We start from the raw sequence: 72,089 nt of genomic DNA, 5'->3' as shown, positions 1-72,089 counted from the left end.
ATGCATCCACCCGCCAAGTAGTTTGTAATATCAAATGCATCTTTTGAAATATAAACGTATTGGTTCAACAAGTCAGATATCTCCTTTGAAAATAAGCATGTTTACTAGATGCACGCATTGCATTGGCACTTTAAGACATAGCTCTATGAATAGGTGGAGGGTGATAGGTTGGTCTAAAGCATATCCTTAATAGATAAAACATGAGGCGTATTACCTAGAGACCCAGATAAAGATATTAGGCTACGATATAGTGCAGCACCAAGTTTGGCAAGCTCATCGCCACCACCTCCAGGATTAGCTCGTGCCTATGGCCTTGTCCTTCTTTGTGAGGATGGATTGACTTGCTAAAAGTTGGGAAGAGAGTCAATATTTTTTATTGGGCCATTTCTATGTCCTAGATTATTGCAAACAAGGCATCACTTAACCCAAAGAGCTCATATTTTTGAGCCTCCAGATGCCTGATGTATTCTTGTAGAGTCGACACTTGTTGCTGGGCATTCTCTATAGCCTGCTGACCTTGTATCACATGCATTTTTTAGAGTTGTGCAGTAGCATAGTGCTGGATCAACCTGACACACCAAACTTGGATGCCTAGCTATCCTTGGGAAACTAAGTAGCCTTGGTGGTATATGCACCTCTAGTCCATTTGGTTGTTTGCTTAGGGACAATGGTCCCACCATTTGAGTGATAAGAGACTTTGGTCCCAACTCTATTGGCATGGGCCCCTGGAAATTCTTGCTCTATGGTAGTGGCCTCTTTTTCATGTTGGATACTATGCTGCCATGCCTCACTATTTGTACCACATCTCTTTTTTCCTTAACCTTCCTGTGGATGTAAGGCTGCAGAGAGAGGGTGTACTTTTTGAGTCAGTGTCAGATTATGAGGTCATTACTAAGTGGATGCCCCCGACTTTTAGCCTTTTCTTTTTGAATTTGGCTTTAGTGGTTCTTTTTGTAGTGGTGGTCTACATGGTCACTTCCACTCTTAGCTTCTTTGCAAGTGGGAGAGTTGGCCTTACTGAGTTAGCTTCCTTCTTGTTGTGCTTTTGTGGAGTCTGAGTGGAGGTATGGCCTTCAACTAGCCTCTCCATAGACTCTAGCAACTGATGGAGGGTTTTAAGGTCTGAGTATATAATTCTCATGTGTAAGATCCCTCTTCCCTTATCCTAATGTAACTGAGAAATTAAATTATGATGTGTATTTCTAGTGACAGAATATGAGGTTTTCATCAAATGGGAATTTTTAATGAGAAAATTGGAAGATTGCAAAATTAGGAAATCAAAAACTAAAAATAATGTGTAAAAATTAAGTTGGGATTTCTATGTGCACATGTTCACATGTGTACTCCCCCTGCACATTTAGGTTAAAAATAAAAGAAATAATTAATAAAAATAATATTAGGTGAAATTTCTAGAAGAAATAAAAGAATTATTTTTAGAGAAATTAATTAATGAGAATTATCTGTAAAGATATGCAAGGGAATATATGTGCTAGCCTTGGAAAAGGATGTGAATAGTGTGCACATTTAATTAAAATGTGCAAGGGTGAATTGATAAATGGTTAAAGTCCAAAGTTAAAAATGAGTTCAATTTCTAAATATCTTAGACCTTACTAAGATAGATGTTGGATAGTCTATTACCAACCATAGGATAGTTTATATATTTATCAAATTATGGGAGAAACCTTAGGTCAAATCTATTTCTAGAGATAGAAAATCAGTCTAAACGCTTTAATTTGACATAAGTTCAAGCCTAGAATTTCCCTTAGGGGAATTTCATAAATGGAGGGATGTAATTAGAAGGTTTAAAAATGATTTGTGAATTTATGGTTGGCCCTAGGTCTAGAGAGAGAAAGTAGAGTTAAGGTTATAGAGAGAGAAAAAATAATGTTAAGGTGGATAAAAATACCTTAGATTAATTAGAAATTATTAGGATTGATATTTAGAATTCTTTTTGAGAAATTGTACAAAGAATTAGAGAGGGAGAAAACTTTAGAAGGAGAAATCTAGGGAGAGAAGAAGAGATTCTAGAGAGAGAAAGGGAAGTGACCTTCTAAGCAAGTAGAATTAAGGTCAAGATTAGGTCAAAACCCTAAGAATAACTCTAGAAAGTCAAGTTGATTCAATTATGGTTAGATTAAGTCTATCTCTCCCAATGAAATTATATTTTTAGAGAGAAAAGTCTTAATCGATCCTAAATCAAGAGATTGAGAGTACCTTAACCAAGAGAAGGGTTATTTCTTAAAAGCAAAGTTTAGAGAGCCTTAAAGTGGCCAAATGAAATGTCTTTTGATGATGAAATAAGAACTATGACTAAAGTCAAGATTTCCTTAGGGATTGTCGACATAGGATAAGGCAATAAGAGAAGTAGACTAATGACCTTATAAGGACTCTTGTTTTTGTATAAAAAGGACCTTATAAATGAACATCTTTATACATAAAGGACCTTAAGAAAAGTTGGCTGGATCAACTTATGGAATCGAGACTTGGAAGTGATCCCAAGAAAAGAGAAGGCCTCGCTAAGAAGGGAAGAATCTTGAGAAGACCTCATCAAGATATATTGTGCTTAGAGGAATTTAGTTACTCGTGGAGTTTTGACTGAAGAGTTGTGCTATCTCATTGAACTTAGTTTGCACTCCTTTGGATGTGAATATAGTGTATTTTGATTGAAATACTGCTTATTTATTTAGAATATTATATTCATATAATGTATATGTGTTTGTGTGTAGTATGTGAAGGTACCACATAGGTTTATGGATTATTGTGTGATTGAAATACTACTTATTTATTTAGAATGTTGTATTCATATAGTGCATATGTGTTTGTGTGTAGCATGTGAAGGTACCACATAGATTTATGGATTATTGTGTGATTGAAATACTACTTATTTATTTAGAATATTGTATTCATATAGTGCACATGTGTTTATGTGTAGCATGTGGACGTACCACATGGGTTTATGGATTATCGTGTGGGTGATCCATGGGGTGCATCACATGAAGGAAGTTGTTCGAGACCTTGACCCCTCTCGGTTGAACATGGGTATGCTTCTAGAACGATTGGTGTGAGGATAGGAAACGACTCAGGAGTGAAAAAGGTAGGGTAGTGCCAAGTGGCTAAGTATGCATGTTGGTACTAGATATACGTCGCTCGTAATGTTGGTACTTGGAGTGTTTGTGCTTCTTGGATAGGTGACGACCAATAGAAGCGAATCCTAAGATAATTTGGCACTTGTGTTGAGGTGGATGTGAGACATTGTAGGCTCCTCTAGTCATCATGGTGGTTTAGGAGTGTTTGGGCTCATTGGTATGTACCATCCTAGTCCAAGAGTGTTCGGCTTCATTGGTGTGTATCATCCTGGTCTAAGGATCACGGTCGTGGTGCAAGGATTGGTGACACTAGAAAGTGGGAGGGCAGGTGGACCACCAAGAAAAATGGGTACTTCTAAAACAAACCTAATTGGAATATTACCATGCTAATCACTTCCTTCCTTTCTTAGGAAGAGACTCAAATCTATTTATATTACCATGCTATTATGCTTGTGGTTGGTTTAGGAGATAACTTTATTATAGACTGTAGTGTCCTTATTCCTAGGTGTTTCAATAATAAATGATGTAGTGTTCCTATTACGTTGGATCAGGTATTGGCTATTATGCTTGTAATTGATTTAGGAGGTAACATTATTGTACACTGTAGTGTCCTTATTCCTAGGTGTTTCAACCTTTTTGATGCTACTAGTTTTGGAACTATAGATTGTATCATTTTTTACTCTATTGTAATTTGAACTATAGATTACATCTTTTGTTAGATGCTACTATTGTTTCTATGGATTGTATCTTTTGTTAGACTTCTCAAATGTACGGCTATAAAGAACAGCATGGTATGGTCATGAAGGATGATGCACATTAGTGCTTGTCCTGTTTATTAAGTGTCATGAGGTAATTCACAAATGATAGTATTAATACTTGTAGTACATGTTAATTGAAAGAGAAACGTAGATGTTTGAAATCACGTTGTTTCATAGTTATTTTTTACTTTTATGGTAGAAGTATGGATCTTTTATACATTTGTGTTCTAATTATGCTTTTTATGATTCTTTTCTCTTCTCCCGCCCCTCCGACCGGCCTTAGGTCCAAGATCCTCCCATAGTTACTGTTTTTTCACCACCCATAGGTGCGTTTTTCTACCTTTAGGCAATCCCGCGGCGGACGGCCCAAACACTTCATCACAAAACTTTTCATGAAGAAGTTTGTTTATCCTAACAACAACGTTTAAGTTGTCCGCCCGAATGTGAACTGGCAACAGTGGAAAAAGGGGCTGCAATAAAGGGCGGGGGCAACACATGAAAAGGTCCTGATTATTCAAGACACGGGACTGGCGCAGCTAAATAGCTGGTAAGTTCTCATGACAGATCGGTCTGCAAGCAGCATACAGTCACAGAAAGCAAGAAGGAGAAGAAGGGAGCGTGTTGGATTTTTGCCCACCTCCAGCTATGAAGAACCTTGGGTTGCTTCCTCTTCCTCAAGCATCTGTGCCGACCTGTTACATGAATGAGTGTGTAACTTCTCCCGAAAACCTCCGTTTCTATGCTCTTAGTTTGTGCTGCTTGAGTTAACTTTATCCTCACATTTTTGTCGTTTTCCCTCCTTTACAGGCCCTCAGTGGCCTTCAACTCTAAGGCTTCCACAAGCGCAAATCTTCAATGCAGAAACCTTTCAGTCTCTTGCAATGGTAAGTTTCTTGTAAAACCACTTATCAATCTCACATTGGGATCCTGTTGACACTTGGAGTTCTATTTGGATCTATTAAGTCTGGTAATTCTTGTGTGGTTATTCATCTAGAAACACTTTTCAAAGCTAGGGCTATCAGGCTGGAATGGGGTAATCAAACTCTTGTATCTACTCGGGTTATGCAATTAATCCTGTGTATTATAACTAATATAGAATCACCTTGCAAAAAAGGATTAGGTAATTACTTTCTAGTAGGAAGGATTAGGTAATTACTAGATATTGAAGCATCTGAAAGTACTCTTTAAATGGGTCTCATTCTGGGCATGAAGGGCTTGGCATAGTAATTATTGATGTCTTTGAGCTTCCAAGTTTCTTACCATGTGTTTGCATTTTGTGGATTAAATGGGCCTTTTAACTTAATGCACGTGCCACCAAGCATAGGGGTTTCTATGGTCCACCTAGTGTGACTAAGGCTTACAGACATGCTCTGTGCCCGTTGCCCACGTGAGTTTCAGCCAATGAAGAGGCCTCCTTTCCTGTGATGGGTCACGGGTACACTCCCCCTTACACACACCAATTTTCTTCAACAACCTCTAATGTTCACAGGGCAGCCATGTTGCACCAATCAAGGGGGAGCCAATTCTCTCTAGAAATGTATGGGCACCTTTGGATTTGGCCAATCACGTCTTTTCATTTGTGGGAGGCCCACTTGGAAATGTAAATAGGTCTGCCGTGTTCTGTCGTGTAGCACAAAGTGTTTTTGGTGCCTTCAAGCATGGAGCCTACTGTGGGCAGGGATGTGTGTAAAGGGGGGCACTCAATCTGAGAGATCCTCCTGTTCTTGCAGAGCTGGGAGCCACCAAATCTGCCATGCTGCTAGATTACTGATTATCTCCCAGTGAGAATAGTGTTGTATGGTGGTATAGGTGATAGGCCACTGGTGATAATGTGGTTTATGCTGGTGATAATGGGGGGTGGGGCTTGTCTCTATTTCCAGGCAACATCACCTTGGATGATGAAGCCTCGCTCTGGTAGCCTTAGATGAAGGATACAAGATCTTTTAAACCTGCCACGGATATTAACTCTCGGACTCAAATGGTGTGCTGCATCCATGACAGCTCATGTGTCGGCCCATGTGGGCAGCCATGCTCCACTGCAAGATCTTGATGAGCTGTGACCCAGAGGAAATAGGAGATCTTGACGGTGGCAGAAGCTGCTCCAGAGCTGGTCAAAGTGCTCCAAGAGGATGGAACCTGGCATGCCCGGAGCCAGCTATTGCTGTAGGGTGTGGGGAATAATGCCTCACTGGTGGAGTTGGATCCAGCAAAAAGTTATCTTTATCCCTTTTTTAAAATGAATCCAAGGGTGCGCAACATTCCCAGGAAGCTCTAGAACATTTGTGAGAACTACGAAGGCTTTCTTAGAATGTCAGGTTGAAATCTTGTGTACATCGGTTCTCATAAATCTGCATTATGTGTTTGCAGTGGTGCTGCCGAGAAATGGAGGTGGAAAGGAATCCACACTGAAGTGTCAGGCTGTCAGTGTGGAAAGAAACCCAGGTTAGTTTTGTTTAAGTGGCTGATCAATGATGTAGGCTACCTGCATCATCTCACATTATTAGAAATGAGTCCCACAGGTTTTGTTGGATATGTTTCTCAGGAGACACCCGACCAGCTATTCCAGCGGTTAAAACTCTCGAAGCGGTAATATTTGATGTTGATGGGACACTGTGTGACTCCGATCCCTTGCACTACATTGCTTTTGTTGAACTTTTTAAAGAGGTATACAGCCACCTTCACCTACTTCAGCAGAAGAAGTTCATGCAATCACTTTCTTATTATTTTGGAAGCCTCACAAGTTGAGAGGGACTATACATTGCAGGTTGGTTTCCAAGGAGGTGAGCCAATCAGTGAAGAGTTTTTTATTGAGCATATAACTGGAAGGGATATTGTAGAAGTGATTGATAAACTCTTTCCGGAGTGGGATCAAGATAAACGCAATAAGTTCATGGAAGACAAAGAAGCTCGGTTTCGAAGGTTGGAGTTTGGTGCCTGCCTCCATTCTTATGTGAAATAAAACCTGTAGCTCTATCTATTTGTCCAAGTTCTTGTTTGTCAAGTAGTTGAATGTGTGTGTGTGTGTGTGTGTGTGTGTGTGTGTGGTGTGTGCACATGTGCATGCATGTGTTATTGGCTTTGCATCATAACCATGTTCATTTTTTTGTGTGTTGTAAACAGTCTGGCCATCGAGCGACTGAAGCCTGTAGAGGGGCTTGAGACTGTTTGCCAGTGGATCAAAGAGCAAGGCCTTCATCGTGCTGCCGTAACAAATGCACCTCGTGAGAATGCAGAATTGATGATATCGATACTCGGGCTGTCTGATTTTTTTGAGATTCTTGTGGTGGGAACAGAATGTGAAAGGGCTAAGCCCTTTCCTGATCCATATTTAAAGGCTCTGAACCATTTCGGGCTTTCACCAGATCAAGCTTTTGTGTTCGAGGTAAAGGTCCAGGCAATGGGTTTCCAAGGAAGGACTAACTGGTCTTAGATGGTGCATTCTATGGTTTGAAGTTGGTGTTTTTTGAGCGGGATTGTGACACATGCATGCATGCAAGCGCATGAACATGATGTGTCTCACTACACATCTTTTTGACATGTGCACATGTGTCACGTACACTGAAGTTTTTCCAGTATTTGCCTACCATTTTTACATGTCTGATAGACAGGAAAACTATAATGTGATGAGTGACCGCAAATCTACTGTTTTGCAGGACTCCTCAACTGGTATGCAAGCTGCTGTTTCAGCTGGGATGGCAGCACTAGGTGTGACCACCAGGAATTCTGAAGCTTCCTTGCTCAAAGCAGGTGCATCCTTTACCATTGGTAGTTTCAGTGATCCTAAGTTGTGGAGTACATTGAAAGGCCAGTTGTAGCTCTCTATTTGAGTTATAAGCTACCCATTGAAGAAGAGCCTATTGTTTGAATTCACACGTAAATCTATCTTTTCTTAAATTTGTGATTGCAAGTTCATGTGGCGTGGCATCACATTGACATACATACCTTTCCTTTAGCTTTTATCATGGGGGATGATTCAAGATTGCACTTTGGTTTTTGTGAAGTGATGGAAATAGCCTGAACTTTCCTTTGCTATTTCTTTTTTCCATATTAGCAGAGCACATGTGGATGTTTTTTGAGGTCTTTGCGGCAGTTGGTTCATATTAATTCTTTCTATGCAAAGTAGTGCAATTGCCCAACCAGCTATTGTGTCAGTTTGTTGTCTGTGAGGATGCCCGTGTGCTCTTCAATGTTAGCCTTCATCATGGCCGCCTTCACCTCCTGAGAAGTGATAGAAACTCTATAGAGATCTGTGTACTATATCTTTATGCATGAATATGCAGCTACACTAGAGCGCTGATGATGTGATCAGGGCTGCCATAGCATGTAGCCTATGCTACGCACAATGGAGATGATGATTTGAAGCGTTGTGAGTAGACTCATGGATGCAAGAAAACACTTCAGGTTTTAGGTTAAGTTTGGGCAATAATGTGAACGTTCTATTGGTATAGAGTGAAGGAGGTAACTTAATTTTTATAAGATGGTGCTATAACATATAGAGCAACCTTACCATGCACAATTAATGCCAAATAGGGAAAGAAATGTAGTTGCTTGAGACTTGTAAATAGAGGCCGAACTATTTTCAAGTTTGGTGGCTGTCGTGTGAAAACTTCATCATTTGTCTGTAAGTTATATTTGATAATAAGCAAAATGGACAATCATTTCCTTGGAATGGTTTTCTTGTTTAGCTCTCCTTTCCCCTTCTTGCTTCCTTTTTTGTTCATGCATTGTTGGAATTGATAAATTAGAAAAATGCTTTGCTAAATCAGAAAAAAAATAATAAAATGCTTAATTAGTTGCATCATAATCGTTAACTAGGATCAAGATCATTAATTACATCCGTGAAGTCCAAAATCTTTGAAAACCTACGAAAAACAAGCCAAATTAGCTCGTGGGTTGGGAACGTGAGGCCACAATCTAATCTTACGCAAAAAGATACAAGTTTGCACACGTAAATCCACAAACATGAGCCTAAACATGTGAGCCTCCACACGTGAGCTATGTGTTAAGATATGTGAACTTGTAGACGTAAGCTAGGAGACGTGTGTGGATCTAATTATACTTACTATAGTACGTACCAATTAGTACTATCATATAGATTCGTACGAATATATCTATTCGCATTCTTTGAAGGTTTTCTTGTTATACAATTTATATTATTAGTTACAAATTTCAAGAAAAATTCTTATCTTTTCTAATTATTAGAAAATTAAGAATAGATATTGCTAATAAGTGCACACTAATCTTGTTAATTGTCTAATTCTTAGATTTTCGTGTCCTAGGTGATCTCATTACATCAAGGAAAGTAGGTGAGCCAAGTATATATTAAAAAGGTGAGTTTGTAGATGCGAGTCTAGAGGCTTGATCATGGATACGTGAACTTGCATATGTAGACTTGGACATGTAAGGTTGAAGATGTGAGTAGAGAGACGCGAACTTGGAGATGTGAGTCTACTAGAGATGTGAGCGTAGACAAGTGAGCCAAGATCTTTGAAATTCTCCTCTTGATTGATGCTCAATTTGCTAAAGGCCTTAATCTTTGTTTTTATCCCTTTGGAAGCTTGTGAGAAAGAAGTGTTGAAGAAACTAGAAATATGAAAATTTCTCAATGTCCAAAGTGTCCTTGAATTCTTGATTTAATGTGATTTTCACAAAGTGAAAAATAAATTGTCATTTTGCTTGATGCCAATAAAAAAAATGGAAGAGAGATAGAGTAGAAGTCACCATCGACACAAGAGGGTTAAATCTCCCTTAAGGAGAGTGTGGTCCTTGTACCACTCTTCTATATTTATATGTAGTAGAAAAAGCACTTGCTTTTCAAAAAGATTATTCCAAAAACAAAACACAAGTGCTTTTGACTTTATGAGCATATAAGCTCTACAAAAATATAGCAAGTATTAATATAAAGTCTTGGGTCTACCAAAAGTATAAAATACTATTTGGTATGTACAAAGGTATAAAACCTTAGTCTTGCGAAAATATAGATGTGCCTAAATATGAAATCATGAAAGGTGTTCACGTGTCTTACAAAATATTTCAAAGTGGTTCAACACATGTTCTATAGATGATTAACATATAATCTGTCATTCAATCATTGTCTTTATTGAAAATAATATTACTCAGTGCACACAATTGATTAAACACATTAATCTTGATCATATTATACTAGTGCACACAATTGATTAAACATATTAATCTTGGTAGATATCATGTCAGAACACACAGCTTGATTAAACACATTAATTTTGATAGATAATATAAATAAAAGGTGCATCCAAAATAAAATAAAATGAAATCTCAAAATAAAATAATAGCATCCTCATAGAGGTTAGATTTTCTCTTGCTCGTTTTGCAATTGATCTCAATTGCATGGATGATATAAGTGGATGAGATTTCGGTAAGAATGAAAAAACTTTTATAACAGCCATTTGGAATGTTCAATAGGATGATTCTTGAAAGATACTTAACATAAGTGTTATATGTGCATGTAGTGATGGTCTCATGGTCAATGATAGATTCTTCTTTTATAATTTTGAAAGGTTCATAAAATTTAAGAGCTAATTTTAGTATATGTTATTTCCTTGTCTTTAATTTATTCTTTGATATTTATTAATTAATTTATTTATAGAAATATATGAGATGAAAGTATATTTTAAATAAGTTTAGGCTTATCTAGATCATTAAAAATAGCTTTATGTGCAGAATTATCCTCTTGCGCTTGAGAGAGGTCATGGTTGACTCATGAAATATAACAATCGTTGGTGAAATCTACAAAAAGCAAATGTTTACAAGACCTTTGAAATTCTTCTCTTGGTTGATGCTCAATTTGCTAAAGGCCTTGACCTTTATTTGTATCCCTTTGGAAGCTTGGGAGAAAGAAGTGTCGAAGAAACTGAAAATAGGACAATTTCTTAATGCCCAAAGTGTCCTTGAACCCTTGATTTAATGTGATTCCTGCTAAAAGAAAAAATAAAACTTTGTCATCTCGCTTGAATGCCGATAAAAAAATAGAAGAGAGATATAGAGTAGAAGTCACCATCGACACAATAGTGGGTTGAATCTCCCTTGGGTAGAGTGTGGTCCTTGTACCACTCTTCCATATTTATATGTATTAGAAAAAGCATTTGCTTTCCAAAAGATTGTTCCAAAAACAAAGCACAAGTACTTTTGAGTTTCCGAGCGCACATGCAAGCTCTACAAAAATATAGCAAGCATTAATATGAAGTCTTGGGTCTACCAAAAGTATAAAATACTATGTGGTATATACAAAGGTATGAGGCTTTAGCCTTACAAAAATATAGATGCCTAAATATGAAACTATAAAAGGTATTTACATATCTTCTAAAATATTCCATAGTGGTCCGACACATGTTTTACCCGTGAGTGAATGATTAATATATAATCTGCCGCTCAATCAGTTCTATCATCCAAAATAATATTACTCAGTGCACATTGTTGATTAAACACATTAATCTTGATAGACATCATACCAATGCAAACAGTTTGATTAAACACATTAATCCTGGTAGATAAAAGACACATCCAAAATAAAATAAAATAAAATCTTGAAATAAAATAATAGGCATCCCCATAGAGGTCACACCATGACTTTAATTGCATGCTTATAGGTTAGATAATATCAAGGAAAAATAAATATAATAAAAAAATAGTGGTGACTTGTTTACATTATGTTTAAGTACTAGAAACTCCATTTAGAGTATTTTTTAAATGACTACTTGAAAGAAACAATAAAAGTAACAATTGGAACGGTGAGTCTTTTTTATTATGGAGGAGTTAAAAAATCTCAAATAGATATAAAATCCAACAAATTGTGTATTTGTATTTTACCCCCTTTTTAGTGTTTTCACCATCCACAAATGTTTTAAAACTTTACGTCTAGGTATCCTCCTCCACCCATGAGATTGAGTGTTTATGAGCATGAAAGTTAAAGGAAATCTTTAATAAAGTAGCATTGTATGAGTTATCGATCCATTCCTCATTATTACTCACACAGGTATGTAAAAATAAGGAAAGTCTTATGAATTGGATGATAACCCTTATCTTACCATACACATGTGAAACCTTTGATAGCTTTATCCTGCCATTCGTCTTCTATGGTCTTGAATATTTATAGGAGTAAAAGTTAAAGGAAGGCTTTAATAAGGTACACCAAAATGTTGAAATCTATTTTTTAATCAATTGGAGTATAATATTAGATAGTTAAACTAGAGCTTGGAGGTTTCACAATAAGGTTTTAATTTAGCATCAAATCTTTTAGAATCATCATCTAATTTTGGTAATTTCAATACGTGCCAATATACTATACCTTTTTCCAAGTTGTAGTCTATGTTCTTTTGTATCTCACCATCTCTCTCTCTCTCTCTCTCTCTCTCTCTCTCTCTCTCTCTCTCTCTCTCTCTCTCCTCGCACCACCAATAATAATAACAACAAGCTTTGCTTTATCATCATCTTAGAGGTGATATAAAGAAGTAGGGACTTATGTACGCACGTCTTTAGCAAAGTGTACTCGTCTCACTTTGGAGTATATTTTTTAATATTTAATGAATTAATAAATGGTCTGAATACATTTAAGTAGCTAGCTTTTTTGGTAGGAAATCTTGCCTTAAATGCTTAGTTCTCTCTCTCTCTCTCTCTCTCTCTCTCTCTCTCTCTCTCTCTCTCTCTCTGTCTGTCTCTCTCTCTCTCTCTCTCCCCCCCCCCACACACACACACACACACACACAAACACATTTAATGAAATAAGAAATGGTATGAATACATTTAAGTAGCTAGCTTTTTTTGGTAGGAAATCTTGCCTCAGACACTTAGTTCTCCTCTCTCTCTCTCTCTCTCTCTCTCTCTCACACACACACACACACACACACACACACACACACACATTCGAATCAACCAATGTTTTGTAGATGAGAAACAACATTGTGGCCAACTAACTTTTAGTGTGGCCTATGGTGTCTTTCTCATGTATGTATCCACCTTCTCCCTTCATTAGAAATTACCAACCAACCTTCAATGTTACTTGAGCTACATCACCATCCATCTTGAAGCCCTCACATTATGCTTACTCAATATCCATCTTTCACTACCCTCACAACCTTAAATGTTCCTTGAGCTACATCACCATCCATCTTGAAGTCCTCACATTATGCTTACTCGATATCCATCTTTCACTACCCTTAGAACCTCTTGGCTCTTGTCATCTTTAATTAAGGTTGGATTATGCCTATAAAAATAAGATTCACTATGCTAAAGTGTCAAGGTGAGAAAGAAAGACATTCCCAAAAATTCCATTTTTTCAGCCACCTATGTTCGACACATTATAGAAATAGAGGAAATATATGCTATAGCTGGGCGAAGGATACACAATCCAGTAGTGTGGTTTCATCATGTAGATTTTTAAAGCTGATCATGGTTCTTATCAACCAAGCTTAAACGTTGCCTGAGCTACATCACCATCCACCTTGAAGCCTTGAGATTATCCTTACTCCTAAAATATCCATCTTTCACTACCCTCATAACCTCTTGGCATTTTTCATTCTTAATTAAGGTTGGATTATGCCCGTAAAAGGATGTCAAGGTGAGAAAAAAAGAGCTTCCCACCTGCACTATAAATTTTCATTTTTCAGCCACCAGAAGTGTTTAACAACACAGTACAAAAACAGAGCCAACAAATGCTACTAAAATACTCGATCCCAATAGTGGTTGCATCATGTAGATTTATTGACCAAATAAAATAAAGGTGTGAAGGCCATGACCCAAAAATTCTTTTGATGTGAACAAAGGTCTGACAAAAGAAGTCAGATTATACTATTATCATCACCTTTAATGCTTGCCTTTGTATATGCATTAGACTTTTGATATGGTCAACATTATCTTTTGGACACCATACCCATACTTCAAGTGCACACTCAAGAGGATTGGCTCTTTTCATTCTTAATTAAGGTTGGATTATGTAAGAGGATATAATATAACTCACAACAAATAAGATCTTTCACATAGCAAAACATAATCTCAAATTCACAACAATGATAGAGATAGATAACAACAATATATTACTAATGGGAGAGACTAGATGGATGTAAGCTCCACACATTTATGCTTTGGTGAAAGAAGATCCAATGGGATGATCTATATCTATTAAGATGGGAGGCTACATGCTAATTGAAGCTAGGGTGCAATCGATAACAAGGAAGACAATAGTTGTGTGGATGATAGGTTAGAGTGGGTGAGTAGCCTTTATAGATTGAGTAAAGGCCGTCCAAGAACCAATTTAGCTACTCACAAAGCAACATTTGTATTATGCACAACTTTTTCACCTTGCTAACCATTTTTTAGTGTAGGTTCGGGTCCCATAATCTCATAATAGGATGTCCTAAAAAAACATCTACCAGCCTCATGCATGGACCACAATGGGACAATAAGCATGCAGGCTATCTAGGAGTGTGTTAAATATAACCTAATTTTCCTCTAAACATTTGGCTTTCTAGGCAAAAAACCATCTTGTGTTTTTAGAACAAGCTATAGATGTGAGGTATTCATGCTCTACTCCTCATATTGGGGACTTTATGTACATGAGCTACATCGGAGATGGAATTAAGTTAAAAGGGTCTCTGTTCTTATTTCTTGATCTATTTTCCAATGAAAAGGGATTTGAGGTGGATGAGGGAGGGTGGAGTGTACATTGTACCCCCAAGTACTAAAAAGGGCTCAAAGCTCATTCGACCAACTCCTAGGCTTGTCCCTTGCACCTCACTACTCCCACCCCCAAGTACTAAAAAGGGCTCAAAGCTCATTCGACCAACTCCTAGGCTTGTCCCTTGCACCTCACTACTCCCACCCACCCCCAAGATGCGATTTCCTTAGATTTAACACTTTCTCTAGTAGCATTTTACATCCATTTTTATTGTGGATCCCCACATAATCATCTTGACTAACAAATAATATTAAAGAATTAAATTTGTTCCTCTTCCCACCCACCCCCAAACAAAAAACAAATGCCTCCCTATACCTAACTATGACCAAAACAAGCTTTTTAATCTCCATAAGCATAAATTAAACCCCGAAATCTCATTCCAAGTTCTTATTTTTTTGTTTTCAACGTCTCAAGATTCCATAACCTTTTTTAAGACTTCTCCTCCTTTCCAATCCCTTATATTGTCTATTCCTCCTCCCTAGTCCCTTTCTGTTTTCCTCAAACAACTTCTCTCATTTACTTCCTCTTCCCATGTTTGTATTTTTGGTTCTCAAGCATTCGTAGCCTTCTTTTTCTAAGATTTAACTCCCTAGTTCTTCCTCCCATCTCTATGTGTTCATGTTTTTTAGCATACATAGCCTTCTCCCTAAAAGTTCTGTTACATGTGTCTTCCTCCCTAAGCTCCCATTCCCCTCCTCATAGGTATCCTTTGTTGTTACCTTATCTGTTGCTTCCCAAAGGATCCACATCTTTTCACCTAATTTTCGTGATCATTCTACCTACGCTTCTCTTTTTGTAAAGCTTTCCAATCCTCTTTAAGCTCACTTTAATCTAGTCTTGTATCTTGGTAGATGTTTCATTTAACCATGTCTTCATTAGGCTCACTCATCTACACCAAAGACTCCATCTCTTTATTCTTAGCATGAATATGGGAGTGAAATTGGATAAGAAAAACCTTTAAGACAAACTCTAAGATGAACTCTTGGGTGCTCTTATAGAAAAGTGAAATAGGTCCCCGTAGATTTTGATAAAGAAGGATTTTAATAAACTCATTGAAAGCCATATTTCTTGGTTTTAAGGAGTTAAAAGATTACGGTTTTCTTTCAATTCATGTATACATGCACATGGTATAAATCTCGATCCAACTCAGTAACATCCAATGTAATATCTATTTTCTTCTAGTTTTGATTCTTCCTTACTTATTTGGTGGAGATCTAGATGGTTATGATAATTTGTGTTTTTTTATTGTTTAATTTTCATGGCTTTATAGCTATCTTTTCTTCACATTTAGTGGAAGGCCAAACCATGTAGAGCTTAACAAGGACATTTGAGGCCTTTCATATCTATGTGGGAGAGATGACATTTGTTTGTTGTTAATGAATCACCTTCCTCGCTTCTCATTAGTAAAATATTTTTTTGTGTAAAGCTCCTTTCAAAGAACATGAGGATGGTAGGCTTGCTGAATGGATGACTCTACCCTAGAGATTATCCAACACTAAGGATTTTGCTAACGTCTTAAAATACACCAAGGATTTTGGAGACATTTCAAATTCTTGAAATTTTCAGGAGCCTCACAACCTGTAGGTTTACACCACTGGATGAACAAAGGTACTACTTGGATACCCTTGAAGTCCATGAAGAGATACCCATCAAGCAAGAAGTGATGATGCCACATGGATCTATTAAAAATGTGATCACCAACAGCTCTTGGTGCTTGTTTAATGTCTAATGAGAAAGATATAAATACACCCATCAAGCAAGAAATTATAATTCCACATGGATACATTAAAAATGTTAGCAACAACAACTCTTGGCGCTTGTCTAATGTGTATGAGTATTTGTTCATATAAAGGATGCAACAAATAAAAGCAATGTAAGTTTTAACATTGGTAATAGAAAGGTTGGTTATATATGTTTATATATTTGTTTTTGTGCTGCTTAGGATTTTTTTTCTTACAAACAAAGTATTATTTTATAGATCAAGGAGCAAACTGAGAAATCATTTGATGATTAACAATGGTTGGACTAATATGCAAAGCCCTAATGTGTAATACATGGTTGATAAAATTATGTTAGTTGAACATGATAATCATTTACATCCATAAGTTTTTGTAATGGATACCATTGTAACTTACGTAAATATATTAACTTTTTGACTCATTTTAGCTATCAATTGTTTATATCTTAATGATTTATTTTTAAATGACCTTATGTCCTTATTTACTTGAGAGTTGGTTTTAATTAGTTTAAATGACTTTGTGTTCTTATCACTTAAGTTGCTTTAAATTATAGACCAATTATTGTTTACTTTAATAAGTATTTATTTTTAAGTGCATGTTTGTAAAAAACATGTATTTAACTTTCACACAAGAAGGGCCTTAAGTTTATCTTATTTATTTATTTATGCACAAGTCACCTCCTTAACCTATTTTTAACACCACTACCACTCCACCTTCATCTCCTCTTTTAGCCAACCACATAACATGGATAGTATCACTTTTGATAGCTTTTTGGAGTTTTTTTTTTCATGGATAGAATTCAAGAGCAAAGATAATCTACTAGGAGATTAATCTATGTGATATATTATTTCATGGCATGTGTAGAATCCAGAAAATAAACTTAATTACTGGTCCTGATGAACATTGGGTTTCTCATCTACATCAATCAAGGAGATATTATTTTTCTAAGAGGCATGCATGTTGTTGGAAAAGCCGATCTATGGAGGTTCAAAGATAATCACAACCATTATGAAGAAATTGATAGTTTAATTAAGCGTTAATAGATGAATTAAGAGGTAATTACTATAAAGAGAGCATGAAATAGACACAAAACCACATAATTTGCATTGGACTTGAGGATCTTGAATAGCCAAGGTACTATGAGTGACCTTTCAACTTCCACTTCCAAGAAACACTTCACCTTTTATAACTCCGAACAAGTAACCTTTCACATTCTAGAACTATGATGTAAATCCTCCATCTTGATATGACATCTTTTGACCTCTCTTTTACTTATAACCTCATGCTAACTCAAGATGAACATAACCTCTAACACAACCATAAACATGCCCCCTTTAATCTTTGATGTACCATGACCATTTTCATTACCTAATGTCCATACCATAACCATAATTGGAGACGGCCATTAGGAGCCAACTTCCAACACCCCCCTTGGTTCCTACATGACCATCTTTTCGACTCTATGTGGACTCTCAAAGGAAAACCATTAGGGATTAACCAAAAATATATCATTACATGATTATGAAATCCATGTTGTTTTTTGAGGTGCTAAAATTTGGTGCTCATTTGGCCCCTTTTTACAATGGAAAATGTTGATGTTGATGACCATCCAATTTGATGAAGATCCATTTCTCTCGAGTCTTTCTTGATGATCATCTGGTCGATGTTGCTATGTGTTATTTTGCCAATGTGAAAGCCCATGGTGTCGAGAAAGCATTAAATTAAGAGTTTATTGATGAAACTAGAGTCATTAAAGTGTTACAAAAGTTGAAGTCAATCTCATCTTCATAAAAACACACTCTAAAACTAATGTTTTAATAAAACCTTTTCTCTTACTAACCCTAAAGGTATAACCCTTAGGGTTATCTTTAAAAAAAAACAAGTGTTTGTGCTTGTAGCTAATTGGACTGCCACATTGCCTATATGCTACTGAGGTGATGACCAATTGTATGCTAAGAAGATCATCACTTCTACTCATCCTCTACATAGATGATGCCCACACTCGCATGGGAAAAATTTAAACCCTTCGTCTTCTCACAGTCGATCTTGTAAAAAAACAAGTGTTTGTGCTTGTAGCTAATTGGACTGCCACGTTGCCTATATGCTACTGAGGTGATCACCACCAATTGTATGCTAAGGAGATCATCACTTCTACTCATCCTCTACATAGATGATGCCCACACTCGCATGGGAAAAATTTAAACCCTTCGTCTTCTCATAGTCGGTCTTGTAAAGCCCAACCCATTCGCCGAGCTTCTTAGCACTAGGCACAGAGATCAAGTTAATGTTGTGCTCAGAGCAAATTTCTTGCACAAGCTACAAGCTTGATGTAGCTGTCAGAATGCACAACAAAAATGAAAACAGCTGCTATAGAGAGCAATACACAGATGAGAAGCTAGTGTAACTCTTCTATATATACCAAAGAAATCCTAGAGAATACAATGAACAGCGTGGGGGAAAGGGACCATTTTATATGGCCCCAGGCTGTTGTTCGACCAGTAGATCTTCAGTTGGCCAGGGCAGCACATCAGGTCGAGTCAATAGTGTCCAATCAGCCAGCATCTGATACAGCCAATAGGCACAGAACAACCTCCCACACCAAGCAAAAAATGAAAAAAAAAACATGGAAGTGAGAAAAAATGGGGACAAACCAAAACTGGGTGGGCACACCCACAACAGAGGCCCTGACATAGTGTGCAGACTCCTGAGATGACTGCTAACACCCCCCCTCAGCTCCTGAGATGACTGCTAACACCCCCCCTCAGCTCCTGGATGTGGAACCAATCCCAGTGAGCTAGAGTGCTGCCGGAGCATAGCCTGAGATAGAGACTTTGTGAAAGGTCCGCCGCATTGTCCTCTGTCGAACAATAAAGAAGCAAGATGTCACCAGCCAAGATCTTCTCACACGAACAAAGTGATATTGTATCTCTATGTGCTTGGTCCGGGCATGGAAGATCAGGTTCCGAGCAATAGCGATACAGCTCTAGTTACGGCATTGGATGACCGTCAGCTCCTTCTGTGGAAACCCAATCTCGCCAAGCAACCTCCGTAGCCCACACAACCTCGCAAGTAGCACCACAAGCAGCCCCATACTCTGCCTTTGTTGATGACAAGGCAATAGTCGACTGCCTCTTTGTGCTCCATGAAACCGCTCCTGAGCCGAGGGAGAAACTGTAGCCTGATGTGAATCTCCTCGTGTCTAGATCTCCTCCCCAATCTGAGTCACTCCAACCTTGGAGTCAAACTCGTTCCTTTGTGTCACCTCCAGCGGTGTAGAAGAGTCCAAGATCCTTCGTACCCTGTAGATACCGCAAGGATCCGCAATCCTACATCCCAATGAGACTTCAACGGCATCTGCATAAATGAGCTCAACAGCCCCACAGGAAATCTCAAGTCCAATTTGGTGTTCAGCAACTAGATCTATAAGCCAACTAGCTTTCGGTACAGAGAGGCATCAACTGGCTCACAAAAAGTATCATTCACTGTAAGCTTAGTGTTTGGGTCCATCGGCGACGTGATAGGCTTGTAGTTCTCCATCCCAAAGGCCTCAAGCAACTCATGAACATACCAATGCTGAGAGATAAAGAACCCCCTTTGGGTGTGCCAGATCTCTAATCCCAAGAAGAAGTGGAGTAAGCCTAAATCAGTCATCTCAAACTCCTTTGACAAGGTAGCCTTCATCACTGCAATGTGCTCCATATGACCGCCAGTGAGAATGAGGCATCCACATAAAGGATGATCAACGTGACCATGCCGCGTTCTCGAAAGAGATACAGGTTGGATCTGCAAAACCGATCTCTAAAATCCAATTTGTGAAAAAAAGGAATCACTCTTTTGATTCCAAGCCTTGGGAGCTTGCTTAAGACCGTCCAAGGCCTTCCGCAACCTGTAAGCCATCCCCTTTGATCCTGGAACCTCAAAGCCTGGAGGCTGCTCAACATACACCTCCTCTTGTAGGTCACCATTAAGGAACACATATTTCACATCCATATGATATACGAGCCACCCCGCTGAGAAGAAGCAAGGGCAAGAACGGTCCGAATTGTGGTCATCCTCGCTGTCGGTGCAAAGGTATCCTCATAGTCGATGCCAGGTTGTTGAGCATAACCCTTAGCCACAAGTTTGGCTTTGTGTTTGTCCACCGACCCATCTGACGTATACTTGGTCTTAAAGACCCACTTGACACCAATGAAAGACTGTTTTGACAGCCTCAGTCTCTTAAGTGTTATTCTTCTCAATGGCATCTAGTTTCACCTGCATGGCTTTCCTCCAAGTATCTTGTGCAAGGGCTTCCTTGACGGAAGTGGGCTCTTTGTCTCGTATGAGACGAGACAACAAAGCATAGTTTACCTGTAAAAGCTCTGCTCAATTACTTTTATCACGGACTTTATGCAATCTTCGAGGTTCGTCCTTTGTGGTCCATTCGGAGGGAAGCTCCGTGACACCTGCTGACTCCCGAAGGGTGTCCACCAACCACCTTGGTACTCAAACAGAACGCGGAGCCTCTTGTTGCTGCGGGGGCTCATCTCCAGCTACGAGCTCAACCTCCTCAACTGACTGAGGCTGTCTACTAGTTGGAACAATGGACTAGGAATCATCATCAGAATCTTCTGGGTCTCCAAGAAGCAGTGGCTCATCAACAATGGAAACCGAAACATGCTCATCAAAGATCACATCCCTGCTGATAACAGCCTCCTTCCTATCTGGATCATACAACCTGTATCCCTTGGAAAGAGAGTTATAACCCACAAAGATAAGCTTTTGGGACTTTGAGTCAAGCTTCCCCCTCTGCTTCTTCGGAATGTGAACATATGCATCGGTCCCAAACACACGAAAATGGGAGACATCAGGTTTTCTGCCAAAATATGTCTCAAAGGGAGTCATGTTTGGTATGGGAGTAGCGGAGAACGGTTGAGGATATGGATAACCGTAGCCACAGTCTCTCCCCAAAGCGGACGAGGAAGATCATGATGCTCCAGCATCGGCATCCTCGCCATCTCCACCACAGTCCTATTTTTACATTCAACTACTCCATTCTTTGACGGCGAACTTGTATTGGCCAGCTCCCGCTTAATGCCATGTTCCGTACAAAATCTCATGAAAGCATTGGAAGAAAATTCTCCTCCTTTGTCAGCCCGAAGAGTCTTCACTTGTAAGCTAGACTCTTTCTCCACCATCACAGGCCACTCCTTGAACTGAGAAAAAGCTTGGTACTTTTGTGAAAGGAAATAAACCCATGTGAATCCGGAACAATCATCAACAAGCAGCATAAAGTACAAAGAACCACCCAAGGATGTAGTTTGCATAGGTCCACACAAGTCAGGTGTACCAACTGCAAAGGTTTCGAAGCCCACCTGCTGTGCTGGAAGCCTGCTTCGAAAAAGATTCCTTGTGTTGCTTACCACGCATGCAAGAACTACAACGTCCTTGCGTGCTGCCAACATCTAGCAAGCCAACCACCATCTGGTCTTGGAAAGCTCACCACAACGCATCCACATTCAAGTGGCCAAACCAAAAGTGCCACAAATCACCAATTTGAGATCCTGTCAAAGAGGAGAGTGCGGAGAGTTTGTATATACCATTCTCCACACCACCTTCCCAAACAACCTGGCCAGTCTCGGTCCCATAGAGCAACGGAATGCTCCTCAAACTCCACCCAGAAGCCAATCTTGCACACCTCATGCACTGACAACAGATCAAAACCAAGTGCTGGGACGTAAAGAACACGAGAGGAATGCTTCCCCCCTCTGCCAATCGGGAATGATCTCCATTTGACCCTCACTGTGTATCGGTATTGTGGAATTGTCGCCATAAAAATGTGACCTAACTGCCATTTCAGATCCAGAAAGAAGTCACGAGAAGAAGTCACGTGCCTAGAAGCACCACTATCAAGAATCCATTCTTGAGTATCCTTTGCGGGTGAAGCCAACTGCCTCCTCGCTTGAAGAAGATGAAGCATCCATGTCCAACATCTCCAAGTGCACAAAGGCTGGAGTATTTGCTAGCTGAAGCTGGAGTATTTGCTGTCCAACATCTCCTCGCTTGAAGAAGATGAAGCATCCATGTCCAACATCTCCAAGTGCACAAAGGCTGGAGTATTTGCTAGCTGAAGCTAAAGAATCAACACTCTTCCCAATCCACTTGGGACACTTCCTCCAAATAGTGGCCTTTCTCGCCACAATCATTATAGGTCCTCTCGGCCTTCAGTTTCTCTCGGTCCAAATCAAGCTTCTTCGCAACTTCTCCGTCGATGAAGCCTTCCCTTTGCCCTTGTTGTTGTTATTACAGTCTTTCGATCATTGGCAGTTAAGGCCTCAGAACCTCTGCCCTATGGAGGGTTCATGAAGCGCTCTTCCTGGTCCAAGACCATGGGCACAAGCTCCTCCCATGTGATGGTGCTGAGCCTGCCACCACTTGTGATCAACGAAGAGTAAAAGAGTGAGGACTGAGAGGGCAAATGTGATAGCAACGTTATGGCCATATCCTCTAATGATATCTCTTTCCCTGCCTGGAGAACTTCCTGCTGAAGAGCCTGCAACTTGTTGATGTGCTCCCGCATCATCGATGACTTTGCAGGATTCATCACCCGCATCTGAACTTCCAAGGAGATTCTCTTCATCATGGGTGATACCCTGTTAGAGAGAAGCCAAATGCTGCCAAATACCTCTGGCCAGCATCATATGCTTTATATGATTGATCACCTGTGGTGTGCAATTGAGGAAGATGAAAGAACGGACTCTGGCATTGAAACGATCCCATAACTGTGCCTTTGCCTCCCGTTCCTTCTGAATAGAGGGTAACTCCCTGTCCTCGAACTCTGGCCGTGGAACCCTAACAATAATGAAATCAGTCGTCCTAAGACTCCAAAACAGATTCCATCATTACCTTCCATATGCCATAGTTGTTCCAATCTAACTGACGGTCCACCGGGAACGTGGGGAGTTGCAAGAGAGAGAGAAGCTAGTGTAACTCTACTATATACACCAAAGAAATCCTGGAGAATACAATGAACAATGTGACGGGCAAGGGGCCATTTTATATGGCCCTAGGCTGCTGGTCGGTTAGCACAAAACAAGCCGATAGCCCACGACTTGATCCAGCCAGTCGACCAACAAATGTGCAGTTGGCTAGTAGATCTTTAGTCGGTTACCCAGGGGAGCACATTAGGTCGAGTTAGCACAGTGTCCAGTCGGCCAGCATCTGATATAGCCGACATGCACAAAACAACCTTCCATACCAAGCAAAAAATAGGAAAAAATACATGGAAGTGAGAAAAAATGGGGACACACCAAAACTGGGCGGGCACACCCACAACAAAGGCTCTGACATAGTGTAGAGACAGGAGATGACTACTAACAGTAGCTTGTGTAAGAGCTGAAGTCCCACTCATAGAGCACCCACATATCCAAACTTATCACTAACTTTGACGAGTTTGGAACCGCATACCTCACCTGGAGATGTTCAACCAGATTTGTGAGGCATTTGGCCATGTGGACGATCAAGTTAAGGTGAGTGCCTTACCCTAGATGGAAAAGCAAGACAGTGGTTTCGATCATTGAACTTGAAGACCCTTAGGCTACCTTGACGCCTTGAAAGAGGCTTTCAAAGTTGGATATTCAAGACAAGGAACTCGATGAAATCCAATCGAATAGTTACACAATGTAAAACAAAAAGAGGGAGAATCCATCTAGGACTATATCAGTCGAGTGAGATACCTCCACTCTCGCTGTAACAATAGGGACAAGTTCTTAGACGAAGGATTGATCTAGCGATTCCTAGAGGGCCTAGAAGATGTAGCCTTACATAACGCCATGTATGCTTTAGTCCATACCTCCTTTGAGCAGTGCTGCCAAAGTGCCATGGATTTCGAGGACAATTTCAAGGAAAAGAGTCCTCTTTAGGACAACAAGTTAATGTAGCAAATGAACTAACAATGGAGATTGGGGGGCCAAGGCCTTGACCAAGTGCGGCAATCCCATTTGTACCCCAAGAGAGAGCTAGTATGGTGCCCAATTTGTTGAGCAAATCACACTAGTACGGAGTTTCCACATTTGAGACCCTAACCCACTTTGTATTGTGCTCTGCCCAAAGGTGGGGCACTCACAAAACCTCCAACTACTACCACCAAACAAAGAGTTGCTTAAGCAAGGGATCTACCCACAGGCCTTGCCACCCAACCCGAGACAACCGCTAGCCTTGCCAACCCTAACACCAAAATGCATGCCAACTTGGCCATTAAGTGGCCCCAAGAGGAATCCTTAGGTGCCTGAAGTACCCTTACCAACCCCAGTTCTCCCACCGTAACCACCATTGCCTCGAGTGATCCTTGTTTACCAATTAACCCTGACAGAGATCTTTGAAGAAGGTGAGGAGGGAGAAACCAATAACAACACCACCTTTGAACCCATTGAGTTAGGTAGCCTATCCTCGCAAATCCGAAGCCATTACGTGATGGAGAGTGAGCACATGTACCCCGTACCTAGCAGCCCACAACCTTGCGGGGAAGAGACTTGAATAGCATGGCTAAACGACAACCTATGTAGTGCTATCATTGTGCTAGATCTCATTGGATGGCTAAGTGTCCAGCTAAAAAAGGAGTACTCTCGTGTACTCCCACCTTAACTCCTTTATGCACAAGCTGTGGGATAGACCATATGTACAAGGATTGTCCATTAAGAGCATGTTTTGTGTGTGCGAGACCCACTTTGCCAGCCAATTAGCTAAGTTTAGGGACATTGTTGTGGGCCACCCTAGTGGAAGTGCCTTGGCAGGCTGCTTGAAGGACAACTAGTGTTGCGGGGTCAAATCAAATTGTAGGGTGATGTCCTTCTAGTCATGCCAGTGAGTAGCTTTGGCATTCCACAGATCTTGCCATATGCAAACTCCTCTTTTGTGGAGCTTGCAAGCCTACAGTTGAAGCATCGCTTGAGGCTTGTCATCTTCTACAATACAGAATGACCACCAAACACTTTCCCCAAGGGCCCTGTCTTCGGCGGCAGTAAGCGCCAGGCAGCAGCAGGCAGTAAAGAGATGAGAGGATTTCCTTCCACCCAGTGACCAGCGTGAATTAGAGGTGATGCTTTGATTTGACATTTACCACTTATGGCTAAACGATGTCTCCATGTCCGGCCCGACCATTTTCTTGATAGGCCCTTGGCTTGTTGGAGGAAATTTCTAGTTATTACCCCCCAAGGTTGATCCACCTCGATCTTCTATAGCCACTTGAGCATGAGGATTTTAGCGTGGGAGGCCAAATAAATAACCCCGAACCCCCCTTTCTATCTGGGTACACATACTTGATCCCATGCGACTGTGTGCCAACTCTCCCCCTCAGAGTGCCTCCATAGGAAATCTCTGAATAGCTTTTCCACTTTATTAGCAAATGAGAGGTTGGTCTCATCCCAATAGGCCTTCTTTCCTTGGAGTTTGGGGTAGAACCAAACAAACCTCTACTTATTGCTTACATCTATGGTGCTAATGGGGCATCTTGACATCTTGGGAGGTGTTCCATGAGGGATCCATTTAAAGCCGTACTTGTGATCCCAGTGTTGACGGTCTCCTTGATCCAATAATAAGAGGGCTTCTTCTTTCTCAGTGCTATATTAATTGGCCTGGATAGTTGACAAAACTCATCAACAACCTGCAAGAAATGATCCACATTAGTCTCTTCATAAGCAAGGATTAAACTATTATCATCAACAAAAAATTGTGTGGTCATCTCTTGATCGGTTTGCTAGGAGGGGGTTCAAAGTACTGCACATAAGCAAGTAGGGGTTCTATTACCATTGAGAAAAGCACAGGCACCAAAGGGCATCCCTAGCTAACCAACCTTTGCAAAGAAAAATTTCCAATTTCGTTGTTGCAAGACATGAGGATTGCTTGACATACGCAAAAGTACTAAACCCTCCACCACAAAGAAAGCAAGCTAGCCCCTTGAATTGTTGAGCCATTGATGTTAATGATGAACCCACATGCATGCCCAAAATCTAATGAGTGGTGGTCATATGCAATAATATTTTCATAATCATGTGAAAGTCCAACTATTGTTGTTTCCTAGAGCTCCATCTCCGAGAGTTTACCAATATCTTCTTCATAATTAACAAACTTTACTTGTTCATATATGAAATTCTGCCATTGAAATCTCCTTCTAGGATTTGCCTATGCTTTGAAAAAATCATAACCTCCTTTTATAGAGTGATGCAACTTCTTCAACTTCTTGGCTTAGAAATGATGATCCACATGGTGATATTCAACATATGGCTACAAATGTTGGATGAGATTCACCTACGTTTTTTTAACCCACGTGTATTGCTCTTATACCCCCTCCTTCACCATAGACATAATTTTTGAAAGATGCAATCTAAAGAGAATGGAAACACCCCCTAAACCTCAAACTCCACTAGATTTTTGTCTCTTTCTTGAATGTTGGGGCACAACAATATCCTTCTCTAGACTTTGGTGTGTTTAAGGGGATATCATGCAAACACAAAAACCTGAGAGAGATGGATGCAACAAGGCAAGATGCTTCCATATTCTTCCTAATCTCTCCTTGATATGGAGCTGGCTATCACATGAAGCTCTCTCAAAAAAAAAACTTGCCTCTTTCTTCTTGAACATTAGACCCTCCATCACAAAGAAAGAAAATAGGCTTGGTGAGATCTATTGAGATAACTCTTTGTTAATAGTCAATCCACATGCCTCCAAAATCTATATGCAATAATATTTTCCAACTATCCTTGTTTCCTCACATTCCATCTCCCAAAGTTAACCAGTTAATAAACTTTACTTGTTCATTTGCGATTTTGGCATAAAAATCTCCTACTACCAAAGATATGTCCATGCTTTGAAAAATTTATAACTTGCTTTTATAGGGTAACAACCTCTTTAACTTCTTGGTTGAGAAACGATGATCCACCGAGAGGGAATCAGCATATGGCTACAAATTTTGGATGAGATTCTCCTATATATATTTTAACCTGCGTATTTTTCTTGTACCTCCTCCCTCCACCATAGACAAAATCTGAGCATGGATACACCACTTGAACTTAGAAATCCTCCAGATGTGTGTATCTCTTCCTTGAATAATGAGGCCCAACAATATCACGTCACTACTAATAGTTAATTGTCTAGCCTTTGATGTGTCTGAGGGACTCTCATGCAAACACAAAAACCTCAAAAATGGATGCATCAAGGCAAGGTGCATCCATATTCTGATCTCCCTCACACAGAATATCTTTTTCAAAAAACATTTCCCTATTGCTTCTTGAACATTTCCTCTACCACAAATTGGATCCCTCGTTTACATAGATTAGAATTCTTTTTATACTTTTGTCTATTCTTCAAGACTTCAAAGTCGGCCTCTTCTTTGTTTTTCCATCTTGCACAACCTTCATAGTAATCTTAATCTTTTTAGATCGCAATAAAATGCATGTTGCCGTTTTGTTTAGGGCCTCTCCTTTGGGGGCACAAACTACTCTCTTTGTTACTAACTTGAGTCCACTCCTCTTCAAGTTTTCCTCACTTTTTTAATCAAACTTTCCTTCATATGGTCCCCTGCTTTCATTAAAACTCAAGTTTCCATTCAATGTCAATACAACTCCTCCATCTACTTTACATGCACCATTTTTGTGTTGTTTGATTTCGTTTTTCAATTCCATCTTCTTGAGAGCAGCACTAAAGGTATTGTTTTTGCAACACATCTACGTATTTGTATTTTCTCCATATTGGTATTAGGGTTGAAATTATTGGGGTACAAGTTGCAACAGATGACGATTAGGATCACAAGTTGCCAAATTAGGGTTAGGTTTACATGCTAGTTGCAAGCGAATGGGGTTGGGATTATGTGGCTGCAACAGATGTGGGCATAGGCTGCAGCATCAGGGATGCTACGTGCTACAAGAGATTACATTTGTGATTACAAGCTGCATGGTGAAGGTTCGGACTATAGGTTGCAAGATTTGAAGTTGCAATGATGGGGTATGCGCGTGCGCATGTGTGTGTGTGTGTGTGTGTGTGTGAGAGAGAGAGAGAGAGAGAGAGAGAGAGAGAGAAAGAAAGATATATTAAGTGTCTACTAAAGACCCAATGGGCCTATGAGACCAAAGTGGTACAATAATGTCCATGGCATATCTCATCATGGAATGGAAAATAAAACAGAACGAAAACATAAATATAGCTATCTCATTGGGCAACTGAAGCGAGTGGAGTGAGTGGATGCAGATAGAAACCAAAATCTGGTAGTTCTTGATCGATGACCTTCAACGTAGATGTGCGCTTTAGGACTGCCAGTGCGTCGTCTCGAGATGTGCTGGCACTTGCACAACAGGGAGGTGCAATATCAAGACCCCCCATGAAGTGTAAATACATCGTGTTACCAAAGTTGAAAAGCATTTGGTTAGCCCATTGATTTAAACCTTGGACACACTTAATTTGGTACGACCTGTGAGCATATGACAGAAGTTATATTTACATTCAAAATGTTCTGGTCTGCACTTGGACAACAAAAATATTTCATGAAAGGTACTCATATGTTGCCAAGAGGGTCACCCTCAGCCTTCTCAGGAACTATGTCTAGTGCATAATGGCCAAGCCTTCCAATTCTATAAAGATTGAGCATTTTTTTTGACACTAGTGTCCAGCTTACATCACCTAGATCCATGGGAACTTTCAGCACCTTTCGCAGCTCATGCATTTGTGTGTCCACAAGACCTTCCATATCATCTTCATCTTCAAGGTTCCCCTGGAAGTTGGATAGTGTGTTATACAGCGCCTCATGTACCGATAGCACAACACTGTCCTGTGAAGGGTAAGACATACAAAAAGAGTCGTGTCATTTAAAGCAAGAATGTCATGTTTAACATTGACATTGATATCCAATAAGGTAAAGATGCACCTTATTGTGGTCCGTCGCCCGCTCTTTCTTCTTGCTGTTCTCTTTTTTCTGCGCTAGGTAGGCCTGCCTTTTTAGCTCCAACAAAGTTTTGGGTTTTGATTTTTCCACAATTACTTTCTTTTCTGCCTCTTCTTTGGCCCTAGCTTCCTCTATACTTTTCTTCCACTTGAGGGGAGCCTGGCGGCTATTCAGCAATGCCAACAGAAAACGGCTCAGTCTCTCTTCCCCGACAACCGAATCTTTTATTGCTCCTTCAAAATACACAAGATTCCATAAGATTTCCACTTTCAGACAGATCACTAAAACCTGTCGATGGAGTAGCAACAGAGTACCTGTCAAGGCAAGCTTCAATCCTGCGTCCAGATCACTGATGTTGGGAACCAGCACCCCAGGTGTGTCGAGCACAAAGATGCTGGGTTTACTGTTGATCTATTACATAGCATAGACGAGTGTTTAACAGCTCCAATTGGTCTGGCAATGATGATTACATCCAAAATATAGCAATTTTGAATCGAGATACCTTAAATCCTTGCAAGCTCAGAGTAACACCGGGCAATGGCCCTACAGTTGCTTTCTTCAGCTTTTCCTGGGCTGTGCAGGAAAGTACATCAGAAATGTGCTCAGTCTGATTGTTCTATTAAATATACTCATAGCCAAAACAGCCTACAATCTAGCGCAAGCAAACCAGTATAGCTAGCACTAGTCCGGCCCTGCTCATTAGATTTTCAGGGAATGAGTCTAAAGAGAGGGGGGACTCACTGCATGGCTGGCTGCTCTCAAAGAGATTACATATGAGAGGGAGAAGGGAAGAGCATCAGTACTTTCAGACAGGAAAGATGCCTGACTCTAGATGTGCAAGTAATTTAACCTCCATTCTTGTATAACCCTCACACTGTGCTCCCATCAGCCAATGAGATTATGAACGAGGTCTGTGCACCCACGAGGCTCAAATAGTCTCGGATCTGTCTCACCTGTGACCATGATGTGTGAAACTCTAGGTGAAGTGTCTGGCATGTACCGTTCATTGCTCTCCGAGAGAGAGAGAGAGAGTGAGAGAGAGAGAGAGAGAGTAGTACCCGATGCAGCCTTGCCTACCTACAGCGCCTTCAGGAGCAGACCCCTGCTAGCCCGTAGGTAGATCCCCAGCTCAGGACAGCCCACATTGCCCTCCCCTCCCTGGAGGATCAGAGAGTGGAGTACAAGATATCACTCCTGGCTTCATTCTGCTCCCATGCAGGGACAGACTCCAGGGAATTCTTCGCCACCAGTGGTCCCCACTTCTTCCGAGAGGGCATTTGCTCCTTGAGGTGACAGATGGATATATCCTCCACCCTACCCTGCCCCACGCAGGAGATTCGGGACATTGCCTTGAAGTTCTACCAGCCTGCTCACTGCTGGGCCGGACTCTCGACTCTCCCCAGCAGGAATTGGCCTGCCAGAGGGTCTGGCGCCATATCCAACCTCGCGTGTTACTCCCTTTGGACTTCACTGGATTCCCCTTTCTCCACAGACGAGCTCCTGCAGGCTCTGGATGCACTCCCTCACAGGAAGCGCCCAGGGGAGGACAGACTCTCAGTCTCTCTTTATGCAACATTGGGACCTCATGGAGGCTGGCCTCCAGGCAGCCTTCAATGAGGTTATGCAGTCGGGATCCCTTCCGGAGCGCATGACAAAGGGTCTCATTTGCCTTGTCCCAAAGGAGGAAGGCAACCGCCTTGGGATTCGCCAGTGGAGGCCCAGCACCCTCTTAGGGACCGCTTATAAGATCTTTGCCGAGGTGCTCAACCTCCACCTTCAGCCACAAGGATGGTAATACTGGCATGACATGCCCCCAGTGTGACTCTTCCCCCCTCCCCCTCATACGTGGTCTCCCTCAGAGGGCCGCCAGCCATGGTATTTCTCCCCAAAAAAAACCAAACTCAATGCCTAAGACAATTTTTTTAAAAATGAACATATACAAGTATGAACAGAAACCTTTCCAAGTATTTAAACCACAATCTAATTCCATCCAGCAAGCTCATTCAAATCATACCAACCAGAATGACTCAAGGCATGTAGTCCATTGATGATTGCAGACTTTCCAACGTTTGGGATACCCACTACCATAATCAACAACGTTGGTTTCTCCATAAGGTCCTTGAGTTGCTGACGGATCTCATGAAACAACTTTGCACAAGAAATGAAACATTTATTGAGAGGCTAGCATCTGTTGCATGTCCCTAGAAAGAACTGGTAGTCGCACACTTAACAGATACATGTGGGCAGCTAACCTCACCAACTTTATTGAGTCTTTGTTGTGCGCATTCACGAACACAATGGCTTCCTTCTTTGCCTCAAAGTAATCCTTCCATTTCTGTGACATGTAAAACAGTTGAGCAAAACCAAGCCATAATTAAAATAATCAACTACATCATTAATAAATATATACGCATACACTCATATATTACCAACACACAGATGCTGCATCATATGCACAAACATGACTACAAGCATGCTGCTAAAATCCAAGAAGCAAGCACAGACCTTCCAAGCTTGGATAACATGATATGCCTATTCACATGCCCAAAAAGAAATAGGATGTCACATGCACCATCCCCACTATGCATGCATGTGACATACCTACAAGGGAATTGTGGCAAAGTTTTGGTCATTTGTGAGCCATTTTTGTTTAATGGACAGAAATCTGCATAACGGTGATGATTAGGAATGCATACACACAGCTTCTCCTTTCACAACCCAACCCCAACCGACTTCAGCCACTTAATTGATTGAAGATAACCGAGGGAGAAATACATCAATACGCCAAATCTGGGAACACGAGCAAAAAACGCAGGCAGAAAAACAGCACGAGAGAGAGAGAGATGTAGGCGTGTAACTCTGCTCTGATATACACAAGAAGATCCCGAGAAATGATACAAATAGTGGTATGGGGCTGGGGGCCTATATATATGCCCCTAGGAGAGCAGTCGGCCAGCTGTAGGGCAGCCGACTGGACACAGGAACCTCACGACTGGATAAAACACAGTCGGCCAGCATCAAGATAAGTCGGCCAGCAGCAGCAGGAGAGTCCCACGACTCATGAGGTGCAGTCGGCTATCTCACAGATGCAGTCAGCCAGGCTCAGTGTCCACCTACCACTACAGGGCTGCCTCCCAAGCCACAGAAAAATGGAAAAAAATAGGGGAAAAATGCGAGGAGTGAGGAAAAATGATAAAACACCTGATAAGGGCGGGCACACCCACAACAAAGGCCCTGGTGTATAAATCTAGACAGGAGATGACTTCTAACACCCCCTCTCAGCTCCTGGCTGTGTAACCAACCACTGGGAGCTGGGGTGCCGCCTGAGCAAATCCTGAGAGAGCGACTTCGTGAAGAGGTCCACCATACTGTCCTCCGTCGAACAGAACTCTAGCAAGATGTCATCAGCAACGATCTGTTCACGAACAAAGTGCCTCTGGATGACCATGGGTTCCTCCAATGGAAGCCCAAACCTGCAATGTAACCTCCTCCTGCTCCGTAAAACTGCTCCTGGGCCATAAGTAGATCTCCTCGTGTCCGGATCTCCTCCCCAAACCGAGTCACTCCAACTGCGGAGTCGGACTCCATCCAACAATCCCCCTTCTGTGTACAAGAGTCCATGATCCTTCGCATGCCGCAGAAACCACAGGAAACGCAATCCTGCCTCCCAAAGAGACATCTGCAACCATGAGCTCAACTGCCTCATCAGGAAGCTCTCGTCCAAACTGGTGTCCATCAACCAGATCAATGAACCATTCAGCTTCTGAGTCACAGAGACATCACACTGCTCACAAGGATCAAACCTGTTACGGTGCACAAACAAGTCCTGGAAACCTGATGAAACCTGTCAACCACCCCCTCTGAATCCGGAACCACAAAGCCTGGAGAAACCACCTCCTTTTGCAAGTAAGCACCTGCCACCTGCCTGGCTTTCCGAAAGGTCCCCGTGGAAAGAACATTCTCAACTACTGGAAGTTCTATGTCCCGAACACTACGAGACATCAGAGCATAAGTGACCAGTTCAGCTTCCTATGACTCACAAACACAAGAACTACCAACATCAATACTAGAAAGTTCTTGCCAACTGCTGCCATCTACTGGTAAGCTATCCACCACCTGGTCTCGGAAAGCTCGCACCTGCAACGTATCCACACAGAAGTGGCCATCAACAGACTGCCACTCATCACAAAGCTGAGGACCTGGGAGAGAGAGTGCTGAAAGCCTGTAAACTCCATTCTCCACTCCGCCTTCCCAAACCACCTGGCCTGTTGCTTTGTCCCGGAGAGCAACAAAATGCTCGTCAAACTCCACCCGTACGCCAGTCTTGCACACCTGATGCACTAACAACAGATGAAAACCAAGTGCCGGAACATACAACACCTTGGAGGAATGCTTTCCCCCTCTGCCATCGGGAACTATCTCCATCCTGCCCTCATTGTGAACTGGGATAGTAGACGTATCCCCAGTAAGTATCTGACCAGAAAGCCTGCAGAGATCCTGTAAACCGGAACAGGAAGGAGTCATGTGCCTGGAAGCATCACTATCGAGAATCCACTCCCGAGTATCCGTTTACGGAGAGTCCTCCAATCTCCTCCCTGCCTGAAGAAAATGAAACATCGGTGTCCATCACCTCTAGGTGCACAAAAGCCAGAGTCTTCATGATTGCTGCTGAGGAATCTTCACCCTTCTCGGTCTTCCGCTTGGGACACTGCCTCCAATAGTGGCCTTTCTCACCACAATCATTACAGGTCATCTCTGCCTTCAGTTTCTCGCGGTCAGCGTCGAACTTCTTCTCAGAAGACTTCTCCGATGAAGCCTTCCCTTTGCCCGAGTTACGGTCTTTCGACCGTTGGCCAGTAAAGGCCTCCGAACCTCCACCCTGAGGAGGGTTCGTGAATCGTTCCTCCTGGTCCAGGACCATGGGCACAAGCTCCTCCCACGTGATGGTGCTGAGCCTACCACTGGTAATCAAAGACGAGTAAAATGCTGAGTACGAAGAGGGCAAGTGTGACAGCAACGTGATGGCCATGTCCTCTGACGATATCTCCTTCCCAGCCTGAAGAACTTCCTGCTGAAGAGCCTACAGCTTGTTAATATGCTCCCGCATCGTCGACGACCTTGTAGGACTCATAATCCGTATCTGTACTTCCAAAGAAATCCTCTTCATGGGCGATACCCTGTTGTAAAGTGAGGCCAAATGCTGCCATATACCTCTGGCCAGCGTCATGTGCTTTACATGATTGATTACCTGTGGTGTGCAGTTGAGGAAAATAACTGAATGGACCCTGGCGTTGACACGATCCCACATCTGTGTCTAAGCCTCCCGGTCCTTTCGGGTTGACGGTAACTCCCCTTCCTCTACTTCCGGCCGTGGAACACCAACAACGACGAAATCGGCGAGGTCGTAAGACTCCAAAACAGATTCCATCATCACCTTCCATATGCCGTAGTTGCTCCCGTCCAACTGACGGTCCACCGGGAACGTGGGGAGTGTCGGGATCTTCACATGTCTCTCGGCCATCTCAAACAGATCTGCCATAGCGGGGATGTACTCTGAAAAGGGTGGGTGGGTGGGAACAAAGAAGAACTAAAACCTGCAAGTGGCTGTCCAGCAAATCAGCCCGCCTTCCTCTTGCTTCTCCTCTTCCCGAACAGTCCAAAACAGTCCACCAATCAGCCACAAAACAGTCCCCCTCTTGCTCACACAAATCCCAAGACCTATCTAGAGCCTAGGGCTCTAATACCATGTCAGAATACGTAGCGGAGATGATGACCAAATCTGGGAACACGAGCAAAAAACGCAGGCAGAAAAACAGCACAAGAGAGAGAGAGATGTAGGCGTGTAACTCTGCTCCGATATACACAAGAAGATCCCGAGAAATGATACAAATAGTGGTATGGGGCTGGGGGCCTATATATATGCCCCGGGAGAGCAGTCGGCCAGCTGTAGGGCAGCCGACTGGACACAGGAACCTCACGACTGGATAAAACACAGTCGGCCAGCGGCAGGAGAGTCCCACGACTCATGAGGTGCAGTCGGCTATCTCACAGATGCAGTCGGCTAGGCTCAGTGTCCACCTACCACTACAGGGCTGCCTCCCAAGCCATAGAAAAATGGAAAAAAATAGGGAAAAAATACGGGGAGTGAGGAAAAATGATAAAACACCTGATAAGGGCGAGCACACCCACAACAAAGGCCCTGGTGAAAGGCAGCTAACCAGTTATTTTTGACAGGTATGTCAGTTACTGTACTTTCTCGCCCTAGTACATGTTCTGATTGTCTGTTCAACTCTAAAGTATTTGGCTTGCATGATCTTCTCCGAGTTTATGGAGAAGTGAATGGCCATAAAATTCACATTCTTCTAGACCCTGGTAGCTCACACAACTTTGTTAACTACAAACTTGTGCAGAAATTGAGTCTTGATTCGACACCCAGCGATCATACCTATGAGCATAGTAACCTGGACCGGCAGAAACGGTCGGTTCGGACCGGATTGGAAACGGAGTTTCCGAGTTTCCGCGAGGTCGGAAACGGCAAGAAACGGAGTTTCTTTTGAATTTATTTTAGACATGTAAAAAACATGCATAGAGACATCCTATTAAATAAACTTATGTCAAGAGATGCAAAAAACATGCATAGAGACCTGAGACCTCAAACAAGACACATCAAAGACTCAAGTGGACATTAGAATCATAACACTTAACAGAATGTAGATAATGGACATGTATGATGTCGCGGCAAATTCATGTGAACCATAAAAAACTAAAGGCTGAAGGCCGAAGCATACATAGCAAGCTGCAAATTGTGATCATAATACATCATACATATCAGCAATGATCATCAAACTTGGGAGTCAGAGGTTCAAAAACTACAAAATAACCGACATGCCGGCTGTCCATAATCCCTAAGGATAAGAAAAACTAAACAAAAAACATGGAACATCAGTGAATCAGTGATCACTGCTGAGCCTCATCTGAAGCACCCGAGGAGTCTGAATCCTCCTGAGAGTCCTCATGGCTCTCGCGTGTGTCCTCACTGCAAGAAGATGAGTCCTCTCCAGTAGCCTCCTCTCTAGCAGCACTAGTACTAGCTGCAGCCGGCCTCCCTCTCCTACGACGACCACCACGTGTGTCGTGAACTGGTGTTGTGGCCTCCTCGTAAAGCAAAGTGTAAAGATCTCGGTCCTCTTGTAGAATTGTGGGAATATCCCGCACCTTCTCAATGTCAATCTTGTCGACATTCACTTGCATTGGCTCAGGACCCATAACTGCCCGCTCAAGAAGCTTCAAGTTACAATTGCACAAAACAAGACGCTCAAGTTGGGCTGTAGTCAACTTGTTCCTCCTCTTCGTATGGTAGAGCGCCCATGTGCTCCAATTCCTCTCACAAGTTCCAGAGCTGCAATCTTGTGAGAGGACTCGAATGGCAAGACGTCTCTGTTCAAAGAGCAGATTTAGGATTAGTACATGATACAAATAAGGTGTCGTCGTTAAAGCTTAAGCGGAGGGGCTTCTTACTCACCAACGTAGGCACACCATGTCCATATTTCTCCCACCATGTCGTTAAAGCTGCGTTTCTCGAAGTTTTGCAGTAGGTCTTGTGAAGTAGCCAGTGTTGTTGCGGAAAGCAAGGAGATCATCCTCTAAGCATCGCAACATCTGCAAATTGCCACCACACCATTTCTCCACATAGGTTTGGAAGTCATCGTTTAGCTCCTCACACTCAAGCTGATCCTCGCTACGCCATAGAGGATGCAACACATGAGCCACAACATGGATTGGTCTATGAAACCAAACCCAACGGTTTTGCCAAATCTGCTTGATCTCCGCGATTCTACAAGTTACAAGTAACAAACAAAACCAAAGAAAGACTTTAAAGTTATAACTTAGAAAAGAGCCAAGACAAAAAGGCAATTTGGCAAAGGCTCATGAGCCATGAGTCATGAGCGAAGAAGTACGTACCTCTCTACAGATAGGTAGGCATTGTTGTCTAGTGCCTTCTCGATCCTATCCATGTACTCATAAATGAGGCCTAGTGTACTCCCCTCCATGTCCGTGATGCGCAAGACCGTGTAGATGAGATTTAAGGTCTTCACTAATGCCTCTGCCTCTTCCCACCATGCTTCATTGAGGATCTTGCGTCTAAAATCCACAAACTTTGGGGTCATACTCTTACCCGACTGGATCCATGCATCACAACTAATAGTGCGAATCAGATTTGGCCGCACACGAAGAAGCCGCTCAAGCACTATGAACATGTATGCAAACCTCGTAGTGGATGGCTTGAGAAGCTCCAAGGTACTATTAGCCCTGTACATGCTCAAAACCTTTGGTCTTTGTGTCACAAATTTGACAATGCTCCTCGCGGTGGCAAAGATTTCGCTGACCCAAAAAATTCTCCCCAAATCCTCAATCAATAAATCAAGACTATGGGAGGCACAAGGGGTCCACACAATTGTTGGGAATGCATCCTCCAACATACTCCCCATGGAGACACAATTGCTTCCATTATCCGTAATAACCTGCACAACATTTTGTGGGCCAATCTCCTCAATCACCTTCTTAATGTGTGTCCAAATAAAGAGACCTGTAACGGTGAGACCCGCAGCCGATGCATTAATGGCCTTGTAAAACATGGTGCCTTTGCAAGAGGAGATAAGCACATTATACACATTCCTCTTGCGTACATCTGACCATCCATCACATAAGATAGTGCAGCCATATTTCTTCCATGTTTCTTTCAAAAACTCAAGCTGGCCTTCTACGTTGAGTTTCTCCTTCTTTAATTCTCGTGTGCGGATTGTCTCAGCCGAGGGACCCTCCCACTCACAGCCAATGCGGCTAACGGCCCGCATGGTCTTCTTCCATTGTATGGTGCGAGCCACATTGAAAGAGATAGCACACCGTATAAACAAGCGCGTGACCTCCCTTGTTGCCTCCTTCATGGCTTGCTTTTGCAAGCCTGCTGTAATGCTTGCTCTTTGCAATGAACCCTTTGCAGGCACTTCCACACTAGGTAAAGGTGTCCTCTTTGCACTAGGGCCCTCACCCACACTCGAAGATACATCTGTCTGGCTCTCAACTCTAGTCCTCTTTGAAGAGGCCACTTGGCTCGAGGATGCTTCACCTGTTGCATGTGCTGCCATATGTTGCTCACCAACATCCAAACCAAGGCGTTGCTTTCTCCAACCCTCAAGTGATGCCAATACATCGGGCGGCACATTTTGACATAAAGCGACATCTCTGCCTGGGACATGCCCCAAATGGTCTTTTACCCGGGTCACTGAACCTGTTTTTTCATATCCACAAAAATTACATTTCCACTTGCGGGAACCCCCACCTCCGACATATCCATCCCCTTTTGTTGCATACTGCCAATAGGGATCTGTAGGCATAGTGAGACTTGAAGTTGAAAGCACTTACCCTCGAGAACACTTGCCCTTGGAGGCTTGGAAGTTGGGCTTGAGCCTTGGCCCTTGAAGCCTTGAAGAATGGGCAGCCACCTGTGAGATTGGAGAGCAGGCTGCCTGCAGAGTACAGGCCTTGGGGCCTTGTGGGGGGCACTGGGGGCAAAGGCTTGAGCCTTAGGGCCTTGGCCTTGAGCCTTGGCCCTTTGTGGTGAATAGGCGCAAGGTTCGAAGAAGCGCAGCGCCGCAGGAAAGGAGAGCGAAAATGAAAAAACGCACGCGGTCCCCCCCCCCGTCAAAACCTGAAAAAAAAAATACACGGAAACGGCGTTTCCGCCGGCCTGCCGTTTCCGGAAACGGCCGAACCGTTTCCAGGGGGCGGAAACGCCGTTTCGTGCTACTATGCCTATGAGGTACGCCTACTTGCGGGAAGGCAAGTATGGGATCGAAAGGTGAAGATGCTTCCAATCCAGATTCAGGACTACAAAGATACTCTGGAATGCTATATTATGCACCTAGAAAATGTAGACTTGTTATTAGGGATTGAGTGGTTTAAGACTCTTCAAGTCCAGATAGATTGGTCTAGTCATATTTTTTCTTTTCAGCATAAGGACATCCAGTATAGTATTTTAGGTGATTGTATTCATCCCTCTCAGGGACCTCTTGTAAATACAGTTGATTTTGGAAATATAATGGATTCTTCTTTGTATACCGCTATCCATTGTGTATTGATTCCACTTTCTTCCTTTCTCATCCCTTCCATGGATGTAAATGAATTAAGTGTGTTTCAAAGCAAAGAATTACAGAAGATACTTGATTCGTTTCAAGATGTATTTCCTAAGGAACTGCCATCGGGTTTACCACCTGAAAGGGCAGTAGATCATCATATTGACTTGATCCCTGGTGCCCATCCTGTCAGTATTCCACCTTCCAGGATGAGCCAAGCTGAGCAAGATGAGTTGGCTAAACAACTCGAAGATTATTTGAGGATGGGCCAGATCCGTCCAAGTAAATCACCTTGGGGTGCACCTGTGTTGCTTAGGAGAAAGAAGGACAACACCTGGAGAATGTGTATAGATTACAAGAGATTGAACAAGCTGACAATTAAGAACCGTTATCCTCTCCCTAGATCAGATGACCTGATTGACCGGTTAGCAGGAGCGAAATATTTCACGAAGATAGATTTACGTACTGGCTATCACCAGATACGTATTCATGAAAGGCATGTCGAAAGAACCGCCTTTCGGACTAGGTATGGCCATTACGAGTTTCTCGTATTACCTTTTGGGTTAACCAATGCTCCAGCCACTTTCCAGCAAATGATAAACGATCTTTTTTGTGAACATTTGGGGAAATTTGTGGTGGTGTTCCTGGATGATATTTTGATATATAGTCGTACTCTTAAGGATCATGTTAGACACCTCACGATTGTCTTATCTATTTTAAGACAGAATCGACTATATGCTAAGTTAAGTAAATGTGAGTTTTTTATGACAGACATCATTTACTTGGGACACAAGATCACTAGAGATGGATTAAGCATTGACTATGACCGACCTCAGAAGGTTCTGGACTGGCCTATACCGCGAACAGTGAAACAACTTCGTTCTTTTCTCGGTTTTGTTGTTTTTCTTCGGAAATCTGTGTGGGAGTACTCTCAGCTCACACTACCGTTGACCGCTTATTGAAAGGTCGTGGACATAAGTCAAATCAGCCTATCACTTGGAATAACGATTTGGATATGGCCTTCAGACTTTTGAAAGATAAAGTCAAGGAAGCACCTATCTTAGCATTACCCGATCCTAGTCGACCTTATGTTCTTGAAACTGATGCCAGTGACTATGCCATCGGGACTGCTCTATTTCAAGATGGTAGACCGGTTGCTTTTGAAAGTAAAAAGCTAGACGACACTCAATCTCGTTGGCCAACCCTTGAGAAGGAGCTTTATGCTGTGATTCATGCTCTCAAGGTTTGGAGACATTATTTATATGGCTCCAAGTTTGTGGTATTGACTGATCATCAGTCAATCAAGTATGTGTGTGATGCGGATGATTTGAGAGGAAGGAAAGCTCGTTGGACTGAGTTAATGCAAGATTTTGATTTTGAGATCCATTATCGGAAAGGGTCCATGAATAGTGTTGCAGATGCGCTTAGTCGAATTAGAGAGGTGAATACTTTGTCGTTCACCGAGATTTCTACTGACTTATTTCAGTCATTGAGAGGGCTTTGCAGGACTAATAGTTATTTTGGTCCATTTTGGCAGAAGATCCAAGATGGGAGCTCATTGATTGACCAAGACTCAATGACTGAGCAGTCTACCATTCAGGCTGCAGGAGGCCACTAGATGATTCGGAATGGTTTACTATTCCGTAATGACAAAATTTGTGTACCACAGATCCCGGACATTAGGTCCAAGATTCTTAAGGAGTGTCACGACGTCCCTTCTGCTAGACACCCTGGGGTACATAGGACTATCGTTAGTGAAACACACTTTTTATTGGCCAAAGATGAAAGGGTATGTAGAAGATTATGTTCTCAAGTGTCAAATTTGTCAGGCAAATAAAGCTGAACGCTTTAGACAGGTTGGGTTGTTGCATCCTTTGCAAATCCCAGGTAATAAATGGGAAAGTATTTCCATGGATTTTATTACCAGATTGCCAAGAACACATCAAGGCCACGATTCTATTTGGGTTGTGGTAGATCGCTTGACAAAAATGACTAGATTTTTACCGACCCAGACGACTATTACAGCTACGCAATTAGCACGGCAGTTTATCGAGCAATTGTTTAGACTGTACGGGTTACCGTAGGACATAGTCAGTGATAGGGACTCTAAGTTTACGAGTTTTTTTTGGAAACTTGTTTTTGAGAAGTTGGAAACAACTTTGAATTTGAGTTCCTCAAATCATCCTCAATCTGATGGCCAGACTGAAAGAGTGAATCAAATTTTGGAGGATATGCTTCGAGCATATGTATCCAAAAGACAGAGTTCATGGGAGGATTAGCTTCCTATGTTAGAATTTGCATATAACAGTACTAAGCATACGAGTACAGGTTTTAGTCCTTTCATGCTTATGTATGATTTTCAACCTAGATCCCCTGTTACAGTAGGATTCTCAAGAATTCAGCATGATGCAGCACGTAATTTTTTTGCAAGATATGCAAGAAATGTTACAAGTTGCGAAAGAATCTATTAGAAGTGCTCAAGACCGAGATAGGTTTTATTCTAATAGACATCGTTCACCCAGAGAGTTCTCTGAAGGAACGATGGTGTATTTGCGAGTTCCGAAAGATTCCGAGACTTTACAGACAAGTCGATCTCCGAGATTATCCCCTAGATACTGTGGACCATTTCGTATTACACGAAGGATTGGTTAAGTTGCATATGAATTGGATTTGCCTTCTCATGTGAAAGTTCATCCTGTATTTCATGTCAGTAGACTTAAGGAAGTACTAGGTGAAACAAACCAGTTAGTTACTCCTCAAGAAATTATAGATGTCGAGGACATGACATTTGTTCTGCACGAACCTGAAAAGATTCTTGGATTTCGTGAAAGAAGATTGCGTAATACGCTTATCACTCACGGAATACAAGATCAAGTGGAAGGATCGTGTTGAGGAGAACGCTACATGGGAGACATTGACTACTCTTCAGAGAGATTACCCTGGCTTTTTAGTGAGCTCAGGAGTGAGCTCTTAGAGGAAGGGGAGTACGTCATGTGCAAAGTGTGTATCTACCGTGTGCTACACGCACACAAGACTAGCTTCGAGGTTTGGGAAAGCTTGGAGCTAGGCAGGCTGATTGGCGAGCTAAGTTAGGGAAAGACTAATGTGCGGGCACCCAAGTATAACGGGCAGGCGCCCAAGTGTGGACGCCCGATGACCGGCCAAGAGCCTATAAAAGGGTGGCCAAGGTTAGTCATTAGTCATATAGAGTCTCGCGTGATTTGAGAGAGCTCTATGGTCTGGAGCCTGGATCTAGTGCAGATGTGCACCTGCTTTACGCAGCCGAGGCCAGCAGCAATCTCAAGGCCCGCGAGGATAGCTTAGTGGCAGTATGGGACGTCGCGAGGAGGAGATTGGTCGGTACGTGAACCTAGTTAGCTCAGCTCGTGGCTCGGTGGGGACAACCAAGACTGTGGGCTTGCCCACGGCTGTCATGGTTGGGAGGTGAGTCGGGCCTGCACCCCCATGTTGTTTGTTTGTTTGCAGGTTTCGAGTCTCGTACCAGGAGCGTTCAACAAGGAGATTCGGTGGGGATTTGACAGAAGGATTATAAGGAAGAGGAAGCTGCAGTGAAATTCGACACATTCAGTGGGGCCAAAGACAAGCTAAAGGCACTTACCTTTTTACAACAATTTGATGCTGCTTTTTCTGGTGGAAATTACACGGAATCCTCGAAGGTGAGAAAAGCTACGACAATGCATTACAGTGGTGGTCCACTCTTCTTTTGCAAGGCATAGCACCATCTACTTGGATACAGTTTAAACAGGTGTTCTCTTCCGTGTGGCTCACATCTACATTTGAGATGGATGTAATGACAGCATGGCACAAGTTGGATGCATCGAAGTGTGAAAATCTTGAGGATTATAATAAGAAGTTTTGGGAAGCTTTACTCCCAGCTACTTCTTATCATGCAGTGCCTTTGTCTAGGCACGTTGAGAAGTATTGTTGTGGGCTACCCAAGGAAGTGCGTGACTATTGCATAAAGACTCGAGAAAACTGAAAAGTCAAGGCATCTTCGTGTGATGCAAAAGGGTCTACAGAGAAGCGGTATAAGAAGTTACCAATGCCCAAGAGAACTCCTGAGGAGAGACGGGCTTTGATGGATACTAGTAAGTGCTTTTTCTGTACTGAGGAGGAACATATGTCTTTTAATTGTCCCAAGCGTAAGTCCCAAAAGACTCTGACACTAAAGGGGAGCCCAAGTCTAAGAAAGCAAAGCCTTCTGCAAGGTTAGTTCCTGATCTTGTTGGGGAACAGCCAGGTGATGAAGAGACTGAGTTGTGCAGGGCATGGGACAAAGTGAGAGATCAGAATGCCTTGATTTTCTTTGACACAGGTGCTAGAGCCAACTTTATCTCACCAGATTTGGCTAGCAGATTGGGGATCTGCGTAGAGGCCGGCAATCTCTAAAGAACTCTTCATCTATCCATTTAGCATGAATGGAAAGATAGTTCTTAAACTTCACAAGGTAACGCCTCACAAATTTGCCTGCAGAGCAAGCTTGTGTTCCTTGTGATACACAATCTGCTCTGGTTGTAAGATCTTCTCTAGCTCATCCACTTCTGGTGGATCCTCAATCACCGTTTCACTGGGCTCCGGCCCTATATACTTGCGAAGGAGAATCACATGAAAAGCATTGTGTATGTGCCAATAACTAGGCCCCAATCTGAAAGCCACTTCATTGATCTTCTCAATTACTCAAAAAGGCCCATAGTACCTGGTTGCAAGCTTAGAATATGCACCCTCTTTACCAAGCCTCTTTGCAAGTCTTGCTTTCTCAAATTTCAACAACACCCAATCATTCTCTTTAACATCCTATTGCCTTCTATGCTTGTCGGGAGCCTTTTTATTCTTGTCTTGTGACCTTGCAATGACTGTCCGCACCTGAGCAAAAGCAATATCCAAGTCTCTTACATACTCATCAGCTGCAAATATCTAATCCTTTGTGCGAAGGATGGGTGGCAAAACCACCTTACCATAAACAATCTCAAACGGGGCCTTTCCCGTAAATGCATGCACCGTGTTGTTGTATGCAAATTCCACAAACGGTAAGTACTTCTCTCAAGAAGACTTCGGATCCACCACATAACATTTCAAGAGATCCAACACGGCTGAGTTTACAACCTCACTTTGCCCATCTGTTTGAGAGTGATAAGCTAATGAGAAGTCCAATTTGGTGCCCATGTTATCAAATAAGGCCCACCAAAAGAGACTTGTAGTCCTGGGATCTCTATCCCCCACAATGGACTTCGGCATTCCATGATGCTTGAACACTTGTGCAAGATATATTTTAACCATATGCTCAACTTTGATGGTCTTTTTGACCGGCAAGAAGTGAACTTGCTTGCTAAACCTGTCCACAATTGTCCAAATTGCATCATTACCCTATTGGGACCGTGGCAAGTCCATAATAAAATCTATTGTAATACTTTCCCATGGCTGCGTGGGAATAGGCAATGGCTGAAGCAAACTTGGGGCCTTTTGCCTATCAAATTTCACCTTTTGACAGGTGATACATGCATGTACATGTGCCTCTATGTCCTTCCGCATACTTGGCCAAAAGAAATACCGCTCAATCTGTCATGTGCAAGCATTGCCATGAATATTTCCAGAGCTAATCCAGAAGGGGCAGCCAAGAAAAATGGAGTAGAGCTAGGATTTGGAGCACAAGGTGCAGGCCAGTGTGGACTTGGAGCAAGGCTAGAGGGCATGAAGAGGAAGGCCTATCAGCTGTACCAGAATTAAGCAAGAAGCTGTCAACGGCTTACAGGAGTGGTCGATTGAACTGGAGAGCAAGGTGGCTGCAGGCATTACAGTTTATAGGGATTTGTAACCAATCGGCTGGCCGACTGCTCGTCGGCCAGCACTCCAATGTTCCAAGAGGGCTATAAAAGGCAACGTGTGCTGTTCATTGGATTCATTCATGCCTCTAGGGAATGGGTCCTTAGGATCCAAGTAGGGACTAGATTTTGGGTGATGTTCACCTTTTGTACGAAGGCAACCTAGGGCTACAGAATTAGGTACCTTTTGTACCATAGGAATATACTAAATTTCCAGCATCTCTCTCTCTCTCTCTCTACTCTCTCTTGTTGATGCAATGTCTGATGCAATGTCTGCGTTTTGCATCAGCATGTTTCCAGTAGTGTTTAGGGCTGAAAGAAGACCCCAGAGCTGTCATCAAGTTTAGTAGAGGGGGATGTCATGTGCATGAAATGCCACGGACATTCTCAGAGCTAATCCAAAAGGGGCAGCCAAGAAAAAGACCATTAGAGCTAGGATTTGGAGCACAAGGTGCAATGTGGACTTGGAGCAAGGCATGGAAGGCATTGAAGGATGTCCTATCAGTTGCGTTAGATGAAAAGGAGGGACACTCGGCAGAGACAAGAACTGTCGGCTGTACAAGAACTGTTGTCGCTGCTTACAGGAGTGGTCAGCTGAACCAGAGGACAAGGCGGGCTGCAGGCGCATCATGAGAAATTAAGAAGCCCAGTCGGACAGCGTTTAAAGGCATCTAATGCATTGTATACTGGCCAACCACCGATTGGCCAGTATGCCAAGTATTCAAGAAGGCCTATAAATAGGCAAGGGTGCTCCTCAATGTATTCATTCATTCCTTTATGGAATGGGTCCTCAGGGTCCAAGTAGGGACTAGATTTTGGGTGATGTTCACCTTTTGTATGAAGGCAGCCTAGGGCTGCAGAATTAGGTACCTTTTGTACCGTATGAATATACTAAATTTCCAACACATCTCTCTCTCTCTACTCTCTCTTCATGTCTGCGTTTTGCATCAACATGTTTCCAGTAGTGTTTAGGGCTGAAAGAAGACCCCTAGAGCTTCCGCGTGTTACATTGGTATCAGAGCATCAAGCTCAGCAAAGCTAAACATTGATTCAGTCCCATATGAAGGTGTACAGGTCCAAGGTATAGGAAAGTACACGGATACGAAGCCCAAGGCAAGGAACACAGGAACGGGAAGAGCTCCCAGGAGGTTTGTCGATAGTGTTCCACAAAGCCAGAGGGGATGGCAGTCTTGTGAGCCAGACAGGTTCTCGGACAACGGTCCCAAGGGAGGATTATCCTCCAAGGGGTGATGTGAGAGTGCCAGACTCATTTCTCAAGAATGAAGACCAAGACAGTGTTCAGAGTCGGGGCAAGAATGGATTGGAGACTAGATGGAACAGATGCATAGATCTTATTCAAAGACAGAGTGGATTTGGAGACCGGGCCGGGTTTTCAGAGAAAAGGGTTGCTAGGGATGGATGGATGACAGAGGGACTTCAGGAAAAGAATGGGATGATAACAGTCATCCAAGAGCAGGTTGGAATCCCGTCATCAAGTTTAGCAGAGGGGGATGTCATGTGCAAGCATTGCCATGTATATTTCTAGAGCTAATCCAGAAGGGGCAGCCAAGAAAAACAGAGTAGAGCTAGGATTTGGAGCACAAGGTGCAGGCCAGTGTGGACTTGGAGCAAGGCTGGAGGACATGAAGAGAAAGGCATGTCGGCTATACTAGAATTAAGCAAGAAGCTGTCGACTGCTTACAGGAGTGGTCGTCTGAACTAGAGAGCAAGGCGACTGCAGGCGTTACAGTTTATAGGGATTTGTGACTAGTCGGCTGAACTAGAGAGCAAGGCGACTGCAAGCGTTACAGTTTATAGGGATTTGTGACTAGTCGGCTGGCCGACTGTCTGCCGGTCGGCTAGCACTCCAATGTTCCAAGAGGACTATAAAAGGCCACGTGTGCTATTCATTGGATTCATTCATTCCTCTAGGGAATGGGTCCTTAGGGTCCAAGTAGGGACTAGATTTTGGGTGATGTTCACCTTTTGTATGAAGGCAACCTAGGGTTGCAGAATTAGGTACCTTTTGTACCATAGGAATATACTGAATTTCCAACATATCTCTCTCTCTACTCTCTCTTCATGTCTGTGTTTTGCATCAGCATGTTTCCAGTAGTGTTTAGGGCTGAAAGAAGACCCCCAGAGCTTCCACGTGTTACACAATCATGTGCGTAGTAAGCATTATGCCTCTATGACAGCATATGGAGGAGCATGGCACTCATCCAAAACCTTTTGCCTCATGTCAAACACCACACATAGGCAATTATCTTTCATAAGATAACCCTCTTTGATCACATATGAGACATGTGCATAACCAACCATCAAATCAATCCAAATAGTGGCAAAATCAGCATCCATATGATACAAATCACGCGTGGCAGACAAGTCTCCATGAGAGGCAACCGAAATAGCTGCTACATACGGCTTTCGTGACAATGCATCTGCCACTACATTCTTCTTTCTTGGGGTGTGTAAGATCCGAAAATGAAACATAGAAGGAAATTGGCCATCATTCTCATATGCTTCTCTGACAATTTAGTTTGGGTAAGAAAATACCTCAAACTCTGGTGATCTGTTTTCACAGTGAAATTAGCCCCAAGAAGGTAATGTTTCCATACTAAGTGCACAAGGGACCAAGCTCCAAAGCTCGAGGGTAGATTTTATGTTTACCAAAGTCATCCTAATATAGCAAGTCCTAAATTAGCAACTAGACTCTTCTTTGCATTTATGAAAAGTTTATGCTGACAGAGTTCTTCAAAAACAATAGCCAAATGAGCTCTATGCTCTTCTTCAGTCTTCGAGAAGACTAGGATGTCATCAAAGAAGACACTTGTAAATTTCATGTACCCACGGAATATGCAATCCATGATTCTATTGAATGTAGCCGGGCATTCATAAGACCAGAAGGCATAACAAGATACTCATAAAGCCCAAATGTTGTCCTGAAAGCAGTTTTATATACATCCTCAGGCACTACATGCACTTGATGATACCTACTCTTGAGATCAATTTGGCTAAAGCATGCCGATCCATCCAACTTGTCAAGGATGTCGTCTATGTGTGGAATCGAAAACTGATTCTTGATGGTAAGCTTATTCAAAGCTCTATAATCCACACACATAGGAAAGGATCCATTCTTCTTTTGAGCCTAGAGGACACGTGAACAATATGGGAAAGAGCTTGGTTGAACCAATCCCTTCTCAAGAAGCTCGTTTACTTGCTTCATAATGTCCTCTTTTTGGGATGCACTTACGCGATAGACTGGCCTGTTAGGTGGTGAGCTACTCGGCATAAGATCAACGCGATGATCTTCTGGACGTATAGGTGGCAACTCATTTGGTAACTCATCAGTAAAACAATCTTTGTACTCTTGGAAGAATTTCAGCCTATCATTACTAAGTGTTTACATACACATTATTTTTCCCAACATGATCTCGTACAAAAATCAAGTATGTAAAAACACTCTTTTTTATTACTTTCTTAATTTGTACATGAGATACAAGGGAAATGGTATCACCCTCTTCACCAACATCAATTACATGCTCTCAGCCTTTATACATGAAGGTGATCTTGTTGGTCTTGTAAGCCTTGCACGGATCAATGTGTGTATACCAAGGCTTTCCAAGCAATACATCACAACCATTCAAAGGCGCCACAAGAAAGTAGCCTTGAATGTGTACGCGTAACTTGCCAATAATAGGCATAACCTGCACTTCTCTACCAACAAAGGCAGCCCCTACTTCAATTTAAGAACCCATGTCCTCCACTTCAGCTGCCATCTATGTAGATATGAAGTTCTCAGATGCACAATCATCAAACATGAACAAAGCGGACTAATCCTTAAGTGTCCCCAAGCTTTACATGCAACCCTGTCTTTGCTATCATGTGAAGTGTTGCTCTGCACATCCGGAACCATATGCACATTGGGCTTTGATGCATTTGCATTATCACGCTTCTTCTTGTTTGGGCATGCATTTGCAATATACTCAATGCTACCAAAAAGTAAAGCATTTCCCCTCGTCCTTTTTAGATGACTTTCCTTTATTTTGCAGGTTTTGGACAGTCCTCTCTTTGCCTTGAAATCAGGATTTAGCTTTGTTGGATCGACTCAATTTGAGTTTCAGTTGCTCGGTGGCAGTGGCGGCTGCGATTAGTTGGTGTAAGGTGTAACCACGATATATTTGTAGTCTCGCTTTGTACACAGGTTGCAATCCCGATTGAAACCTTCTATTCCTTTCCGCCTTGATAACATGCATAAATGTAGACACCTCCAAAAACACTTTCCAAAACTTTTGTACATATGCATTCATCGTTTCCCCCTCATTTTGCTTCACCCAATCCCACTTCATTGTTATCTCATTCAATGCATTGGGAGGCAAGAATTGGACATAGAACCTCTCCTTGAACTTCAATGCTCAGAAGTCAGCACTCTTTTCACGACGGAATTAATGCACAAACTGAATGAAGATGTGCAGAAAATAGAGAGAAAGAAAGAAAGAAAGATTTTATTAACGTCTTCCAAAAGACCGAACTCGGTCTATGAGAATAAGATTCAACTTTATTGGCTTTCAAACGATCATGTACCAAGGGATCCTCGCGGTAGAGTTTCAATTCTTCTTGTTGTGCATGGAGAAGAGCCTGCATAAGAGTAAGCTCAGTCCTTAAGACAATGGACTCTTCTTCCTGCATTTTCTCTTTGCCACAGGATGACTATCCAACATATTCATGTTCCCTAGTGTGCACCACATGAGTTTGCTCATCCTATAAAGCATTAGAGACATGCATTTCATTGTCCCCACTTCTTGTGTTAGCATCTCCAACATTCACTGTATGGCTGTCCATGGTGTTCTAAGTGTAGAGATAGCTAGTGTTCACGGTGATCGTCTTTCACGATAGAAGTGAAAGAGAACCGTATGCTCTGATACCAATGTAACTTGGTTGAACACAATGCTAATCAATACACTTAAAAACACCAAGATTACATGCTCAATACAAGAAGTAATTTGCTAAATTGACAAGAGACGCACAATGAGCCACAAAGCCGGTCCCTCCCTCAAATAAAGTTTATTGATCTTGGGAGAAGTACATAGTGTCATAGGCATTTCTAACCAGATTTCCATACCAATGCATATGAATACAATATTGCAAACAAAGTGGTTGTAGGTGTAGACTTGCAACTCAAACTACTCTCTCAAGTGCCCATGTTCCCTACCATCTAGTATCTACTTTCTATTGTTCCACCGACACAAGGTAGCAACAATATACAAGAGAGCACGTAGGACAAGAGAACACTACACAAGGTATGTGATCTTGGAATCCGGTTCCTCCCTCTTACTACTTGCTTCCATATTTAAGCATAAAAGCTTACCAATTGCAAGTAGAGTCGATGACAACGGATGTCTTCGCGATGGAAGCGCTTGGAGTATTGAAATCTTCGATTTGTCGCAAGTCTTCGCGACAAAAGTCTTCAATAGGATAAATAGAACCCTGGGAATGCGTCGCTTATGGTTCAACTTGAGAAAGGAAGACTGAAATTAGAGTTTTTGGCAAAAAGACAAAAAAATTACAACAAGAAAGAGAGCCATTTTACTGAATTTCAATCATTGGGAGTGTGTAAGAGAGTGAATAGCAACCAGACACACTCTTGGAAGCTTGGGAAACACCCTAGCAAGCTTGGATATGGAGTTGGGTAGAAGAAAGTGCAGAAAATACAGCCCAAGAGGCCTCATGAAGGAGGCGCCTACAGGTGGTGAGTTGTCCACTCTAGGTGTCACGTAGATACTATGTGGTGCAAGCTAGAACGGACACATGGCTAGTTACTCCCTTTGTACAAAGGGGATAAGGTCTAAGCAGTGGACATTGGGTTTTGTCCACCTCGGGACATCAATGTGTGTGAACACCGAGCTAGTCATAATTTATAAGTGAGTTTTGGTTGCCCAAAACTTAATGAAGTGTGTACACACTCACTTATAAATTAGTGCCAATTCATAAGGCTAGGTTTATGACCAATACTTACCACCTGTCACATGCCACATAACCATGTCAACAGACAGTTTCACACGCACGGTTCACGGGCCAGTATCCCCTTACCCGAAACTACACATTGGTCAAGCAAGCATGAAAATAGCATGCAATTTCAATTGCAAGCATGCACATAAAGATACTATACAATGTAGCATTGGTATGGACAATCCCCATTCATGAGACTATACCGAAATAGACGTGCTCCAGGCAAGTATGCGAGGTACCAGACACAATGGAACACCAATCCACAAGGCATTTCCGGGCATGTACACAGAGGCACAAGTCCCAACGAAAAGCCAATTCCACAGTATCACATGAGTGGCATCAATCCCCGGCATATACAACTGCCATGGACACCAATCCAATGTACATACATGATGATAAAGCACGGGTGGACCAATTGGGTGGCCAAACAGTGACACATACAAGTTTATGCGCGTATGGAAGAGCCATGTGGGTTGTTATAAATGTTTGTGCGTCTATGGAAGGACATGTTGGATAGCCATATTGGATGGAGAACAGGTTTATGATTGTATATGGATAATCCGGCATCTCCCATGGGGAGTGTAAGGCCCTCAAAGCTTGTACATGTTATATTTCTCCTTGGATAATGAAATACTCCAAGGGGGGGATCGGTGTCATGTGCATCAGCAATGCCATGGACCTTCTCAAGACTAAATCCAGAAGGGGCAAGCAGATAAAGACCATGAACCAGTAGAAGATGGACATGGAGCAGGACTTGGAGCAAAGCATGGATCAAAAGGCTGTCGGCTGCATGGAGGCTGACATCAGCATGACCAAAGGGCTGTCGGCTGTAGGACAGAGGGTGCTGGCAGCAGGCGCATCCAAGAGACCCAGTCGGCTGCATTTAATTGATTTTGTGAATTAATAACTGGCCGACCAGCAGTCGGCCAGTTTCCCACATGCTCCAAGGCCTATATAAAGGCACACTTGCTCTTTGTTTTAGTCATTCTCTCCCACTAGGGGATTGGATCATTAGAGGTCCCATAGGGGACAGAATTTAGGGTTAACCACCTTTTTATGAAGGCAACCAAGGGCTGCAAAGACATGTACCTTTTTGTACCATAGTATATACTGAAATTCGAGCACTTCTCTCTCTCTCTCTCTACTCTCTCTCTCTACCTGCGTTTTTGCATCAGATGGTGCGTTTTTTGCATCAGAAGGTTTCCAAGAGTGTTTAGGGCTGAAAGAAGACTACCCAGAGCTTCCGCATGTTACATTGGTATCAGAGCATCAGGCTCAGCAAAGCTAAACGCTGAATCAGTCCTAGATGATGGTGTACAAGTCGAAGGTACAGGAAAGTACACGGATTCGAAGCCCAAGGCGGGAACACAAATCGGGAAGAACTCCCAGGAGGTTTGTTGGTGGTGTTCCACAGTGCCAGATGGGGATGGCAGTTCCGTGAGCCAGAAGGTTCTAAGGGAACGGTCCCAAGGGAGGTTGATCCTCCAAGGGTGATGTGAGAGTGCCAGACTCAGTTCCAGGAACGAAGACCAAGACGGTGTTCAGAGTCAGGGCAGGAATGGATTGTGGACTAGAGGAAGACAAGATGCATAGATCTTCATCAGAGACAGAGTGGTTTGGAGAACAGAACGGATTTTCAGAGAAAAAAGGTTTGCCAGGGATGGATGATGACAGAGGGACTTCGGAACAGGATTGGGCTGATGACAATCATCCAAGAGCAGGTTGGATTCCCGTCATCAAGTTTAGCAGAGGGGGATGTCATGTGCATCAGCAATGCCATGGACCTTCTCAAGACTAAATCCAGAAGGGGCAAGCAGATAAAGACCATGAACCAGTAGAAGATGGACATGGAGCAGGACTTGGAGCAAAGCATGGATCAAAAGGCTGTCGGCTGCATGGAGGCTGACATCAGCATGACCAAAGGGCTGTCGGCTGTAGGACAGAGGGTGCTGGCAGCAGGCGCATCCAAGAGACCCAGTCGGCTGCATTTAATTGATTTTGTGAATTAATAACTGGCCGACCAGCAGTCGGCCAGTTTCCCACATGCTCCAAGGCCTATATAAAGGCACACTTGCTCTTTGTTTTAGTCATTCTCTCCCACTAGGGGATTGGATCATTAGAGGTCCCATAGGGGACAGAATTTAGGGTTAACCACCTTTTTATGAAGGCAGCCAAGAGCTGCAAAGGCATGTACCTTTTTGTACCATAGTATATACTGAAATTCCAGCACTTCTCTCTCTCTCTCTCTCTACTCTCTCTCTACTTGCGTTTTTGCATCAGATGGTGCGTTTTTGCATCAGAAGGTTTCCAAGAGTGTTTAGGGCTGAAAGAAGACTACCCAGAGCTTCCGCGTGTTACAATCGGCCCATTCCGGTCTCTATGCGGTGTTATATGTGCAACTTCTATTTTCAGCTTTGTGGATTGTTTAATGCCTGTGATTAAATGCCGAAATGTTTAATTATGCTCATGGTCAAGTGATGCAAGCCCACTCCCGCACTTCCCGGGCGAGTTACAAGGTCTAAGTAATGTTGTTTGATCTTACTAGTGTGCCAACTTCCTTCAAAAAATGGTGATGGCAAGCTTTACAAACCCCAGCTTTATATTTTTGAATACTAACTATATTTTCTCCGAGCAGTTCGGGAGAAATCAGAGCACTTGGAAAAAGTGTTTCGTTCCTTTTACAATTTTAAAAATGTTGTACATCAACAAGAAGAAGTCTACCTTCGTTCTTTAATTTGAGGTACATCATTGGTCCTATAATCAGCATCACTTCTTGCCATGACAGCGGTTAGTTGTGATGCCAATAATCATGCTATAAGTACAAATTTACAGGAGGACTTGAACCTAGTTGTCTATGAGTGCACAAAATTGTGGGCTTTAAAATGAGCTATTGTACCTTCAACGAGCAGCCTTTGGACATAATTCAAATCTTGAGATGCGGATGCATTTCTTATTGGCCGTGGAGTTTTTTGTTAGGTCAGATCACTAGAGTCTAAAATGGCTTCACACCATGCCCACTCAACGTTGAAAAAGTGCCAAATAGATTTTCTCGCAGTTTGGCACCATGATTATGTATGTACAATGCAAGGAAGCTGTGATAAATGATGAACATGACATAAGGGTATTGTCATTTCCTAGTTCCATAATACATAAGAAACTTTTCATGGCATCATGAGCACCCAGACAAGGTTTCATGTACCCATAGGGTATGGTGGGATTCGGGAATTATGCCATACACAACACTTGATTGTTTTACAAACACAATCTTTGTGTTGCTCCTCGTGTGCAGCCAAGAGCCCCATGATTGGGTAGAGATTGGACACACAAAGAGCACGACTAATGAGATTTTTTTTTGCCTCAAATGCATAGGAATGTGTTTGATTGAGTCAAGAACCGAATTTGCTAGGAATTCAAAGTGCTGTTAAAGCACTTCCAGCTAGCACAAATAGTGTTTGAGGCCACTTCTAAAGTTGCGACAATGTTACTCCTAGTATAAGCTATTATGTACGAACCCCTTCCCTTTCTTTGTCTCAACCATGCATCTTTGCCAGAAGGTCAAAGTGTCCTTTAAGCACTTTGAGCTAAAGCAAAAAGAGTATTTGATAAGAGTTTGAGGCCAATCTTTGAAGGGGATACTTACAGGCACCATGTTGGGGTTGGTCAAGTCGGCTTTGTTGAAAATGATGAGGCGCCGCTTCCTTGATAAAAACTCCTGAAATTCTTGGTTTGCAGAGGAGCACGGCAGCTGCAAGGAACAACAAAAACCCTAATATGCGTGCAGTAGAAATAAATGAATAAGTGAAATCAAAAACAGGATGTGTTGATGAATTTTCAAAGGACCCTGATTTTGAAAAGCTTTGTATTGGTTATTTTATTTGATCATTTCTATAGAAGAAAAATACCCGGGAGTCTCTGACTTCCAAGACGAGGTCGATGAGGCGGAGGCGCTCTCGTATGGAGCGCGTGGCGGAGGCCATGTGGCCGGGGTACCAGTTGATGGGCCCCGCCCCAGCTTTGTACGCCAGCTTCAGGAGCAGTTTGGGAACGCCTGCCATATTGCCTTCTCACCTTCCTCCACTCTCCCCACAAACTTGTGTCCACTGTGGTTTATAAGGAGCTTTTAGAATTCTCTTCCCTAAACTTAAAGTTCAATTGATTGCTCCACATAGCCTAAGTTACTAACTTTAATCTAGGGGGCAGACTTTCGATCCTCCTCAAAAAAAAAATAATAATAATAATAATCTCGCGGGGGGAAGACAGGGAGGGGGGAGCAGATGAAAGGGGGCGGGCAGGTAACTTGCTTTATAAAAACGAGTTGGGTACTCAATGCAAAGACGGCCTTGCCAAGCTATTGATAAAGTTAATATGTAGCATATATGTGTTTATTGAAGGGGCTCTAGGGTTGTAATTTTGATCTTTGAAAGGCCTCCACATCTGACCCCACTAGTTTGAAATATTTGTGTTTCAAAAACATCTCTTCAAATATTAAGCTTCTACACTTTGCACCATAATTATTTCTCATAGATGTGCTCGATCGGCTCTCTCTCTCTCTCTCCCTCTCTCTCTCTCTCTTCAACAAAAGTAGATGTTGAAGAGAATATCAAATGGATTGATGTAGTGAAAAAACACAAGGGTTCGTCAGTTATAAAGTCGAGGTAATGAATGCCATTCTGGAGGAGGAGGCTAAGAGACGTGCCAAGGCCTTACATGTGCGAGTTACTGGATGGAATGAGAAAAGCTCCCCCAAAGAGGATGCAAAATATCTTAGCACTAAAATGGGAGTATCTAAGCTCCCCATAGTGGATGCTTGGAGAGTGGGCAAGGATGCTACAAAGGCATGGCCATTGATCTTGAAGTTCCCAGACATGGGATCGAAGAGGGCCTTCTTATCGAAAAGGATGGCTCTCAAGGGAGAGAAGATTTATCTGGATGAGGATCTAACACCAACACAAGTAGCACACAGAAAAGAGCATATGCCTCGGGTATATGAAGCATGGAAGGAAGGGAAGTGGACAGTGTATAGGGACGGTAGGGTGATTATTACAGAGCGCCGATCCACATGACGGTGCGTGGCCCATGGGACCCTAAAGATGATAGTATGGAATTGTAATGGATCTCTACGTCTAGATGCAAGATACTTCAAAGACACATTCAAAGATAGAGACATTATCTTCTATACTACGGAGACCCATCAGTGTGTAGGGAGTCGCCTCCTGACAGTGCGCGGATATACATGGGAGTCAGTTTATTGCCCCCACCCACGTACACCAGGTAGTACTAGAGGATCAGGTGGAGTAGCTGTGTTATTTAGAGAGGAGCTTCGGGATATGGTTCATGTAGTACATAGAGACACAGATGCACGATATATGTGGATTAGAGTTTGCACAGAGAGGCTACAGGACATATACATTGCCATATGCTATTTTCCTCCTGCCTACTTCTTGAGATATGCACAGCAGGGTGAGTCACCTTATTTGCCATTGTATTAGGACATCATACGCTTTGCTAACTTGGGAGAAATTCTTTTGGTGGGGGACTTCAATGCTCGGGCAATGAGCAATCAACACTTTATGACACAGAGGAGCCTTTATATAGAGAGCTTGAAGCGGATGAAGTGGGCATATAGACGACATCAAAGGATATGGGTGAGATCACAGAGTATGGGACACACCTCTTGGCTTTGGGGAGTGCTCATAGGTTGCTTATTTATAATGGTTTGTCACGATGGCCCGGTTTGGGTGCTTTTACATGCTAGAATAACAAGAAGGGCGCTAGTACAGTGGACTACTTGATGGGATCCCCTACTTTGATGCCAGATATTCAGAGTTTCTATATTTCTAACAGGTCGATTGGGATGGCGGTAGATCATGCATACTTATGCTTCACAGTGGTATGCAAGAACCAAAGACGGTTATCGCCATTACCTCTCTCTCGCCACCCTAGATACCATTTTACACGAGAGACTACTGGAGTTTATTGCAGTGTAGTCTCCGATTGCCTTTTCACTCTTGACCCAGATAGCCCTTTAGAGGAGCTTACGAGAGGCTTTACAAAGGTACTACATACCTCGACAGCATATGATTTCCCATATACTAAAGGTGCCTCTAAGCCCTTAAGCAGTACTATTCCGCGCAAAATAGCTGTTATGATGACGAATGCCGAGAGACCCGAGCTCAGCTATAGAGAGATGTCGCCCTTGGGGCATGTACACACAGACATGCCAGGATGCTCTTCCGACGCTTTGTGCGAAAGAAGAAGCGAGATTACCTAGCAAAGCTCGAGGCAGAGTTGTACCAATTATTCTTGAGTCAGGACAGTAAGAGGACTTAGAAAATGTTCTAGGAGAGGCAAAGCTCGAGGCAGAGTTGTACCAAACTTGGCACTAGTATGCGATGTCCCTATATGATGTACCTAGACAACCTCCCATTCCGCGCCCGCCACCATCACCTCGACCGGATCATTGCGTTTTCTTCACTTTGCGGATGGTGCTAGATGCGATTGATAGACTACACATAGGGAGGGCGCAAGATCATGAAGGTCTAGCAGCTGAACATTTCTCATATGCATGGGATACTCTGGCACTGATCCTTGTACACATGTTTAATAGAGCTATGTGTGAAGGTTTCCCAGCTAGTTGGACAGATATAACACTATTGTGCCGTTGCTTAAGAGCGAGGATCCCATGATGCCTAGTAACTATCGTACGATCATGATTGGCCATTATCTAGCTAAGATATACGGATGTCAAGAATGGTCTTGCGGAAGCAAAACACACGCACACGTAGAGAGAGAGAGAGAGAGAGAGAGAGAGAGAGAGAGAGAGAGAGAGAGATGGAGCCGAACAGTGCTTGACTTGATTATTAGCAATGAAGATTGAATTTACAATGGGGGCAGATGCTCTTTATATATCCACGTGTAGAAGATGGCCGACTACCACCACACTTTGAGATACATTAATTTAACACCCTCTCTGTAGTAGCTCATAGTGGGCATAGATGAACAAGCCAAGTTGATGTAGATGCAACCATGGACACCTCAGCACCGGCCGGATACCGAATACACCTCGAAAAATGCACCAAACAACCTGTCTCCTCAAGGAATGCTATCTTGAGCTTCAGCTGCCACATAGAATAATGAATTGCAAACAACTCCACATCCATGATCCTCCATTTGTTGAACTGAGAACACACACGTCCAAAAGATCTCCTGAACATTGAACTATCGACACATGACGCCCAAAATAGAGATCGCTTAATGCCACGAGCTCCAAGCCCAGTTCAAAGACTAACATAGGGACGGGAGACGACCCCGTGTATATGAATGATCCTGAAGATGATTCCGATTCAATAGAAACCATGGGGACCAAAGCCACTACCTTAAGGGAGGAACCCACTCGGGAGCTCAATGAAGGAGAATCAAGCGAGTACATAAATAAGGGAAAACAAAAGGAAGCTTCCTCGGTCCCACAACCAAGTCAGTTAATGCCCTCTCGACCACCCAAACCGACTGAGACTCCCCAAGACAAGCCACGTGGGCCAAAAACCCTCAAGAAAAAGATTGGTACTTACCCAAACCCAGTTGAGGAGATTGAACAAGTGCAACACTTACGGGGTTTGGTGGAAGAAACACAAAGAGAACTGGAGCCAAACCCGAGAAAAATCAAAATTCCAGACACAGTGTTTCCTACGCAAGTTCAGCCTCACCGGAACCATAAACCGTTAGCTATACCTAGTATCATTTGGGAAGAAAGTGAGGATAGGACATCCGGAAGTGGGCAAACACCCTTCTTGCTGGAAAGAATGTTTAGTGAGGGAATCCCTGACCCCATTGAAGAGGAAGTGATTCCATCTTCACCAGTCCCTAGTCAAGGGGCGATGTCTCGAAAAGTACCGCTGAATGTGTCCAAGCTAATGGATTTCATGTCCTCCGAGATCAGAACCACGATCATATCCAAATTATACGGAGATCCTGAGCTATTCTTAGCTCTTCGGGCATTTCTCAATGGAGAACTAAAGGCGGGGCTACCACAATTTGCAAATATGGATAGACCCGACACGCTTCAAGATGAAGGGGAGCATTGGGATCTACAACCCAACTTTGATGAAGATTCGGTCATGGAAATACCTGTGAACAAGTTGGGACAGTACTTTGAAGGTGACGAATCTAATGCCACCCTCCCCATTACTACCAAGGGATTAACTCTAAAGGGAATCCTTGATGGTGGTGCTGGAGTGAGCATTGTGACTAAAAACTGTTGGGAATCTATGGGAAGGCCTCACCTCGAAGTCACAAACATAGTGGTTAAGATGGCAAACGGAACCATAGCTAAACCTATTGGAATGTTAAGGGACCTCAAGATCAAGGTCCTGGGATACAAGGTAAAACATACCTTCATTGTAATGGATTTCTCCAAGCATCCTATGTCATATCAAATGATCTTAGGACGTCCTTTCATGAGGGAAGCACAAATGGTGCATGACTGGTCAAAAAACCATGTCTACCTACAATTCCAGGACTCTGTCATTCGAGTTGATCTTGAGAATGGTCGTGCACATCCTTTAGGAAGCAAGGTTATCATTGATAATCGATCGGATACCACTATTCACTCCGCCCCATTAAGGTATTGCTATACATGCAAAAAAGAGACTGATGATGGGAAAGATTCTCCTTATATGGATGTCCTACCGGGTATGACTGAGTCGGATAACGTGGATTGGGTACACCTAGCGGCAACCATAGACACATGGGGGAATAGAGGCACAAGCTGAGGGGCAAGATATGCCACCGTTAGTGCCAATAAACATGATAGGTGTTATGCACTTGACTCCTGATGGCGAGAAAGTGGCAAACTCCACCGACACTGAAGGTAGCGAAGACTCTGACCAATGCAACTCTGAGTATGAATCTCAAGAAGAAACTGACCCTGAGCTTGATGGGAAAAATGAATCAAATATTCACCCAAATGTGGAAGCAAGGTGCTCAAGGCCTAGGACAGTAGCCTCCTGCAGTTCATCCGAAAGTGAAGATCGACCAAGTGAGTCCGAATCTGATAGAAACAAAAATCAAAAACTTGGTAAGAAGAAAACGAGACATAAGCGCCAACGCTATCGAGCTAATGTACGCACTGCAATAAACAAGGAAAGATCCACTGCAGAATGGCTCAGTTATGTAGGAGCCATTGATGCTCATCGAAAGATAGCTAATAATTGGGGACAATATCTCCAAAGTGTCATGTGGTGTATTCCGCAACCTCATGACATCGCCCAATTAGAAATCGAAGAGAAGCCGAAACTAAGTCGTACTGCAAGAAGGCGGCAAAACCAAGAGTTGGCTCAACAACAAAAGGAAGCGGAATTGAAAGAAAAAAGTCTGGCACAACAAGAACCAGTAGACTTACACCCCGCACCCGAGCATTTCAAATCATTCACCATAGGGGAACGTAAAGTGGTCTACACAAAAGCCCAACGAACGCCTACCAATGGGAGTAGCGGTGTCTACGATGGCCCTGCGGTAGTTAAGGAGATAGACTTAGCAGATCCGGATGAGGAGTCTAAACCAGTTTATATTGCTCAAGACCTCACCAAGGCGGAAGAAGCTGCACTTACGAAGCTTCTTAAAGAATTCAAGGACATATTTGCTTGGACATATCATGATATGAAGGGTGTTCCACCCTCGGTGGTGCAACACACGATTCCAATGATTAGCACTGCTAAACCAGTCCAGCAACGTCCCTACCCAATGAATCCTAAGTACGCAAAGATTGTACAAGAGGAAATTGAAAAGCTTGTAAAATGTGGATTCATATACCCTATTGAGCACTCAGAATGGGTTTCTCCGATAGTCATCGTACCAAAGAAGAATGGGAAACTCAGAGTGTGCGTTGATCTCAAAAAGGTTAATGCAGCCACCAGAAGGGATCATTACCCCTTGCCGTATTCTGAACATGTGCTTGAAAGAGTGGCAGGCAAGGAGGCATATAGCTTTTTAGATGGGTACTCGGGTTACAATCAGATCACAATTGCAGTCGAGGACCAAGCTAAAACAGCATTTATCACGGAGTTTGGAGTGTTTGCCTTTCGCGTCATGGCTTTTGGGTTGACCAATGCACCTGCAACATTCCAACGATTGATAAACACGGTCTTTAAGGAATATCTAAGGGACTTCTGTGAAGCTTTCTTAGATGATCTTTGTGTTCATTCCTCTTGGGACGAGCACTTGATGTGTTTACGAAAAATATTTGAAAGATGTAGATTATATCGCATCTCCTTGAATCCTTTCAAATGCCAATTCTGGGTTAAACACGGAGTTATCTTAGGACATATAGTGTCCAAAAATGGGATTTTCACTGACGAGAGTAAAATCAAGGTCATTCTGGAATTACCCCCACCCACCAACTACAAGGGAGTCCAACGCTTCATGGGCCACGTTGGTTATTATCGAAGGTTTATTCTCTTCTTCGCCGAGATAGCTCGACCGTTGTATAAGCTTCTCATTGAGTTTATTTGGACCGAAGAATGTGACCGTGCCTATGAGCTATTAAAGAAGGCCTTGGCGAGTGCTCCAATCTTGAGAATGCCTAACTGGGATTTACTCTTCCATGTGCATATTAATGCATCAAACTTTGCTATTGGGTGTGTGTTAACTCAACCTGGAGAACACAAGCTAGACTACCCCATTAGCTTTGCCAGTCGCCAGTTGAATGATGCTGAGATGAACTACACCACTATGGAGCGAGAAGGGTTGGCAATGATATATGCAGTAAGGAAATTTCGTTATTACTTCCTTGCCACCAAGTTTGTTTTCTATGTGGATCATCAAGCATTGTTGTATCTGGTAAACAAACCATGCTCCACAGGAAGAATCACACGATGGCTATTGATTCTTCTTGAGTTTGATTTCACGGTTGTTGTGAGACCTGGCAAGAAACATGTTATGGCTGATCATTTGTCTCGCATACCCAATGGTGAGGCTCCTACAGGGGTTGATGATGACTTACCTGACACTTCCCTGTTCATGGTGGAGACAATGCCTGAATGGAGTGAGAAGATTGTTAACTTTTTGGTTAATGGCTTTCCACCCAAGGAGCTTCGTAAAGATCTAGCTCGAAAGCTGATCAAAGAATGCGAACCCTATTGCCTGATAGCCGGGACTCTTTATAAAAGAGGAAAGGATGACGTTCTTAGGCGTTGTGCCCGAGAGGATGAGTATCTATACATTTTACAAGAGGCACATATGGGCGTAGCCGGTGGTCACTTCTCAGGAGACTTAACTGCGCGAAAGATCTTACAATCAGGGTATTGGTGGCCCACTATGTTCCAAGATGCATCACTCTTTGTGAAGGGTTGCGATGAATGCCAACGATACAAGAAACCGCAGAGGAAAGATCAGATGCCCCTACATCCGATCAAAGTAAACCAACCATTTGAAAAGTGGGGTTTAGACTTTGTAGGTCCAATTAGTCCAGCGGCCCGAAACACACAATCTCGCTATATTATTGTGGCCACTGACTATATGACCAAATGGGCTGAAGCGAAAGCGACACGTAAGGCAGATGCGAGGACAACAGCCAAGTTCCTCTTTGAAAATATAATCACACGATTCGGTTGTCCTTTTGAACTTGTGAGCGACAATGGTACGCATTTTATAAATGAAGTGATTAAGGAGCTCACAACAAATTTCATGATATCGCATCATAAATCTACTCCTTACTATCCGCAAGCGAATGGCCAAGCCGAGAGTACCAACAAGACTTTAATCTCTATTTTGACAAAGACAGTTGAAGCTCATCGCACGGATTGGGATCTAAAGCTTACGACAGCTTTATGGGCCTATCGTACTGCGTACAAAGTGGCTATTAATTGCACACCATTCAAAATGGTATATGGCCAAGAAGCAGTCATGCCATGGGAATTTGTCATTCCTAGTCTTCGTGTTGCTACTCAAGAGGGTTGGGATGGTAATCCCTTAGTAGAGCGTCTATATATCCTTGAGCGGCTAAATGAAGAAAGACAATTGGCTGTGTACAATGCCCTTGTGGAGAAGGATAGAAGGAAAAAATGGTTTGATCGCCACCTAAAGGACAAGGACATCAAGGTTGGGGATAAAGTCCTGATGTATGGAGTGCGAAACGAAAAGAAGAAGCTCAAATATGCTGGTAAGGGACCATATAGAGTATGTGAAATTACCCCGCAAGGTACCATCAGAGTGGAGACTCTCGACGGAGTTGAAACCATTGGATTCCTTAATGGGAGTAAATTCAAAAGATACTATGACCCCCTAAGCCAGGAGGAGTTACATGCAATCCATCAAAAGAAGGCAGCTAAAGAACAAGCTGAGCTTAAAAAGATACAAGCGAGAGTCGAAGCCAAAGAACGTCAACAGCGTGCTAGGCGACAACGAGAAGCCAACTTGGGAATTACACAAGTATTTTTCGAGGAAGCAGAGGAGGATGCACTGGAATCTGACCCACCTCTAAGATACCCAATTGAGTTACAGAGTCCTTACGGGGAGGTGCTGTATAATGCATTATTGGATACAGGAGCTCAACATAATTTGCTATCATATGGCGTGTGGTGTCAACTGGGAAAACCACCTTTAACCAAGAGTTCTATCCAAGTTCAAGGAATCAACAAGAAGAAAACCCCTGTATTAGGAATTCTGCACACTCCGGTTGCCTATGACAAGGGAACTATAATTCAAAGCTTTTTGGTTATGCCTACTGGTACCATGGGAGGGACTGTAATCTTAGGGCGCAAATGGATGATGGCCACCAAGTGCAATATCGATTGGGCAACCAGACAAGTCACAACGCAAGAACCAACACTAGGTCTGACCGCTCAAAATCCCGCACCTAAGTCATCCACTCAAATATTAGATAACGAAAAATCACAAAGTCCAGTGGCAAAACCATCTTCGATTGTTGGTCACCCCTCTAACGCTTCAATGCCAAGAGTGGAAACAGGCAAGGTGGTCCCTAATGCTTCACTTACTATGCCAAAGAGTACATACAAATGGGTCCCCAAAGCTTCGTTAACAGCTACTTCCCCTGCTCAATCTCGTTCAGCCACCAAGAAGCCTCGTAAAAGGAAAGCAGCTACCCACCCGAGAAAGGGCAATGTAACATCGCGATGGATCCCTAAAAAATTATTAGTAGCCCAAGGGTACTACGAGGGGAATGACCAGATTTGGGTCCCTAAACATAAGGTGAATCCCTCTACATCACCTGTAAAACCTTGCAAACCAATTGTTGCCACCCCAATGACAATTCAAGACCGTGGTAAGGGAAAGGTAACAGAGTGCTCCGCACCACTTCCAGAGTTAGTTTGGATTCCCAAACGATATCGATCATTACCATCTAGCTCAGGAAGGGGGGAGCCACATGAAGCTTCTAGCTCCTCATGCCAGGCACACACTCATATAGAAGTTTCTACATGCTCTACACCTACTCTTGTCAACACCCAACAAAAAACCGATGAGCCTACATCTCCCCTTGTAATAGTATCAATGGAAACCATTTCCTCCATTCGTCAATGGGAGCGTACACTACCATCTCTGCAATTGGATGTGGCCACAAGGGTCATAAAAAGCTATCTGCCCACATCACAACCTATGACCCGCTGGACAAATTGGTTCCAAGAGGCTGCAACATCCCATGTAATTGCCAAATTCAAGGGGATGTATATATATAGCTTCATACATTATAAAAAACAAAAAAAAATAAAACAAAACAAAGAAAAGAAAAACAAAAAATAGTAAAAAGAGCAAGAGCACAAAAAGAGGATAAATATCCGTATACAATCAAGAACTAGATTGACCTGTCTCACAAACCTACTGATGCTATATCTGTGTTTGCAGATATGGCAGATGCACGATCATCATACACTTCATCCACTCCCGCCTTTGATGAGAGGTATCATCTGTACCTTTCTCAGATATTTCACATGTGCTATCCTGTAATTGAAACTGAATGGGATCATATAGATGTATTAGCCAGAGAGGAAAATGTTGAGGAATTAGAATGGCTAATTCGCCTATTAACCATGACTGACCCCTACTCTGTAGAGGACATATCCCCGATAGCCCAATGCTTTCCTTTTCCACAAGATGACTATCCTCGCATGGTTACATTCTTGATGAGTCTATGTGGATGGGAAAATGAAAAGGAAATATCTGACAATGATGAATGGACGGATGAAACTCATGGCACTACTGAGGTTGATTTTATTTATTTGGATGATGCGGATAGAGGCTTAGCCTTAGGGCTAGAGCCAGGACTCTACAACATCCTCTTACCGTATCCTCAGTAGTAGTGGGGTGACTGGTAGGTAGGTTAGTGTTTTCAAGTTTTTTCTAGTTTAGATTCTTTAAACGAGTCTTGAAATTTTCACACTGATGTGCCTCTCGAGGTATAGTGCTTGTTAGTTGATTGTACAGGTTAAAAAGTTTGAGGTGGGTTCGCTTCCAAGTCCAGAGACTACCGCAACGTTCATCAAAATATATCTACATCAAATTGCAAGCTGTCTCGTCAAATCAAGGAGATCTCCAATTACAGGTGTAATTCTTCCATACCCACCTCTTTCGTTTTTACTGTTCAACCAATTGCATAAACTATAATGCATGACCACATGGAAATTATCAATGTACTACTTAGTTTTTGAAGTTGCTTGCATGCTAGTGTAAATCATTAATGAGCTTAACTTTATTGGAAATATTCCTAGGCAGCATGATGTCTTTAGTTAACCTTGGAATACGATTGTCTTAGGTCTAGGGTCAAACCATCTTAATGTTTGAACACCTGGCTGTGTGTGTGTTGACCTCTAGGACATAGATTTTACCCCTTGTCGAAAAGATGTAAGAACACATTTTAGTTCAGGAGCGAAGATCAAAACAAACTTTTTTTTTTTAAAAAAGCCTACAATAAATGGCAATACAAGTCTATGATGTGCTTTAATGTTGGCCTATCGCCTTATTGATACTTGGTAGGCGAGGAGTATTCTACTCCAGACCGATGCCTTGGTTGGTAGGGGGTAGCCTTGCCTAAAGTGAGCTAATAGATTCCTGGATAATGCCTTGTGTTAAACATGGTACCAGGATCGATGTTAGTTTTGCCTTAGGAAGGTCGCCATTGTGTATAAAAATTGTCATATAAAAAAAAAAAAGGCAAAAGGCTCCTGTAACTCTGATGGTTCTTGTGTCCCTAGGCTCGTGGTAACTACTTGTTCTTAGAGTAGACACAGTATGGTCATTTGTTTATTTATTAAGCTTGGTTATTTTCCTTGACTTAGGCCAGTTATAAACCTTGATTAACCTTTGAAACCTTGCTAACTCTTGAATTCCTTTCAATAATTTTAAACTCCTATTAATTTGCTACACTAGCTCACTCATGTACCCTTAAACTAAGTTCTAATAGCAACATCCATTGTGGTCTCACACGCTTGAATTTATACACTTTATATCTTTTGAATTCCAGCATACCTTCACTCTACTTCCCTGTTCTGCAGACGGTCTACCACAACAACCCTCTCGAGCTTACCATACCATAGCTTCCGAGGACGGAATCTACATCAGGAAGGGGGGCATGTTAACCCATGGTGGCGGACATTGCGACATACTATATTTTACGTCATTAATTTAAATATTCTGAAACATGGGCCGGGCTTGTCGGCACCATATGTTAAGGATGAAGGGATTGGGTGATCGCCGATGAGAGGCGCACCTTGGATATCAGTAGGATAAGGGTTAGGGTCGGCCGGCCATGTATGGGCGCCCAAGTGTGAACGGCCAAGTCACCTATATGAGTCAAATGTAACCCTAAAATCCTCATTCTCATGTGTTGTGAATACAAGAGTGCTCTTGCCTTATCTCCTTGGTTTCCTTCTCCTGCGTGTGTGTGAGAGAGAGAGAGAGAGAGTGAGAGAGCGATCGAGCGCACTGTGTAGCGGCACGGTGGCGGCGGCGAGGCGGTAGAGCGGCGACGGCGGCTCCTCCTTCACGGCTGCGACGCGGGAATCCTTCAAGGCGGCAGTTAAGCGGTGAGTGACACACCTTTTGCATTCTGTTTTGAGCTTGCCTTCCTGGTTGTATGCTTGCAGCCATTTGTGGCTCGCATACGGTGTCCGGCAAGTCCCCAGCTACACGACCTGTGCGGCAAAAGCGCACAATATAGTAGGATGGGTATCAACACCCCAGCTAGGCTCGCCCTTGGGCCACCCAATCTATCCACATAGTCTGAGACCTCATCAATGTATAGCCCAAAGAGCGTGGGTGAAAGCGGGCAGCCCTGCTTCACCCCAATAGTACTGTTCACTACTGCATCTGACAAGTCCCCTGGGGCACGTACTCTGCCTATCACTGACTCATACAAAGTGTATACTCCCCACCCAACTCCTCAGGGACACCAATATCTTTAGTCTCATCATAAGCTTGGCACATGGTGCCGTATCAAATGCTTTGCAGAAGTCCACAAAACAACAATATATCCTTCGTCCTCGTGCTCGTCCCTCCTCAATAAGAGCTCTGAGGGTGTGTAGATGATCCAGTGTGGTGTATCCCCTCCTAAAACTAGCCTGTCCAGTTGCTCTATGTCCCTGCCTCTCTACTCACCGGCTCATCTCATGCTCCAAGATGGATCCTGTTAAATTAATGTATCTCAAAGTGTGGTGGTGGTCGGCCATCTTCTACACATGGATATATAAAGAGCATCTGCCCCCATTGTAAATTCAATCTTCATTGCTAATAATCAAGTCGAGCACTGTTCGGCTCCATCTCTCTCTCTCTCTCTCTCTCTCTCTCTCTCTCTCTCTCTCTCTCTCTCTCTCTCTCTCTCTCTACGTGTGCGTGTGTGTTGCTTCCGCAAGACCATTCTTGACATGGTATCAGAGCCGCAGGCTCTCGACCCTCGGACACAAAGCACGAAAGTGGGCAGTACTGCAGACAAGGCGGCAGAGAGCAGCCCGAGCGCGGAGGAGAAGAAGCAACACACGTGGCTTGGGCAGCGTAGAGAAGGCCGACGCGTAGCGTTTTAAAGACATAAGTGTAAACATTAATGCTTCTAAGCTAGCGTTCCTACCCTCCAAGGCGCTTGAAGCAAGTTTCTTCACACTTTTGGCGTTGATGAGCTCATTGAAAGTTGTACGGACAAGCTACTTCAACATGGCTCCACCGTGCTCGACCAAAGAAGGCAAGCTCATCGATGGTTCGAATCTTGCTCATTGGCAGTTACTTTCGACATTGGCTATGAAGAGTCATCCGCACCCGCGGATAGGAGGACAAGGTCTTGAACTCGGAGTCTTGGTCCCGAGAGGTGTTTTTGAGGATCATGATTACTGTACTTGGGCACTTTCCGATTCCCAGAGGATAACTTTTGACAAATTTCTATGGTCGTCACTGACATTGCTATGGAGGAGTACCATTTTGCAGTTGTACATATGCCCAGGTGGACAGATTTTGTTATCTTCACGGAGCAGTCATTATTTCTATCTTCTTCGGGCTAGTGGTGCAGAGGGGGATTGGAAGATGACAGCTTCAACGTAACCGAGGGTATACACCCCTCACGTGTTTCAGCCAGAGAGAGGCACGTGAGTGGAAGAGGGGGCTAATCTAAGCTCTCAAACAGGTGTATTGGAACCGTGTGATGGAGTTCAAAGCACATGCATCTGGCGAGAAGAATGGCTTGACAACACTATGGACGTGCTTTTGTTTGCAGTTCATTGTGGTAACATTATGGACGGGATGAGTTCCTAGTTCATTGTCAGGCCGTGTTTTCTTTTTCTTTGCCTGAGCGATTGATGCAGTATCCCTCTCTTCAAGAATGTAGTTTTGATTTTGAAGCATTGACCGTGTAACTACATTCACGGGTACAATGGGTGTGGTTCCTCGTGCTTGGTTGGTGACCTCAACCAAATTCAATGGCGTAATCTTGGGTGCATTAGGATTATGTGGACATTGAGTGATCAAATGATCTATGCCACAACGATTACATGTAAGTACCGGCATTCCCGATGTGCTCCCTTGATTTGGTTGCATCTGAGTAGCGATCTTTTGTAACCTATTAGGGCACTCTGCTACACGATGCGGTCCACCACACTCATAGCATTGAAGAGGTGGTCTCCTCGCCAAGGTATTAAGGTTTTGCCCTCTTGTGGCGAGAGCAGCCGCTTGATATACAGGCTTAACTTGCCCGAAATGATCCTCCATGTAGTACTGGGGAATCATTTCAAACGTATCAATCCCGTATGGAGCAGTAGGGTCTATCTCCTCTTCATAATCCCCACATGCACTATGTGACTCACAACCCATCTGGTTTATTGGGGTAATCCTTGGATGTGGAGGTTGTGGTCCTAGCACTGGCGGTGGTAACGGCACAGACTGGACTACATTCGGATTCCTTGGAACTATGTGCTGTGACGGTTGCTCGATAGGTTGTGCAGGCATTAGCGCGGGTACTTGAGGTGTGTTTGACCAAGCTAGTGGTGCCTGGTTTGCCAACATTCGCTTAAGTGTTAGGCAATCTTTAGATTGATGGCCATACTTACCACATGCATTGCAATTCCCATTGAATTTGACTCTAAATGTGGGACATTCACTCGTGCTATGTGGTCCTAAGCACACCGAACACCATTGTTGCTCTCTTCTTGGGTACATATGGCTATTGTGAGGAGCTCGATTACCCCTAAAGTATTCTTGGAGAGCCTTAGTAAGGTCGGTCACAGACATTTCAGATATCTTGGGCTCCTTGGCAATTGGTTTTACCGTCATTGGCTCGTGCCCAGATACTTGCGAACTAACGGATTTTGTTTCTGAAGACACCTTTTTACCTGCAATCATCAAGTTGTCTTCTAACTGGATTGCATTGGCAGTGACTGCTTCCCACGTTGTAAGACCTCTAATGACTAGGCCATTGTAAATGTCCTCGTGGCGCAATCCTCGGATGAATCTATCGAGGAGTTGGTTGTTATTGAAGCGTTCATCGGGAGTGCAGCGAGAATTTAGATGTTTCAATCGACTTATAAAGTCTCTCACTGACTCCCTTTCCTCGCGTTCAGCTTTTTGGAGTTGAGATGCTACCCCCCAAAGCACACCCTCGCGTATGTATTCTTTCAAGAACAATCTCTTGAGAGTGGGGTAGTGAGTGCGCTCTTCAACCCTTAAGGTTCGATACCAATCTCCGGCCTTCCCACTCAAGGTTAAGCCTAAGGCTTTACACTTATGCAGCTTATTGTGCTCTTCCAAGGAATCACACACGTGTTCAAAGACTTCAATGTGCTTCCTAACATCCTCGTTACCACTGAAGTTTTGAGTGAGCTTAGCCACTTGTACTGCCTTGCTTCTAGGTTCTCTCTCAGGCATACCCCGCATGTTTTCTGCAATGGATCGTCCGATCGTCTGAGCAAATGCTGCGAGATCACCTAAGTGAGCAGGCATAGTTGGTGGAGGCACTTCTGGGATAGCCTGGCTGATAGGAGTTGGCGTTGGTCTGAGTAAGTTGGCAAATGACGTAGGATATGATATGTGGCTAGGCCTAGCTCCCCTTGGATAATGGTTATGATAAGGCAGTCTTGGAGCATACGCCATTGGCATACTAGGAGGCGTAGGAGCTACATGAGCATGAGTAGCAATAGGTACATAAGGCTGATAGGCACTGCCACGCACTGTTGTAGGTACTGTTCCACTAGGTAGTGGTGTCGTACTAACTACAGTGGTATAACAGGTGCGCTTTCTGTCATGCTCATCATTGGGGTAGGCATTGCGGATTCCTTAATGGAAAGTTGAGCCAAGGTTGGAAAACTAAAGTTACTACTCATGGGCTCAACCTGCATTGAGACTCCAGGCAAAACAACATATGAAGGGTCTATGGGACTCACCGAGGGAGTCTCCAATTGTGATAGGGTTGGTTGTTTGGCCTCTAGATTAGTGGCGCTAGATGTAGATCGTAGGACTTCTAACCAGCCTACATGGTATGTGTAACCCGTGTATAGGTCCGTTAGAGTCTCTGTGTGTAGATCATATTCCCAATTTTCATTGAGAAATATCCCATCTAGACTTGGTGTGCCAAACGGTTCTCTTGAAGTGGACGCAATGTCACTTCTTATGGATTGGCTTCTAGGGACCTCTACTTTAGGAAGAGCATCGGAATGTGGTAGCTCAGTAGGGCCCTCATTAAACGAAGTGGGTAGAATATCCACATGGACACTCTTTGGGAGGGTAGGGTCCACATAAGATGTGAATGGCGAATCTACTACCCCTCCTTCCTCATTTACTTCGCTTGTCGCATGCTCAGAGCGTGTAGCTCTACTAAAGGTCTCTATTAAACGACTAAACATGCTAGATCCGGGCTGTGGGGCCCACACTGGCATGTTTTGGCTTGTCTCCTCAGGGTTCTTGGTAGGGTGCCCTTCCATGGCTTCTGAGTCGGAGGATGAGTCACTATCCACTATTCGTGGATCTTGGGTTGCACTCCCTTGGGTTCCAGCCGAAGGCCAAGATGCCAACGTGGAGGGATGGTGTGAGCCTGCGTAGACTGAAACGCTTTCTAGTGGTTCAGGCTCTAGCACCCGACCAGAACGTAGATGCATGTGACGTGGGTACCCTACGTGCGTTGGTAACTACCCTTGAAACTCACACAAGTGGTTTCTTAGGTGTTTCGCACCCCGTTTTTACTTGTTTTTGTGTTGTTTTTAACCCGTTCTTGACCCCCTTACTTACGGTCGAACTTGGACTAGGGCGTGTGATAGCTCGAAACGAGCGTATCGTTTAAAGGTCCTAGTGTGCTTTACAGCACCGTGTTCGCCTATCTAGAGCTCCTGTAGTCCTCAAAACAGTCCGTTTCCTTTGGGGGAAAAGGGCAAAAGCCTATTTGCTTGGGTGAGGGCTTTATCCCACATGCTCACTTTACTCCTTGGGGAGTG

The 72,089-nt window shown here is 43.0% G+C and overlaps 2 protein-coding genes across 2 annotated transcripts; one reads left to right on the top strand and one right to left on the bottom strand.

The window, feature by feature from the left end:
• Nucleotides 1-4,353: 4,353 nt before the first annotated feature.
• LOC147627997 (haloacid dehalogenase-like hydrolase domain-containing protein Sgpp) lies at nt 4,354-7,779 on the top strand. Its single transcript, XM_086814968.1, has 7 exons — nt 4,354-4,551; nt 4,652-4,728; nt 6,212-6,286; nt 6,387-6,508; nt 6,609-6,763; nt 6,965-7,226; nt 7,498-7,779. The coding sequence occupies exons 1-7, from the start codon at nt 4,490-4,492 to the stop codon at nt 7,657-7,659; spliced, it is 915 nt and encodes a 304-aa protein (XP_086671094.1). The 5' UTR covers nt 4,354-4,489; the 3' UTR covers nt 7,660-7,779.
• A 20,882-nt stretch (nt 7,780-28,661) lies between these two features.
• On the bottom strand, nt 28,662-55,307 carry LOC147627996 (short integuments 2, mitochondrial-like). Its single transcript, XM_086814967.1, has 8 exons — nt 55,086-55,307; nt 54,824-54,928; nt 31,459-31,536; nt 31,220-31,349; nt 29,704-29,774; nt 29,516-29,612; nt 29,184-29,434; nt 28,662-29,087 (listed from the first exon to the last, which is right to left on the bottom strand). The coding sequence occupies exons 1-8, from the start codon at nt 55,236-55,238 to the stop codon at nt 28,815-28,817; spliced, it is 1,158 nt and encodes a 385-aa protein (XP_086671093.1). The 5' UTR covers nt 55,239-55,307; the 3' UTR covers nt 28,662-28,814.
• Nucleotides 55,308-72,089: the final 16,782 nt, after the last annotated feature.

The sequence above is a fragment of the Cibotium barometz genome, chromosome 20, assembly GCF_041138505.1.
Source record: "Cibotium barometz isolate CiBa-2024 chromosome 20, ASM4113850v1, whole genome shotgun sequence".
Classification (NCBI taxonomy): Eukaryota; Viridiplantae; Streptophyta; class Polypodiopsida; order Cyatheales; family Cibotiaceae; genus Cibotium; species Cibotium barometz.
The sequence above is the reverse complement of the archived record's forward strand: the minus strand, read 5'-3'. Positions and strand labels throughout refer to the sequence as shown.

Coding starts and splice junctions, on each gene's coding strand:
- LOC147627997 (XM_086814968.1), top strand. CDS start 4,490: ATGAAGAACCTTGGGTTGCTTCCTCTTCCTCAAGCATCTGTGCCGACC. Junction 6,764..6,964: donor AAAGAAGCTCGGTTTCGAAG/GTTGGAGTTTGG, acceptor TGTTGTAAACAG/TCTGGCCATCGAGCGACTGA. Junction 7,227..7,497: donor ATCAAGCTTTTGTGTTCGAG/GTAAAGGTCCAG, acceptor ACTGTTTTGCAG/GACTCCTCAACTGGTATGCA.
- LOC147627996 (XM_086814967.1), bottom strand. CDS start 55,238: ATGGCAGGCGTTCCCAAACTGCTCCTGAAGCTGGCGTACAAAGCTGGG. Junction 54,929..55,085: donor TGGAAGTCAGAGACTCCCGG/GTATTTTTCTTC, acceptor TGTTCCTTGCAG/CTGCCGTGCTCCTCTGCAAA. Junction 29,613..29,703: donor TGAGCTTGCAAGGATTTAAG/GTATCTCGATTC, acceptor GCTATGTAATAG/ATCAACAGTAAACCCAGCAT.